At 38.3% G+C, this 72,089-nt stretch overlaps 2 protein-coding genes and 1 long non-coding RNA gene across 4 annotated transcripts in view; 1 reads left to right on the top strand and 2 right to left on the bottom strand.

The window, feature by feature from the left end:
- LOC111904051 (structural maintenance of chromosomes protein 2-1) overlaps positions 1-4,415 on the bottom strand; it is a 5,751-nt gene extending 1,336 nt beyond the window's left edge. The window contains exons 1-10 of the mRNA XM_052766051.1: positions 3,925-4,415; positions 3,036-3,716; positions 2,169-2,958; positions 1,966-2,084; positions 1,797-1,888; positions 1,216-1,312; positions 1,005-1,121; positions 691-909; positions 460-600; positions 33-385 (exon numbers count right to left, since the gene is read on the bottom strand). Of these exons, the coding sequence (XP_052622011.1) occupies positions 33-385; positions 460-600; positions 691-909; positions 1,005-1,121; positions 1,216-1,312; positions 1,797-1,888; positions 1,966-2,084; positions 2,169-2,958; positions 3,036-3,716; positions 3,925-4,242 (2,927 nt within the window). The 5' untranslated portion in view covers positions 4,243-4,415. The remainder of the gene's footprint in view (positions 1-32; positions 386-459; positions 601-690; positions 910-1,004; positions 1,122-1,215; positions 1,313-1,796; positions 1,889-1,965; positions 2,085-2,168; positions 2,959-3,035; positions 3,717-3,924) is intronic.
- Positions 4,416-45,599: 41,184 nt separating this feature from the next.
- On the top strand, positions 45,600-69,991 carry LOC122195313 (uncharacterized). 2 transcript variants are annotated; one of them, XM_052766120.1, is made up of 3 exons: positions 45,600-46,283; positions 46,977-47,034; positions 69,822-69,991. In XM_052766120.1, exons 1-2 carry the CDS (start codon positions 45,666-45,668, stop codon positions 46,989-46,991), a joined length of 633 nt encoding a protein of 210 aa, XP_052622080.1. In that variant the 5' UTR covers positions 45,600-45,665; the 3' UTR covers positions 46,992-47,034; positions 69,822-69,991. The 2 variants fall into 2 exon arrangements, with proteins under 2 accessions (XP_052622080.1, XP_042753022.1); XM_042897088.2 differs by lacking the exon at positions 69,822-69,991 and having other exon boundaries at positions 46,977-49,220.
- Positions 49,391-51,751, bottom strand: LOC111904050 (uncharacterized). Its single transcript, XR_002854414.3, has 2 exons — positions 50,715-51,751; positions 49,391-50,473 (listed from the first exon to the last, which is right to left on the bottom strand). It is a non-coding gene; the product is annotated as an uncharacterized LOC111904050 (long non-coding RNA).
- Positions 69,992-72,089: the final 2,098 nt, after the last annotated feature.

Raw genomic sequence — 72,089 nt, 5'->3', positions numbered from 1 at the left:
GCAAAAAAAAGAAAAAAGGTTTGACTATTTACCCTGCTTGTTCAGCCTGGAGACTTTCAAAATGTTCCCTTGCTTTATGTGGATCACGGGATGTGAAATCATAATCACTTCCACTTCTTCCAAAAAGTTGTTTCTCAGAATTTATCCAAGAATTCTTCTCAATCAATCTATCAACCTTTGATGAACACTCTTTCTGTTCCATTTCCATACGTTTGACCTCATTTTCTAACTTTTTCCTCTCAAGATTTTTCTCACCCATTTTATTTCTAAGTTTTTGCTGATCTTTAAGAATACGACTGATTTGTGAGTCACACTCCTTCACCTTCTTACGGGCTGCATTTAGCTCACGTTGTGCTTCACTATGTTCATCTTTCAATGAAATAACCTGCAAAAAAGTGCAAAAAAATGTTATCTTTCATTGTGTCAAAAAAGAAACAAAAAGAAAGTCAATAAGTCAACCTTGGTCTTCAGTGCATCCACTTCAGCAGTCAACACACTAATCTGCTTCTCAAAAGAAACTAACTGATTCTCTAAAGACGCCTGTTCTTGTTTAACTGCCTCGGCTTCCATTATAAGCTTCTCCCTTTCATTTTCATGCCCCTATAAACAAAAGTTTATGTACTAAATGTCTAAATGACTATATTCTCCTCCAAGATAAAAACTATACATTATATTATATAACAAACATACCTTGAGGTCCTTTGAAGCTGACTGCATATTTTTTTTCACATCCTTAATCTTTTTTTCTAAATCTTTGAGCATACGTTCCCGATTACTGGAATGGTCTTTAATTGACTTTTCAAGATTTGTCACTTCAGCTACACATTTTTTATAAAGTGCTTGCTTTTCATTAACAGCAGATTTAGCTTCTGCAAGCTCTTGCTCGATTCTTTTTACTGTTTCACTAAGCTACATCACACATAAATAAAAAGTACAGAAACAAATTAGAATGATGAATAAAAAGAGATAGACCCGATAATTTATAACAAAAAAAAAAGTGAAACCTTATGATGCTCATTCTGCTCAGCTCTGGTTTGGAAGAGTGAAAGATCATATGACTTAAGTTCTAATTGAGTCTTTAAGTCGTTGTACTTTTTTTGAAGTGGAAGAAGCTCATTAATCTGGACATTTGAAGAAGACACAATGATGTTAGTTGATGTAATTGTTAATACATATAATTAGACAATATCATGGAAAGCAGCATTGAAGGTACACCTTTGATTCGATTTCTGATAGTCGTTTTTGATGTAATGATAATTCTGATTCAGCCTCTCCTAAAGCATGTAGTTGTCTTAATAGATCACCACCACCCCTGCTCATTAGAAAGTTGTATTAGTAAAGATATTTGTTACACTTAAAAAAAAAAAAACTTTGATATTTAAATAAAAGTAAAATGCAAGCTTAGTGGATTCATTCTAGATGTTTAATTTGTTTAACAGATGGTCCTAAGGATTAGTCTTGTTGCAAGGTAAGGGACTACATTAAATTCACAGCAAAATGACTATTTTGCCCCCATCTTCATCCTTTATAAATAAACCCCAAGAAAAATCTAATTTTCTTTGTCTTTAAAAGAAACCAAAACAAACAAAGGAAACTATAGCTAAGAAAATCAAAATCCAACTCAAAACAAACCCACGAATTCACCATTTTTTTAAATCAATTCATGATCATGCCAGTAATCGTTATTTCTTCTCCAAATTTCAAGATTTGTGCATTAAAATGACAGATAAAGGTAAATTTGTGAGTTTCATTTAAATCGGATCTTGCTTTTAAAGAATTTGTGAAATGTTGCTTACTTGCGAGAACCACCAGTCAGAAGACCACTTGGTTGAAAAATGTCACCTTCCAATGTCACACTAGGGGTACTAACTTGGCGATTAAATGCAACCTGTGAAGATAAAAGTTAATTTGGATTAAAAAAAACAAAAACTTTGTTATGAAAATGAGAAAAGGTGAAAAGGGTACCTCTTTTGCAGCATCACTGGTCTTACAAACAAAAGTTGCACCAAACACATATTCCATTGCAGTCTGGAGCTCATCATCATAACCAACCAATGAAAGTGCCACCTCAGCATTGCCTTTACCTACCTGGAAAACGAAAAAGTTATCATGTGAAAGAAATGAGAAATGAAACAGATTATATAAGGAGTTTTATAAAAGCAAGAAACTTGCCAGTTTAGTAGCAGCAGTTTGAACTCTAGAAGGTACAGGATGGCTTTGGATTTTATTCAAAGGAATAATTGTCACTCTTCTTCTGAGATCACCATTTTGTAAAAGTTGTTTTCCTGTATTTTCAGTGTCCACCACAATATTAAACAACTTCCCACCTGCACAGACCTCCAATGCAGTCATAGTTGAGCTATCTTTGACTTTAATAAGCTTTGCAACCACGCCTTTGACTCTTGACCGGTCAAAGTTCTTCACAGGATCACGATAAGAGAACTCAATGTTCCCCAAACGTGAAGAAATCATCCTTATTTCCTCTTTTATCTTATGTACTGCTTCTGACTCCACCATTCGGTCCTTTTGTAAACCTTCCATCTGTCCTTCCTCATATGATAAAGATTTCAAAGCCTTTTCAACATTTTCTACATCTTTCTGTCTGATTTTGAGCTCTTTTTCTACAGAAACAGCTTCATCCCGCTTTGATAATAACTTAGTTGTGTTCTCTTTTAGCTCCTTTTCACCATGACTTATCTTTGTTTTCAACTGCTTCAACTCGGTTTCTGCCTTTCCAACTGCCACTTTAGCATCACCTAATTGATCTTCAAGACACTTCTCTTCATTACCACTGCTTTTACCAGCAACAACACCCTGGTACTCTTTTTCATGTTCTTCTAAACTCTTCTTTAGCTCTTCAACTCTTTTCTTCAAATCAGCTGCTCCATCTTCTGCACTTTTTACAGCATTAGCTCTATCTTCAACAGACTGCTTCAGTTCTTCAAGATTTTTTTCAATCTAACAACATCAAAACATTTGATATTACATCTTTAAGAAACTGAAAGAATATAATTTACACTACACAAAAATGATACCTTTACAGCATTCTTTTTCTCGGTGTTGAGATTGTCCTCTTGATTTTTCAAAACCGAAGTTTCTTTCACAAGATCACAAGAAATAGCATCAACTTTATCTGACAGAGCCTTAACCTCCCCACCCATGGTTGCATCTTTTTCAGCAGTTAACTTTGTTACATTCGCCTCCATTTCTTGTATTTCTGTTTGCATTGTCTCTGTATTACTGTCAATCTCAGTTATCTTGGCTTTTACCTCTTCAACACCATGAACTGCATTATCTCGAATTTTTTCTGCTTCTACATATTCATAAGCAATACAAAACCTTTTCAGTCTATCTAATTCTGCATTCCCATTGGACCATTGCATGTATTGCATTCGCTCTTTCCTTAGTTTTTCTAGTGCAGGGAGTATTTCCTGATCAAGAAGCTTGTTGATCTCATCAACTTTACCCTGCTTTTTCTCAAGGGTCTTCAAAGCAGCATCTTTTTTGGTTTCATACATTCTTGTTCCAGCTGCTTCTTCAAGCATGGACAATATTTCAGGAGGTTTCATGTTTAATACCTTGGTAATGCGCCCTTGCATAATCAGAAAATGTGGATTGTTGACATTTAGCTGAACTGAGTGAAAAAGATTTTGCACTCGACTTGGTTGTGCAAGATGTCCATTGATCAAGTACTTGTTCCTCCCACCAACCACAATCTGTTACATCACAAAACGAAAACCCTCAACCTATGTGCTAAAGTATCATAATTTTTTAATTCTAAAAATAAAAAACTTATTTTTATACGTTCTGCAATTCCTAAAATTCATTTCATGTTCAGTAGATACAAGAAAAAACACAGTCACGAGTATATTGAAATTATTGAGCTTTTTGTCAACGAATTAATTGAGGTATCACGTCACGTACCTGGCGAGTAACAGTAATTTCGGGGCAATCTTCGTATCCAAGTGGGCTTCTACTCCTATCGGAGTTATCAAACACAACCGACACGGTCGCCTTCGTGATACCAGCTTGTCCTTGCTTGTACACCAACTCCTGTAAATTCGAAGCTCGAACCTGCTGCAAGTTCGTGATACCTAACACGAAGCAAATGGAATCGAGAATGTTCGATTTCCCGGATCCGTTTAATCCGGTTATGGCATTGAAAAAGGGATCGAAACCTGGAACAACTGTTCTTGTAGCGTATGATTTGAATCCCTCTAAACAAACCTCTTTGATGTGCATTGTGACTGTATAGAAACCCTAGAAACCTGAGGATTTTGGACGAAATTCAGTTAAGATCTGAAGTGGAATGTAGAAAAAAGAACGGTTGTGAAGGGAGACAGAGGATTTTTCAGATTGAAACCCCTTAAACTTGACAGACAATATGAAATTTGTGAATGACGGATTCCAAGAGACAAAAAATTGAAATCAATAAGGGTTTAGACGAAATGGCGGGAAAACTTTATTTTTCAAAACTTTCAATTTGTTTTTATTATAATTATTTTGTAAGGCCTGGCAGCGCTAAATGGCCCCTGTTAAGCCCACACACCTTTTTTTTAATAATAACAAAACGCATACCCTTATGGCCTTATCCCCTAATAAGGGTCAAGTCAAATGCTTATCATTATAATGAAGATATTCGTAACTTGAGTAAAACATCTTGTGTTTATAGTGACTATATTATATGTAGTGGGTATTTGGGATCATGATCATTTTCATGTATTGACCGTGGGTGTTGATTTACTTGAATCACATGTATATTTGGTGGTACCATGTTAAGTTGTTAGGAGTTATATAGATGTTTAGTATCATTATAAGCATCTTGAATCATTAGAAACATTAGGTTGACTCGGAGATCAATTTAGGAGTCGGACATCACAACTTATGGGATCTTTTACCAAACTTTGTCTTATGTCACAATGCCGCCTAAAGTTCATATCATTACTCATTCATGAGGATTATTGAGTTTTTTATGCCATAACATTTACAATATTTTGATTAAAGCTTTCAAACATGTCGATCCGTTGATTTTGAGTGTCATGTGCGAAAAATAAAAATGGTTCCTCAAAATTTTTGAATTAGCGATGAATTATCGCTTGATTAGTCACAGATTAACGACGGAGTGTTGACAGATTAAAATGTGGATCCCTTCACGACATAGGTTATGTGTGGTCGCATACCTAACACATCATAAGAGCCAACCCTTCTGAGACAATAAAGTTATATTAATAATCAAATCCAATGAATGTGTAACCATTAAATATACTCGTTTTCCAGAATAGATCGATTGAGGATTTAGAATGATCAAAGGTGAGGCTTGGGAAAAACCTTGTGTCACAATATGGTGAATGGAGAACCACGACGTGACATGCCAATTGGATGAATGCATATCCGGGATGGCCACCATGACGTGACGAAAGGAAGGTCACGACGTGATCGCAGCTACAGCCCAAGTCCATGATATTTTAGGTTTCCTTCTGTATTTAAGCCCATAAACTCAATGTTTAGGGAATCTTCATCAGCCTCCAACCATTTCAACGAAACCCTAGACTTTATTGTTGAGTTCTTTAGCTTTTGGTGGTGTTTTTAGTGTCTTGAAAGATAAGGAATCATTCTTGGTGCATAGATCCAGCTTGCCAACCTCATCATCGTCTTCTAGCACATACTTTATACCATTGTGAATGTTCAAATTCCAAGCTTTATGTTACATGCTTCTAGATCTACATTTTTTTGTATATTTTCTCCATGTTCTAGAGAGTTTGAGTGGATGGATTCCATAAAGTCCGCAACTTTATGGATCATTGAGGTACCTTTAAGGTTTAGTGCTCCAAATCTAAGATTTGGTTGAGTTTTGGCTCATGCATGAGATTGTTGACCTCATTTCCACCATTGTTATGACTTAACTTGGGAAAGTCATGCATTATACATGCACGTCGCGACGTTTGAGATGAGTATAAGGAAGCCTTCTGGAGGATATGAGTGTACGGCTTAATGGATTAAGGGCTAGATCCATTAAGTTGTCCAGAATCAGTTCCCACAATGTGATAATATGTCTGTCACGTCGTGACATTTGAGGGTCTCGTGACTATTTTGTCCGGATGTTCCCACAATGTGGCCGAGAGTCATCCACGTCGTGCTGAGGTTTAACCGTTAACTTTTGTTGATTTGTTGATCGTTGATTTTTATCGTTTGACTTTGGGTCAAACTTTAAGGGATTTGGTTGTTGATTAAGGTTCTACCTTAGTTTGGTGTTAATCAGTTCGCGGGAGCAATCAGTGTGGGGAGTGAGCGTGTTGTTGTGTTTCCTTGGGTCTTCGATTCATGTGAGTTTCCTATTATACTATGTATTACAGTGTATATCCTTATGTGTTAGATATAAGAGTAGTGGTATGATGGTTAGATTACCAGTAGGTCGGTGATCGTCTAGTGGAGTTCCCTAAGGGATGTACGTATTCACGCAGGATAGCCTGAGAACTCTTGATATAGGATTTTTTTTGGGTGTTCCTTGTTTGGTTGTAGCTTTAGAGTGAGATCTCATGTTTGAATGTTTATCTCATCTCTGGTCACATATAATTATGAATTCATAGAAGATACAACCATTCCTTGAATCTGGGGGGATAGTCCCCAGATGTAGCGTTCCACCTTCTTGGCTTCTGGGGTGACCATCCCGGAGCACAGAATTGCCAAGTCGTTAAACCTGGTAGTATAAGCGGTCACATCAGAGCCCGTCATTGTATGGTTCCAAATCTCTTGCTCTAATTTTTGAATTTCACTTCTCAGGAAGTACTCCTCCAACATCATGACCTTCGGATCTTCCCCACTCATAGAGTTAGCCACGACGAGAGTCATGGTTTTAACATGGCCGTTCCACCAGGATAAGTCCCAGTCATCGAAAGTGCAATCTGTATACTTGACTTTACATTCATCTGGGCATGAACATACTTCAAACACATATTCGTTTTCTCAAACCATCTTGTTAAGGTGATGACACTGCCGTCGCCATGAAAAGTATTGGGCTTGCAGTTCATAAAATCCTTGTAGGAGCATACTCGTTGGCGTCCTTGGCTTTCGCTATGATTAGAGCTGTTGGCACCATTCCCGTTTCAGTTTCCATGTCTGTTTATGTTTGTGTCATTAACGTTAATTTGTGTCATGGCGGATGCCACCATGGCTATCGCAGCGACTTGGAACATAGCAGGGTCCACCTGTGGAGTTGGTGTTGGTGGAACTGGTGGTGTTCCGCCGGCATGTCGGTTACTTCTGCGTGGTTGCATTGTTTTGCCATAGGGATTAGAGATGGAATGATGGTAAGTCCTCAATAATAGTTATAAATCGGGTATTTATTGAAATATAACATCTTAGCTATATGGTTGTAACACCCCGTTTATTAAATAAATAAACAAGATTAAATAAATAAATGAACCCCGGGATGAGAAATATATTTTTATATTATTTTATTCGAACCCTAAATCCATAATAATTTTCGGATGTTAGCCATTGGAGTTAATTGTCATAATTTTTGGAATTGTGGGGGTTAAGTGTAAATTACATATTCAATTTGTAAATATTTATGAGGTCAGGGGCTATTAGGTAAGTTTTGGACTTCAGTTGAAAAGAATTTGTAGAATCAGGGGCTGAAGTGTAAGTTTTGGACTTAAACTGATAAAGATCTAGTAAGGAAGGACTGGTTGTGTCAAGATTGTAGGAAGTTTGGATGGATGTGGGATTTGAACTTGGTGACCTATCCTTCCCATCCTAAGGACGTTACCCCCAAAACCTAACCATAGCTCTTCACCAGCCGCCACCCTTATGACCCCTCCAGCCGGCGCTGCCACACCTCCCGTCGTCGAAGTCGTGAGCCACCGGAGATGTCCCCTCGATGAGTGTCGACGAACCTGAGGCATGTTGAAGACTGATCGACTGCCTTCTAGCCATGGTCGAAGTCGCGAGCCACATGCCAAGCTACCTCAACTGCCGCTGTCGGTGGCTGTGAAGATCAGTGAGTCGTGATCGTTGTTGCATATCCTTCTGCTAGTAATGTAATCTCTTCTTTTCTTTCATCATTTACCCGAGCAGCGGTTGCAATTGACGCCTCCCCTCCGACTGCCATGCGCCACCACGAGGATGGCTGTGATCAGGTGTGTTTCTAGTGCCCAGCTGGTGTACGTTTGTGTGTGTGCGTGTTTTCTGTCGGCTAGAAAAGCATGGGAACCACCATGGTGGCCATTACCTTACTATCGCCCCCTGTCACCGCTTTCTGTCGCCACCAGCCACCGTGAAGGGTGGTTGTGTGTGTGTTTTTGTGTGTGAGTGTATTTTATGAAGTAAAAAGGGTATGTATTTGTTTTGGATGGATTAATCAAGGAAAAGAACCACCACCACCACCATGAGGTGGTGACTGCCGCCATGTGCCGTCGTCGACCACCACTGCCCAAGGTGGTGATGGGTGGTGTTCGACATAATAAAACACTAATTGGCCCAATAGCTTAATCTTGGACTTAGTTGGTTTGTGTTTGGGGTAGAAACCCTAATTAGGGTTTAGAAAACCCTAATTTTAGAAAGTGTTAGTTTTGGATTGTCGGGACCCGCGTTTGGACCAGTAGATTGAAGTTATGACTTATGTCAATTCCATGGTTTATTGTCTTATTGGAATAATGGACTTAATGGGTTAAGTCCTTAATAGGTTAAGTGAGAACACTTAACCCTAATCGTCATTTCATGTGAAAACCCGAATTTTGATGGTTTAGAGTTGGACCTTTTTGTTGGGCCTAGATGTCTGGACTCTTGATGGGCCAACTATTAACAAGTAAATGGACTAGAACACTTGGATTGGGCTCGAGGATAAGGCCCATTAGAAAGGTTTGGGCCTAATTTTCAATAGGCCATAGACGGGCCATAGTTGGGCCTTGATGATTATGAGATATTGGACCAGTGGACTACCAGGCGTTTGGATCATAATAAATGGTTGGGACTTAAGGTTAGAACATGTGAGGGGTTTGGGCCCAATTTGGAAAATTGGGCGATATTTGGGCCTTGGTTGATTATTTGACTTTTGTGCCTTCAGAGTATGAGTTGGGCCTTGGTCTTGGACCAAGCTATGTTAGGGGTAAATGGTCCTTTTACCCTAAGTGTGTATTTTAGAGTATGCATTAGAAACCCAAATGGTTAATTGGGTTTTATTTTGATGTTTACAGTCTAGGGATATGTCAGCTAGTAGCCAGAGATTTATTTGCGGGACTCCAGCAGTACGAGGTGAGTTCTCTTCCAGTAAGAACAGTTCTAAGGCACCAATGTCGGCCCGTGTAGTTTATATGTTCTCAATAGGAACACAGAGTGTGGGCGGGGCTCGTATCTCGTTATTACCAGAGTATAGATATCAGTCAGATTGTTGGATTGTTATACTTGTTGTCTATGTGATACTTGTATGTGTTTTTTTTATGTATGTGAGTGTGGGCGGAACTTGTATCTCATTATTATTCGATTGTGGGTGGGGCCCGTATCTTATCATTAGTTGAGTGTGGGCGGGGCCCGTATCTCTTAGTAGCATGATTATGTGTATGGTATGCGGTCGTTTGGGGAGACTCACTAAGTTTCGTGCTTACGGTTTTCAGTTTTGGTTTCAAATACTTCGGTTTTCAAAAGAGGAACTCGGGATGATTGTAGTGCACACACCATTTGTTTCAGCCTGGGATGTTTATACTCTGATGTATACTTGACAGTTGTTATGATATTTGGAGATACACTGTTTATGATTTTTATATGTTGTTTGATGACTATGGTTTTATTAATGATTTAAAACGGAATTTTTAGACTGTATTTTTGGGATCATTCAAGTTGGTATCAGAGCCTTGGTTTGAGGGATTCGGGCACACTCTCGGGTGTGTCTAAACTCAAACTAAGGACTTTGTGTGAAAAATTTTCAAAAAGAAAACCATTTTTAGAAAATAGTTTTGAAAAGAGAAAGAGTTTTGAAAAAAGAAAAAGGGTGTGGTGCATGCAATTAGCCGAGCGCAAGTAAGTACTCCCAAATTACCCATACAAGTTTATGTTACGATATGTTTATGAGAATTGCATGTTAGATTAGGACTAAGGATCTAGGAAGGATGCCTTATGTACATATTATATGTGTATCAGCCTTATGAGAATTGCATGCTAGTTTAGGATTAAGTATCTAGGAAGGATTCCTTATGTGCCTGTTATATGTATCTCAGTTTTCTGAAACGCATGCTAGTACATATTAGTCAGTGGTGGCCTGAATGTGATGTGCTTGATCATGTTTACTCGATGCTCGAATGTTGCTTGCTTTGTGCTTCTAGGAGTTCTAGTTATCTTTCACTAACTAGTAAATGAATATGTTAAGTTATATATCGCGAGGATTAAATAATTTTAGAAGGTTAGGTCTATCTCTATTGCACAACTCTCGTTTGAGTCCAACCGTTGTAGGGTAGGATCTCTCGTTCGAAGAATTATCTAGTCTTAGTGATATGTAATAGTATTCACGAGCTAGTTAAGAGGGGATAATAGGGACTTCTTATGCAGCTGATGGTGGAGAGTGGGTTGGAGAGTACCCTAGGGCAAGCCTAGGATGAGATTAGCATGAGATCAGTAGTAGTAGTAGTAGTAGTAGTAAGGGGCTTAGGGGAGTCGAGGCAATTCTTGAGGAAAGTACGGATAGATGCGGAAGGTAGTATGGGCCCAGACTACTAAAAGCAGATGATCCGTAATCGAATCAAGGAAGGTTGAGATGAATCCCGGAAAACTTGTAGTGTGTGAGATCCCTCGAGTTATGATGAGTATTATGATGATTGTTATGGTATATTTTTCGAGTATGGTGACGCTAAGTGGTAAACTAGATGTCAGATTTGGTGTCGACGAGGGATCATGCTCGGACTCTAGAGTCGGGCAGCTCGATGATCAGATGAAGGAGTTCATTCCATTTAAGATTACGCGTAATATCATTAACCAGACTCTTGTGATCTTCAGTATATCAAGGAGGGCATTTTAGAGATTTGTGATGAGAGGCTGAGTGCACTCTGCACTGAGATAGTAGCCATGATAGGGACGCGTATGTTGATGATTAAGGAGTTCAGAACTTGTGAACCTCCAGATTCTCATGGGGCTATGGACCCCATTACTAGCAGCAGATGGTTGGTAGATGTCGCCAACACTTTTCGTACCAGCCATTGCCCGAGAGGGACAAGGTTCGATTTACTTTCTGCCTTCTGAAGGACAAGGAACATGATTGATGGGAAGAGGTTAGTAGTGAGTGGAGTGATGATGTAGTTGATGCAATGTCATGGGATGACTTTTTGATCAGATTCTGGGCAGAGTTTGCCCAAACGATTGAGGCGCACCAGTTGGCACAAGAGTTGTTAGATCTCCGCTAGACTGCTGAGACTGTGGCAAAGATCACTGCCAAGTCTCGGGAGAGAGCTTAGTTGGCACCACAATATGCAGCAGATGAGGAAATGAAGAAGGTAAGGTATCAGGACATTATACAGAATGATAGCATCGGGATCGTGAGTATCTCGAGGTGTGAGACCCTGAATGATATGACTTATAGAGCACGAGAACGAGATATTGACTTAGAGCACATTGGGAATGGGGAACCAAATCAGTTGCTTGTATTGAAGGGTCTCAGGAGGATACCCAAGATTTTGGATTAGCTTTTGAGAGGCCTGCAGGGCCAGATTCAGTGCAGGACGTGCGGGAAATTGCATGATGGAGTCTTTCATTCCAAGGGTTTGAGTAAGTATAATTTTGGGATTATCATCTGTTTGTGTTTTAATTATATTTCCAAGAGATGTCGTATGCCAATTTCATATCGAGAATTATTAGTGGATGATGAAAGGTCATTTCCCTAATTGTGGATTCGGGAGGTATTCATTGGGTTCTTAAAATTTGTGTGATCTTTTGGGTTGGCTAAAATTGGAACACTAGCAATGGTAAGCGTGGTTTCCAGCAGATTGGCCATGGGATGGTGTGAAGCATTGAGAATCCTTTCCAGTATTGTATGCTTCAAGATGTTAGTTGAATCAAAGTGGGGGAGAATCGTCCAGAGATGCAGAAGCAGGAGCAGTTTTGAAACTGGAATAAGTTTCGCATCCTTTTCAGGAAGGATGGCAGCTAAGCGGCTATATTGATTGAGGCTAGTGAGAGTAGGAAGTTTGAAAAAAACTTGCCAATAATGAGATTGCGTTTTTGGACTGTTGATTGTCGGCTTCAGGGAATCAAGTTGGGGATTCTAGTCATGACATGGGTTCGGCTTTGAATGTTAGATCGTGTGCGTGTGGTCGACGTTGGATGTGTTCGGATTAATAATCAGCAAATGAGATGGCATGGAGAGTGTTGTAAGTCTGCGAGTGTAGCCGTAGCATTCACTAGCAGCCAGACAGTGTTAGAGTGCTGTAATTTTACGGGTGTAACCATAACATTCACTAATAGCCAGATAGTGCTAGAGTGTTATCAGTGGCGGAATCAAAAAAATTTACAAGGGGTAGCACCAAAAAAACTTCACAATGAAGGATAGAAAGATAAAAAAATTAATTACAATTTCATTAGCAATAACAAAATAGCAGCTAGCGCAAAAGTCTTACATAATTCCAATTAAACCCTACAAACATAATTAAAGAAGTAAATTCACAATTGAAAATTTAAACCTAATACAAGTGAACAATTAATTGGTTAATTAGGTTTTCAATTTAAACAAATATATAAAACTAAATCATAAAACATTAAAGATGAAAAATTATTACTTATTTCATGATTCTGTGAGTGATGAATTGAAGCAGGGACAACAGGTAACGACGATAGAGTATCACGAACCAAAGAAAATGCCGATTTCTTTTTTCCCTCTCGTGGAAGTAATATCAATTACTATAATTACATAGCACGTGCGCTCTTTACATAATCAATAGGCTAACTGATTAACTCGTTAATGGGCTCATTACTGGACTTTTAATATGAATGTAATCGAATATTTGATGTTAGATTTTAAATTAGGAGCTATATCATATATTTATTTGTGGTGGTTGCATTATGTATATAAACAATTTACCATTTTTATGAATTAATTGAGGGGTAGCACGTGCTACCCCTACCAACTAACTCATTCCGCCAATGAGTGTTGTAAGTATGCGGGTGTACCCGTAGCATTCACAAGGTTGGCAGATAGTGTTAGAGTGTTGTGAGACTGCGGGTGTTGCCGTAACATTCACAAGGTTGGTAAATAGCATGGGGGTGTTGCTAGATCGCAGAAGGAATAATGGTACCCACCAGTTCGGGTGCAGCAGTGAGGGCATGGAAAATCAACAGATTGGTTTACGGATTTCCCCAGATGAATTAGACCTATTTGAGCCAGTAATAATACCGTAGGAACATCATTGTAGTTAGGGGATCAAAGAAGCGATGGATCGTTTAAGGTTGTTTTTTGATATAAGGCTAGCCTTGGTCATGTAGCAGGCATTTTTAGCCTTGGATTTGGATGATGTCAGGAATCGACGTATGAATCCGATCAATTATATCAGAAGGTCGTTAGAGCCTTAATGGCAAAATAGCTAGTGGCAACTGTTGACAGACAAGGATTTCGTTTGGAAACCCTATGGGGCGACCATCAGGGATTCCGTTGGCTCCGCAACCAGGTCGGAACCCGATATTTCAGATGACTGGAAAACGAATTGAGACCAGGGAGGTCTTGGTGGATTTTGGAAGGCAGCCAGGGTGCAACATACTGTTCCAGGCAGTTCAAAGTTTCAAGAAGTTTAGTGCTCCAGACAGTTTCAGTGTCTCACGCAGTAATGGTATTATAGGATTTCATGTATGGTTAGAGTCACATATAGCTTGGTTATGCTAAGTCACTCACAACAGGATTATTTGAGCCTTGACCAAGTATAAGTGATCTGTAGGGATAATTGGGTATGTGATTATGTTTTCTAGTGGGAACCTCGAGTTATCAGAAGTGAATAGTCAGTTGAGGGATAAGCGGACTGGATCCATCAATAAGGAATTTGGTGTGGGCGTATGTCAGGGAGTCTGACCATCTTAAGACTATAGATTTCTAAATGAGTAATGTGATCATAATGCAAGGAATTCGGTTATCTTCGGGTTTTAGAACCCTGTGAGGGATAGTTTTGGTTGCCTTGGGAAGGCTGGGGTTATGTGTGGGATTGTGGCCGAGTTGCTTAAGTTGTCTGGCGTATAAGGAATAGTAAGGAAGGATTTCGAGGAAGAAATCTAATTTAAGTGGGGGATAGTTGTAACACCCCGTCTATTAAATAAATAAACAAGATTAAATAAACTAATAAATAAATGAACCCCATAATGAGAAATATATTTTTATATTATTTTATTCGAACCCTAAATCCATAATAATTTAGGGATGTTAGCCATGGGGGTTAATTGTCATAATTTTTGGAATTGCGGGGGTTAAGTGTAAATTTTAGATTCAATTTGTAAAAGATTTATGAGGTCAGGGGCTATTAGGTAAGTTTTGGACTTCAATTGAAAAGAAATTGTGAAATCAGGGGCTAAAGTGTAAGTTTTGGACTTAAACTGATAAAGATCTAGTAAAGAGGGACCGGTTGTGTCAAGTTCGTAGGAAGTTTGGATGGATGCGGGATTTGAACTCGGTGACCTATCCTTCCCATCTTAAGGACGTTACCCGCAAACCCTAAACCTAGCTCTTCACCAGCCGCCACCCTGATGACCCCTCTAGCCGGCGCCGCTACACCTCTTGTCGTCGAAGTTGTGAGCCATTGGAGATGTTCCCTCGATGAGTGCCGACGAAACTGAGGCATGTTGAATACCGATCGACGGCCTTCTAGCCATGGTCAAAGTCGTGAGCCACCTGCCAAGCTACCTCAACTGTCGTCGCCGATGGTTGTGAAGATCATCGAGTCGTGATCGTTGCTGCATATCCTTCTGTCGGTAATGTAATTCCTTATTTTCTTTCGTCATTTTCCCGAGCAGCGGTTGCAGTTGACGCCTCCCCTCCGATTGCCATGCGCCACCGCGAGGATGGTTGTGATCGGGTGTGTTCTAGTGCTCAGCTGGTGTACGTTTGTGTGCATACGTGTTTTCTGTCTGCCGGAAAAGCATGGGAACCACCATGGTAGCCCACCATGGTGGCCATTACCTTACTACCGCCCCTGCCACCGCTTTCTGCCACCACCAGCCATCGTGAAGGGTGGTTGTGTGTGTGTTTTGTGTGTGAGTGTATTTTATGAAGTAAGGAAGGTATGTATTGTTTTGGATGGATTAATCAAGGAAGATAACCACCACCATTGTGATGTGGTGGCTGCCGCCGTGTGCCGCCATCGACCACCACCACCCGAGGTGGTGATAGGTGGTGTTCAACCTAATAAATCCCTAATGGGCCTAGTGGAACCTTAATTGGCCCAATAGCTTAATCTTGGACTTATTTGGTTTGGGTTTGCTTTAGAAACCCTATTAGGGTTTAGAAAACCCTAATTTTAGAAAATGTTAGTTTTGGATTGTCGGGACCCGCGTTTGGACCAGTAGACTAAAGTTATGACTTATGTCGATTCCATGGTTTGTTGGCTTAGTGGAATAATGGACTTATTAGGTTAAGTCCTTAATGGGTTAAGTGAGAACACTTAACCCTAATCGTCATTTCATATGAAAACTTTAATTGTGATGGGTTTAGAATTAGGCCTAGATATTTGGACTCTTGATGGGCCAACTATTAACAAGTAAATGGACTAAAACACTTGGATTTGGCTTAAGGATAAGACCCATTGGAAAGGTTTGGGCCCAATTTGGAAAATTGGGCCATAGCTGGGCCTTGATGATTATGAGATATTGGACCAGTAGGCTGCCAAGCGTTTGGACTAGAATAAATGGTTGGGCCTTAAGGTTAGAACATGTGAAGGGTTTGGGCCCAATTTGGAAAATTTGGCGATATTTGGGCCTTGGTTGATAATTCGACTTTCGGGCCTTTCAGAGTATGAGTTGGGCCTTGGTCTTGGACCAAGCTATGTTAGGGGGTAAATGGTCCTTTTACCCCAAGCGTGTATTTTATAGTATGCATTGGAAACCCAAATCGTTAATTGGGTTTTATTTTGATGTTGACAGTCTAGGGATATGTCAGCTAGCAGCCAGAGATTTATTTGTGGGACTCCAGTAGTGCGAGGTGAGTCCTCTTCCAGTAGGAACGGGTCTAAGGCATCAATGTCGATCCTTGTAGTTTATATGTTCTCAATAGGAACACGAAGTGTGGGCGGGGCCCGTATCTCATTATTACCAGAGTATAGATATCAGTTAGATTGTTGGATTATTATACTTGTTGTCTGAGTGGTACTTGTATATGTTTGTTTATGTATGTGAGTGTAGGCAGGGCTCATATCTTATTATTATTCGATAGTGGGTGGGGCCCGTATCTCATCATTAGCTGAGTGTGGGTGGGGCCTGTAACACCCGTAGATCCGGGCTAGTCAATTTAGAGATAATAGGGGTCGAAAACGACTTTTTGACAAAAGATTATTTAGAATAAATAATCTTAACCAAGTTGTAGAATATGTCCCAAGGGTTCTGTACATATAAAGAATGCCAAAATCCGAGTTATAACGAAGAAGTTATGGCTCGTCGAAGTTTTTCGGCAAAACCGACAAAGCACCGGGAGACGTAAATAGTGAATTTACGATGGAGAACTTTTTAGCCTTAGTAATCTAAACCAAAGTCGTAGAGTATGTTACACCGAGAAAATCCATAAAAAGAACGCCCAAATCTAACTCCGTATGAGGGAGTTATGATTTTTCTAAGATTTGGCATAGCAGTGCACGGCCCGAAACTCGAATTTTATTTCGAGCGGTTTTTGGCTTACGCGACCTAAATTATATTTGAAGATCTCATTAATAGGAACTCAACGGTAAAAATGCATACGAAAACGGAGTCCGTATGAAGGAGTTACGAATTTTTCCCGGTCATTTAGCAGTCTAATCTCCTTGTACTGTTAAATTTAAGATCGGTCGAGAATTAGCAAACGGAGTCTAAATGAAAGTTGTAGATCTTGTTTTTACCTACGCGTGGATATAAAGAACGTCATAAACAGAGTTCGTATGCGAAAGTTACGGGGTTTAGAAGTCGTCATGGTGTTGCCGTAAAAGGGGTGACGTGACTGAATATGGGCCAAGGCTTTCTCCCCAAAAAAAGCCATCAGGTGATGACACGTGGCACCAACTCGGTGAGTCCATCAGGATTTCACCCTATAAATAGAGGTGTCGGGTTCCCTCATTTCCTCACCCCTCAACCCTCTTCTTTCTCTCTCTAAACTCTCTCTTTAAGCCTCCCTAACCCCCCAAAGCCTAGGGTAACTCCCTAGCACGAGGCGGAAGCCCCGAAGCGCCCGACGACTCCGAGAAAAGAGCCTTTCGGCTCAGGAACTCTACTCCAGCGAAGCCCGGTTTTGCGAAAAACCCGCTGTAAGTGAGCTACGCCTACGCTATTTTTAATATAGATTCTAATTAATTATAGTAACATTATTAGGACCTTAAAATAATTATTTAGGCTATTATTATGAGTTATATCGAGTGTGATTTAACACTTATATAATAATAATAATAATAATAATAATAATAATAATAATAATAATAATAGCTAGACTATTAATTAGTCATGGTTAACGTCAGACTAAACCTTAGTCATATTGATACTAGGTTTTGTCGAGGAAATTGTTTTAAGAGTAATGAAGTGATGTCCGAGTGCCGAGTCACCACTTAATCAAGTGAGTCCATGGTCCCTTTCATGAACATAATTTTAATACAAGTATTAATTATATGTTTATGTGCGAGTTAATTGATGTTGCCTGAAATACGTGTTAAAGAACATACCTGATTAGAGTAAACCTAAATTAATTATGAGGAATATTGGGTAGTATTTTCTTACGAGTACAAGTGAGTTATACTCAGAGAATAGAACTTTAGTATATGTCATTTATCCGAGAGCATGGATTAGACATAGTCATTGTCCCTAGTCCGAGAGTATGGATTGGATATAGTCAACTATCATTAATCCGGAGGCATGGATTAAGACATAGTCATTCGTCCCTAGTCCGAGAGTGTGGATTAGGCATAGACATTCGTCATTAATCCGAGAGTATGGATTAGTCATTCGTCCCTAGTCCGAGAGTATGGATTAGGCATATTCATTCGTCATTAATCCGAGAGTATGGATTAGTCATTCGTCCCTAGTCCGAGAGTATGGATTAGGCATAATCATTTGTCATTAACTCGAGAGTATGGATTAGTCATTCGTCCCTAGTATGAGAGTATGGATTAAGTAAAGCCGTTCATTTCTGATCCGGGAGTATGGATTAGGTAAAACGGTTAATCTTAGGTCTGAGAGTATGGATAGTCTCGTTGTGAGGATCGACGGGGTGGGATAAGAGTTGCTTATACATATATGGTGAAATTGTATATTTTGTGAGTTCTAAATTATATATATGATATAACATTGTGGGATTGAAATCCCTATGTACTCACCAGGTTTCCCAACCTGACTCACTCAGTTTATTTATATCACAGGTGCTGATATGAAGTCACATTACATTGAGAGATTAAGGAGATATAAATCATTAGTGATAATGAATGTAAGTTCTGTTTATGCTTATGTTTCTGTATTGACGATGACATCCCAAATGTTTTAAAAAGATTAAAAATACTTTTCTTTAGAAATGCTTTGATAATGTAATTATCATGTTTTTCTGGGAACAAATTCCGCAACGTTTTTCTTCAAAAGAGATACTCTGATTTTTATAAAGCATAAACAAAATCGGTCTTTTCTGGCCGTGAAAATGAGGATGTCACAGGGCCCGTATCTCATCGTTACTTGAGTATGGTTTTTGGTATAATGGTAGGTTGTGTATTTGTTATCTATGTGATACCTGTATGTGTTTGTTATGTATGTGAGTGTGGGGCGAGGCCCGTATCTCATTATTATTCGAGTGTGGGCGGGGCCTGTATCTTATGATTGGTTGAGTGTGGGCAAGGCCCGTATCTCCTAGCCAGCGGAGTGTGGGCGGGGCCCGTATCTCTTAGTCAGCAGAGTGTGGGCGGGGCCCGTATCTTCTTGAGTGTGGATGGGGCCCGTATCTCATAGTAGCATGATATTGTGTATGGTATGTGGTAGTTTGGGGAGACTCATTAAGCTTCGTGCTTACGGTTTTCAGTTTTGGTTTTAGGTGCTTCCTTTTTTTAAAAGAGGAGCTCGGGATGATTGCAGTGCACACACCATCTATTTCAGCTTGGGATGTTTATACTCTGATATATTTGACAGTTGTTATGATATTTTAAGATACACTGTTTATGATTTTTATATGTTGTTTGATGATTATAGTTTTATTAATGATTTGAAATGAAAATTTTAAACTGTATTTTTGGGATGTTTCAATGTTTGTTATGACTTGGCTTTATTGAAACTTGTAAACATTTCAATAAAAAAATTACTATAATAAGTAAACAATTGCATAACAATTTGAACTTAATAGTAATACCCAATTAAATAAAATGCAAACCATTTCATTGATAGTGTTTCATAGTAGTACCTAGTTTGGGAAAAATTGACCTTCATGTAGGTCTATAATGCACCTAAAATCCAAAATAAAATAGGTAGCATAACGACCCTTAGAATAGTGTAATCACTTATTCGCAGGGTGGGAGCTACATACATAAGGGAGTAGTACCAACGCTTACTCGCAAAACCTAGTCTATAACAAAAGTTGAGTAGCATAAACACTACTCATGGCGAGTGATATCCTTCGGCCCTCGAAGTGTGGCTATGAATGCCTGCTTCTCCCTTGTTTCCTCCTTGGCCTCCCCAGCTCGGCGCTCTGCCTCGATCATCCTCTGCTTCATGTTGGCATGCCTGTCAATGAGCTCCCTAACCTCGGGTCGGGCAATTGTTACATCCTCCTAAAGACAATCGATAATCATGCGTGTCTGATCATGATCTTCACCTAGACGACGAAACTGGGTGGCGGTGACCTCAATAGTGGCACCAACATCAAGGATCTGGCTGGTAAACGCCCTAGCATGTTTGTCAAGGGGCGAGATGCGGCGAATCATGACAAGGAGATCCCTGTCGGCTGAACCACCATTACGGAGGTTGTAGAACTCTCGGTACATACCGTACGGGGGATGTTGGCCATGCTCGCGACTCCATTTGTGTAGGTCCTCTGCCCAGCGGGGTGTCGGTCCCTGGAGTGGTACCCCTGTCAGAAAAATCTCAGATCTACGAAAGGGAGGTGTCCTCTTACAATGAGTGTGCATGACCACATGGATAGCGGTATACCTGAAAGCTCAGCTCGAGTATAGGATCGTACAGGTTGTGGACAACAAAGTGTGGGTCGTTGACCCTAGAATCAGCATCAGAGCCCTCCTCCATTAGGTCCTCGTCAATGTCCTCATCATTATCTTGACCCTCCTCCGGGTCCTCCTGAGCGGCTGGTGTGTCAACCTCAACCTGCTCCTCGAGCTCCTCCTCAATCCATCCACCATTCCCATTATTGGGAAAGTAAAGGTCTCCTGGTAGGTGAAATCCGGTCATGTCGACTGTGCAAGGATAAAGGTATAAGAGGCGTATAAGGAGTCTAGGTGTACGGTTCTATATTATCATAAAATACTCCTATAATATTTTAAACTTTATGTTTGGTTGTAGAGTTTCTTTGCGTGACATCCCCAATTTAACGGCCAGAAAAGACCGATTTATTTATGCTTTGTTTTTAAAATCAGAGTAATCGTTTAAAGAAAATTGTTGCGGAATTTGTTCTCAAAACAAAATATGATAAAAATTTATCAAAGCATTTCTTAAAGAAAGTATTTTCATTATATAACAAAATCTCGGGATGTCATGTTCCGATACAGACACATAAGAATAAACAGAACTTACATTTATTTACACTAATGATTTACATCTCCTTTAATCCCTCAGTGAAATATGTCTTCATATTGATACCTGTGATACAAAGAAAACTGAGTGGGTCAGGCTTCGGAGCCTGGTGAGCATATAGGGTTTTCAACCCACAATAATATAATTATTATATTTAATCAGCAAACAATTAACCCAATTACCCATCCCCATTATCTTCTTTATTTCTTAAGGTTTTACCCTAAGAACCAACTATCCTTCATTCATTCATTCCTAAGGATTTACCTAAGGAATTGGCACAAAGTCCATTGTTGCCAAAGTTTATCTATCAGGTACTAAATCCATAGCTATCAGGCGCTAACTCCATAGTCACCAAGGTTCACTTAACAAGCGCTAACTCCATAGTCGCCAAGGTTTACTCAACAAGCGCTAACACCATAGTCGCCAAGGTTTACTCAACGTGCGCTAACTCCATAGTCGCCAAGGTTCATCAAATGGGCATGAAGTCACATCGTCGCCAAGGTTTATACAATAGGCGCTAACTCCATAGTCACCAACTATCCCATCTACCCATGTTCTACCCAACATTTTCGTAGATATAAATACTTACACGGTTTAAATCATTTAACACCTGTATAAAACATCAATTCCATGCCCATCTCAAATACACAAATAATATATAAACACATAGCACGTATTTCATAGCAAATACTTCGTATTTATGTGTTAGAAGAAAGTAACTACACACTCACTTGATCAGAAGATGATCGGACAACGTTACGACTCGTAGAAGTAGTATTATTCGGTGAAACCGAGAGATCTTCACAAAAACTGGGCTTCACGCGGGCAGAGCTTCGGCACGAAAACTATTTTTCTCGGGATCTTCAGGCTTCGGGACTTGCTTCGGGTCTCAAGAATGATATCGGGGCTTCGGGGTATTTCTTGCACGCATATCGAGGTAAAACGCAAGAGAAAGGAAGAAATGAGTAATAGAACTCGGCTGCACTCGACATCTATTTATAGGGGCTAAAACCCCGAATTACGCTGGGCGTAATTAAAATTTACGCTTGGCGTAGTTTGGATAAGGCCGCTGACTCCCCCCCTTCGGATAATATCGAAATTTTATATTTAAATTAAATATTCTAATTATTTAATAAACTTCAAAAATTCATATCTTTCTCATACGAACTCCGTTTTCGATGTTCTTTATATCCACGCGTAGGTGAGACTACGCTCTAACCTTTCATTTAGACTCCGTTGACTAATTTTGACTTTATTTTTTTTATTATTTATTTATAGTAGGCCGGGACAGGAAAACTCCGTTATAAATTCATAACTTCTTCATCCGTCGACCGTTTTTGTCTATCTTTTTACCGTTCGACTACTATCAACGAGATCTTCGATTCTTGTTTAGATTGTTTCGGCTAAAAACCGCTCGATCTCAAATCGAGTATTTGGGTCGCATACCGCTAAGTCGAAACTTAGAAAAATCATAATTTCCTTATACGAAGTCAAATTTGGACGTTCTTTTTATGCACGCTCACAGTTTAACGAACTCTACGAATTTCGTTTAGATCGCTAAGGCTAAATATCGCTCTAAGGTAAATTCACTTTTTACGTCATTCGGCGTCGTGCCTGTTCTGTCGCGAAACTTCGACAGGTCATAACTTATTCGTTATAACTCGGATTTCGGCGTACTTTATATGTACGGAATCCTTGTAACATATACTAAAACTTAGTTAAGATTATTCTTTCAAAATAATCTTCCATAAAAAAAATCATTTTTGATGCTTATTGTCCTTAAATTGACTAGCCCTAATCTACGGGCATTACATTTTGTATGGGGTGTCGGTATGTTTTAGACTTGTTGTTCACTACGTCTATTCTGAAGCACATGTTAGTCATATCTCGGACAAATATAGTTGATTAGGCTCTATTTATCCGAGATCTGACTACATAACTACATAGTCCTATCCGTAGTGTTAAACTTATCTTATTACTTTTGTATTGTTCTTGTTATGACAACGTTATAGTATGTATGTATGTACTTATACTTTATAAAAATATATCATCATATTTTAAAAGTATACTAGTATGAAATGTTTTAGTCAAAGAGTTTTAGTCCCATTGTATTTATAGTTGTATATCTTACATGGTTTGATATACTTAGTTCACTATAAACAACGCTCTGATACAATCTGTCACACCCCAAACCTGGGTGGCGGAAACTGTTGGATTAAGTGTCTAAGCCCATAACTATATTTGGTATGTACTTGACCCAGTTGTAGTATGGTCATTTTGGGTTGCCTTCACCAAAGCAACTTGACTGGATGAATAATAGAGAAAGAGGTTATTATGGTTTATTAATATATTATATGAATAATATATTAAAAGAGAAATCATACTGGTTAATTAATATTGGTCAAAAACTAATTAAGTAATTAATTTTGTGATCAAAAGATATTAATTAAACCTGGGGGTCTGATATTGTAATTATTAGATAGTTGCAAAGTAGGGTAAGGAAACCCTAGAGATAGGGTGGACGAATTATTGGGGATAAGGCCCTGATAATTCGTCCAAGGTAGGGATTTCAGAAGATTCTTATGGGCTGCTTAAAGCCTAAGCAACCGGATACGTGTCTGACTGAAACCCTAACTCTTCACCTATATAAGGACCCTCCTGGCTACCAAAATCGGCTATACATAATCCTAAGAGTTATAGGAGTCGTTTTTAGCCTTCCCCTCTCTCTCTTGTCTTCTCCGATTGTTTTGGTGTTTGTGATCTATTAGAGGCACAACATTTGAGGTGCTAAGGTTCTCAAAGGCTCAAGTTCTTCAAGCAACAATCAAAGGTAACTTTCTATCTAGTTTATTATATATATGATTTCAATTTTTATGATATTATAGATTAGGGTTTATGAAAGTCTTGGACAATTATGCATGTACAAGTAGAAAAACATAGATCCAAGCGTTATGGTCTGCATGAACACCATATGAATGTTGTTTTTCTTAAAACCCATCAGTGGTATGAGAGCATAGGCTATTTTTCTTTTGTATTTAATGCATCTCTTAATCGTTCAAAGCAAAAGTTTTTTTTGCTTGCTTCTGCTTGGTGATCACGACGTGGCAAAGATTGCCACAACGTGGTGGCGGGTTAGAGTGTAAATCTCGGGATTTTTGCCTATTTTGGATTGGGATAATTACCAAAAATATTTTTGAATAATAAAATCTGATTTTTGTTAAACTTATATGATTATCCTGATAAAAAATAGAAGATAACTGCAAATTAATTAGATAATTATTGCCTTATATGATAACCCTAATTATTTGAACTATTTGAATTATCTTGTCCTGTGATTGGATTAGGTCAAAATTTGATAATCATTAATTAATTGTTTAATTAAGTTATTTGTAATTTGATCTAGTTAGTTTTGAAAAGTTTCAGAACTTGCCCCCAAGTTTTGACATTTAAATTTTTGATTAAAAAGTTTAAATTTGATATATTTAAATTCTAAACCCTATAATTTTACAACTTTAAAATTCAACGTTATACTATTGTAATATTATAAGATATATATATATATATATATATATATATATATATATATATATATATATATATATATATATATATATATATATATATATGTAAGATTAAGCTAGTCTTACCGTTAGTAGGCCTCATTCACGAAACCGATCTACATGGGGGGTACAAGGTTGTTGCCGATAAAATGACAGTTTAATGGGTATCCACTCTCACCTACCGCTTCCTTGATTGGTGGAGGGTCGTTAGCATAACGGGTAGGATAGGGCAAGTAATTCATCGTTATAAGTATAATGAATATATAAAGTAACTAAATGTTTTTATAAAATTCCCAATCTTGGTTACTTTAGGAAAAATGTGAAATGATGTTATTCCATGAAATTACACTTTGTATCCTTGCCAAGTCGTTAATGGAGCGTGCGTGGATAACCGGCATACTAATATGGACTAGCAATGGTGGCAAAGGTTGACTCGATGTTTATCATAGATCAATGGAGCGTGTATGGTTAACCGACACATTGATTAGGTGGTAAATGACATCGAGGGTACCAAATAATTTGCATGGTTATTCACACCTTGTTTGTGATCCTCGGTATCCCAATCACAAACTTGAAGGGCATATCGAGATTTTAAGCATGCCAATGAAAAGTTTAATGAATCTCAAAGGATCTAGTAGTCTCGATACATTTAAAACTTAATTTCTTTTTCGTTTTTCATGGTGGAAATTAGTGAATCGTCATTCACTTGCCTTCAAATGATTTGCGATTTAGATTACATCATCACTCTTCTAAATTGTAAATAATTTTGTTGGATCTTAGCCCTAATTTCTTATTTTGGGTGTTTAATTGGGGATTCTTATCTAATCAAACTTTGTCTGTTTTCTATTTTAGATGTCTACTCCGAACAACAACGCTTTAGGCTCGACCCTTCTGGCTCATTCTCACTCATGAACTTGTGTGGGAGGGTGATTTTTGATGGGACCAATTTCAATGATTGGATCAGCAACATCCGCATGGTCACCCACTACGAGGACAAGGAGTATATTCTCGATAAGGATCTAAAATAGGCAAATGCCAACAATGCTACTCCCGAAGAAATTGTTGCTTTCGAGGCTCACGAGAAAGATGCTAAGAAAGTCCATTGCATCATGCTCGCGACCATGACCGTTGAACTCCAAAAGTCCTACAAGGACTACTACCCATACGAAATGCATCAAGATTTGATGGATAGGTACCATCAAAGCGCAAGGCAGGAAAGGTACGAGATCATCGCTGCGATGATCACTACGTAGTTAGATGTTAACTGTTAACTTCGATGAGGAGTTGGCCATAGATATCATCCTTCACTACTTACCTCCTTGTTACAACCAGTTCCGCATGACTTAACACGTGAACAAGGAGGAGGTCACTCTAAGCAAGCTTTAAGGCCTGCTAAGGACTGTTGAGAGTAGTCTAAAGGACAATCTGTTGCATCAACTCCTACTACCACCCCCGTCTAGGAAATTAGGCAAGTGAAGGGAAAGAAGAGGAAGGCTCCCTCTAAGAGCCACAAGGGAAAGTCCTATGGTGGCACCTCTTCTAGTGGAACCAAGGTTGGTCCCGTTGCACCCTCCTCTAACCCGAAGGATGCAGAGTGCAACTACTGCCACGACAAAGGGCATTGGAAATGAAACTGACCGAGGAAGATAAAGTCATCCTTTGCAGGTATTTATACTATTCATTCTAACAACTCATCACATGCTATGTCTTGGGTCCTTGATACGGGGTGTGGTTTTCATATTTGTTCTGATTTGCATGGACTAAGAAGAAGTAGGGACGTGGAGCATGGGAAGATAAACTTGATCATGGGGTATAGGAAAGCGTCGCCTGTCACCAAGATTGGAGTTTGCTCTTTAGTGCTTATTAGGGGGTTAGGTTTAGATTTGAATAATTGTTGTTACTCGTCAGAAATGACACGAAACATTATTTCTTTTCATGGTTTGTATAAACAAGGTTTTAGATTTTCGTTTGATAATGAAAAAGGTTCTATTAATCCTTTCTTGAATGGTTCTTTCTATTTTGAAGCATTGTCTTGTAATGGAATATATGAAACTGTGATGGTTGTAGACAATTTAGGAAATGATATGTTGCATATTGATTCTTCCAATAGCTTGGACAAAGCATGCTTGTGGCATTATCGTCTTGGACATGTCAACATGAAGCGCATAGCCCAACTCCAAAAGGATGGAGTGTTGGAATCATTTGACCTTAGGGATGATGACGTATACGAGTCTTGTTTACTTGTAAATATGACAAAGTTGCCCTTCACCGGTACTTATGAAAAGGGTGAGGGTTTATTGGATCTCATACACACCGATGTGTGTGAACCCTTTAGATCCACCACAAGGGATGCAAGCCGCTTCTATGTGACTTTCACCAACGATTATAACAGATATGCATATATCTACTTAATCAAGCACAAGTCAAAAATCTTTGAAAAGTTCAAAGAGTTTAAGCAAGAAGTGGAGAATCAGTTGGGCAGGAAGATGCTCCGATCCGATCGAGGTGGTGAGTACCTTAGTCTTGAATTCCACGATTACCTCAAGGAATGCAGAATTATTTCGCAATTGACGCCACCTAGGACACCGCAGCTGAATGGTGTGGCTGAGAGGCGCAATCGAACCTTATTAGATATGGTTTGTTCCATGATGAGTCGTGCTTTGTTACCTATCTCATTTCGGGGGTATGCCTTAGAGACTGTCGCCCATATCCTTAATCTAGTCCCGACTAAGAAGGTTGCCAAAACACCTCACGAGATGTGGACATGGAAAGCTCCCTAGTTGGCACATATCGAGGTTTGGGGTTGCGAGGCTTAACAAACTCGAACCTCGTAGTGAGCGGTGTATTTTCATTGGCTACCCGCAGAAGTCCTTTGGATATCTCTTCTATAGACCGAGTGACAATGTTGTCTACATTGCGAGGAGAGGGGTTTTCTGAGAGCGAGAACTCATAAGCCAAGAGGACAGTAGGAGGTAAATTGATCTTGAAGAGCTTGAAGAATCAAGTAATGAAGGAACCTCTAATGTTGGCACTCAACCCGAGGAGGAAACTCCGGTTGAACCAATTGACGAGTCCCTACCTCTTAGACGTTCCAGTAGAGTTAGTGTTTGTAACATTCTGTTTAAAATATAATAATTAAATAATAAACCCGAAACCCTGAAAAGTAATTTTTATTATTATTTTATACTATTATTGTCCAAAATCAAATAATAATTAGTGGGGTGTTGGTGTCAAGAAGCTAAATGACATGATTTGAATCTTCGGGGGTTAAAGTGTAATTTCGGGAATTATTTTGAAAAGAATTTAAGAAGTCTGGGCGTTTTTTGTAAAATATGGAGTTATTATGAAAGGATTTTGGATGGCTGGGGTTAAAATGGTAAGTTATGTGCCTAAGTTGAAAAGAAAATGTAAAGGAGGGGCATTTAGTAACTTTCAGACTTATATTGAAAGAATAAGTAGATTGAGGGACTGGAAGTGTCATTATGGGGTGAAGTTTGAATGGACCGGTATTTAACCTCCAAGTCCCGTAGCCTTAACCTAATGCTACACTCAGCCGTCACCCCCACCTCCTCCATTGCCCAGCCGCCACCACCCGACTTCCGTCTTGTTCCGATCAACCAAAGGCCGCCGGCAGACCATTCATGTCGTCAAAGCTAGCCTCATACTTCCCCTTTTCTGATGATAGATGATACTGTCGGAGAACCACCACCACTCGAACATCGCTAGTGCCACTATCATGTTCCAGTGGAGGCGTCACCTCCATTCCCCCGCTACAGCAGCCCTTTTCTCCCACCTCCGCTCCGTCTCGCAGCCGTTAACTCGCATCCGCCTACTTCCACTGTCGTCCATCGCGACTGTTCCTTTTTCAGATAATCATCGGTCGTGGGTTCCGTCAAGAAGGGTGGCCGCGGACTGCCGTTATCTCGGAAGGAGACTGAGAACCTTCATATTCACTGCCCTTTTATGTTGATATGACATCGTCGCCGCCTTTAAACACCGTTGTTGTCTGCTTTTTGTGTCACCGCCGCCGCAGTACGCCACCAGGTAGGTGGCGGGGTTCTTTTTACGAAGCAAAGTGTGTGTGTGTGTGTGTGTTGTAGGTAGTTCCGTGTGGCTGTAACTCACAAGAACAGCCACCACCACCACCGTGAGGTGGTGGCTGCCGCTATGCACTACTAGGGATGGCAAAAAAAACCGAAACCGACGAGAAAACCCAAACCCCGAAGATTTTGGGGCGGGTCGGGTCACTCTTATCGGGTTTCAGGTCGGGTTTCGGGTCATTATCGGGTTTTTAGTTCGGGTTCGGGTCAGGGAGTGGGGTATGCATGCCCCGACCCGCCCCGACCCGAAAATTTATATATATATATATATATATATATATATATATATATATATATATATATATATATATATATATATATATATATAATGAGATTTCATCCCTCTTACCCATTTCAGCCACCCGAAGACTCTAACCTTCAATCCCATCACGTATTCCCAATTTCTCACTATTGTGATGAATTTAGTTACGATATTAGACTTTAGTAATTTCTATTTGGTTCACTTATGTTAAGAACTTATTTGTATTTTAAGCATTTGTAAGGTTTTAATTTCTCAATTGTTTCATTGTAGTTTTCCTAATTTTTTCTGCCACCATTTTCGGGTCGGGTTTCGGGTCTATATCGGGTTTCGGGTTTCGGGTCGGGTTCGGGGATATTTTTAGCCCCGACGGGGCGCCCCGATAAGAAACCCGTCGGGTTTCGGGTCGGGTTCGGGGACAAATATAAATATCAGGTTCGGGTATGGGATATGCCTCCCCGCCTCGAACCCGCCCCGTTGCCATTCCTATGCACTACTGCCAGCCACCACAAGGTGGTTGTGTGTGTGTGTGTTTATCTATTTAGGGTGTGTGTTTATTTTGGTGTAAAGCATTGTAAAATATAATTACAAAGTATAATAATGAAAAGAAACTCAAAACCACCACCGTAAGGTGGTGGCTGCCGCTTCCTGCCGCCATCATCCGCTGTGTTGGGTAGCAGTGTGCCTTGTTTGTGTTTTGATTCATTTGGGATGCTTGGACAAAATGGACTAGAATCATAACCACCACCGTGAGGTGGTGGTCGCCGCTGTGATCCGCCGTTGACCACCAGTACCCTAGGTGGTAGTGGGTGGTGCCCAACAAACGAAACCCTAATAGGCCTAGTGAAACCCTAATGGGCCAAATGAAGCCCTAATTAACCTAAAGCCCAACCATTTGATTAATGGGCTAGTATGTGGGTTGGAAACCCTAATTAGGGTTTGGAAAACCCAAATGTCATGAAACCCTAATTTTGGGGATTTATCGGGACACTCACGGGAATTATTTAATTAACTTAAAATATTAATTAATAATTATTGGCAAATTAACCTAAGGTAATATTGGACTTAATAGATTAAGTCCTTAATGGGTTAAGTAAGAAGCACTTAACCTTAATCGTCATTTCATGTGAAAACCCTAATTTCACTTGGGCCTTGGTGATTAGTTTATTGATGGGCTATCCAAGAACAAGTAAATGGAATTAAAATAATTGGATGGGCTTTAGGATAAGGCCCATATGAGGGGTTGGGCCCAATTTGGAAAATTGGGCGATAGATGGGCCATAATCTCGACCTTGATGATTATGAGATATTGGCTCATTAGTATACCAATAGTTTGGACTAGAATTAATGGATGAGCCTTAAGGAAAAACCATGTAGATGTATGGGCCTAATTTGGAAAATTGGGCCATATGTTGGGCTTTGGCCCATTACTCGACTATTGGGCCTTTAGAGTGTGAGTTGGACCTTGGGCTTGGAACCCAATTATTAATTTGGTGTTGTTTTGATGTTGACAGCTCGGAAATTTGTCAACCAACACCTGGATTTTTATCCGCGGGACGGTCAGCAGTGTGAGGTAAGTTTTGCCTCACTGTACCCGTGGGTTTAACGCACCAAAGCCAGCCCACTAGTATTGATTATCTGCTAGTGGAGGGATGCCCTAGGGACCGTATATAGTCATGTAGGATTGACTAAGACTCTTGAACTAAGCTCTCTTACTTGTTCCTTGTTTGGTTATAGTTTTAGAGTAGGGTCACCTGTCCGTGTGACTATCTCACCTCTGAGTATGTACGGTTATGCATTCCTTGGATTGTTGATATTTAGTATGCTATTATGCTGTAGTGATCTAGTAGATCTATGTTCTGGTATCGAGTATACTGTTATGTTGTAGCGATCTGCTAGATTTGTGTTATGGTATTGAGTATGCAGATATGTTGTAGTGGTCAGTTAGATATGTCTCCTGGTATTGAGTATGTTGCTTTGTGGTAACAACCTGTAGAACTGTATGTTATCTGGGCTTACTGGTTATCATCTATGGAGTGCCCTTAGGGACTGTTGGTGGTTATGTAGGATAGCATGAGAACTCTTGGTCTAGGATCTCTTGTCTGTTCCTTGTTTGGTTGTGGCTCTAGAGTAGGAATATATGTTCGGGTGGCTATCTCACCTCTAGTTACTTATGGTTATGCATTCTATGGGGTAGTTGGTGGCGGGATTGTATGTGGTGAGAGGATTAGTAGACAGTAATGAGTTGTATGATTGTTGTTGCATGTATTATGTACCTACTTGATCATGATTGCTTATATATCGACATATTGTGTTTAGTTGGGTTGAGGCGGTCTTGCTTTGTGCGGTAGGCCAAGATACCCCGTGTATGCCGGCGGTAAGCCGTAGGCACGAAGGCTCGGGAGGAGCGGGTAGGGTTGAGGTGGTAGGCCAACAAACCCTAGGTATTCCAACCCGATGGTTGATTGGACCCGACATACTGGTATTCCAGCTCGAGGCTGACTGGACCAAGCATGAGTATTTATGTTTATGCTTGTTTAGTGTGGGGGTATTTTGGGGGAAACTCACTAAGCTTTGTGCTTACGGTTTCAGTTTATTGTTTCAGGTGCTTCAGATGTCTCGGCAAGACGAAGGTGTGACCGTACACATCCTTGTGTTTTGGACTTATGGTTTCTGGGAAACTCCGATATTAAACTATTTTGAATACATTTTGTAACAACTAATGGCTTTTGGATGTTTGAAAAAGTTTTAAATTGGCTTGATTTTATGGGTGTTATAGTGTTCCACCCGTGTTGTATGGTTTTCATATAACAAATGAGGGTGATACGTTTATTAGTGATAGTACACTAGTAAATTTGGATGAACCTAACAGCTACAAAGAAGCCATGGCAGGCCCGGAGTCTGCAAAGTGGAAATAGGCTATGGACAACGAGATTCAGTCTATGTATGACAAATCAACTTTGGAATTTGGTTGACAATGTATCGGGTCGTAAGACGTTCGGGTGCAAATGGATCTTCAATAAGAAGACCGACATGGATGGGAAAGTACACACTTATAAAGTGTGATTGGTTGCGAAGGGCTTTACTCAGACTCCCGGAGTTGACTATGATGAGACCTTCTCAACAATAGCAAAGATAAAGTCTATAAGGGTTATGCTAGCCATAGTTGCGTTTCATGATTATGAAATATGGCAGATGGATGTCAAAATCGCTTTCCTTAATGGAAAGTTAGCTGAAGAGGTTTACATGAGTCAACCATAGGGTTTTGTCGATGCAAAACACCCTAATAGAGGTGTAAGCTTGAAAGATCAATTTATGGATTGAAACAAGCATCTTGCAGATGGATTCTTTGTTTCGATGAGAAAGTCAAAGAGTTTGGTTTCTCAAGAATCGAGGATAAGTCTTGTGTATATGTCAAATCCAGTGGAAGTGTAGTTAGCTTTCTCATTTTGTATGTCGATGACATACTACTCATAGGAAACGACGTTCCAACCCTGCAGGAAGTTAAGACCTGGCTTGGGAAGTGTTTCGCTATGAAGGACATCGGAGAAGATGCGTATATTCTTGAGATAAGGATGGTAAGAAACAGGAGTAAAAGACTAATAGGACTTAGTCAAAGTAATTACTTGGATAAAGTACTAAAGCGTTTTAGTATGGAGAATTCCAAGAAATGGGTGTTACCAATCCAAAGCGATACCAAATTAAGCAAGACTCAAAGTCTGAGTACCGAAGTCGAGATAACAGAGATGATTCAAGTACCTTATGCTTCCGCAGTTGGCTCGATCATGTATGCTATGACTTGTACTCGCACTGATGTGGCGTTCGCTTTAAGCATGGTCAATAGATATCAAAGGAACCCTGGTAGAGCACATTGGACCACAGTCAAGAATATTCTTAAGTACCTTTGGAGGACTAAGGAATGGTTTCTTATCCTCGGTGAGAGTGATGACTTGAGAGTGCGAGGGTATAGTGACGCCAATTTTCAGACTGACCGAGACAACTTTCGCTCTCAATCGGGCTGGGTCTTTACCCTCAATGGGGGAGCAGTGACTTGGAAAAGTTCCAAGCAGGAGACCGTAGTTGATTCAACGTGTGAATCATAGCACATAGCAGCGAGCGAAGCGTCAAAGGAGGCAATATGATTGAAGAACTTCATCGGAGACCTTGGAGTTGTGCCAACCATAAAGGAGCCTATGGAGATTTTATGCGATAACGAAGGTGCGGTTGCCTTAACCAAGAAACCAAGGGATCATGGCAGATCCATGCATATCGAAAGGAAATATCATTTCATTAGACATCGGGTATAAGAGGGACTCCTCGTAGTCTAGAGGGTATCGTCATAAAAGAACCCAACATATCTCCTTACGAAGGGATTGAGTAGGGTTAAGCACTTGCAGCATGCTAGGAGCATTGGGCTGAAGGACAATATTAATTTTAGTGATTAGATGGTCATAGAAACTTGTAATAGATAAATTGTAATTGGCATTTGATGATTACATAAGGGAGTATTATTTATGAGTAATGTTATTGTCTTATGTCATTTATTTACTATTGTTTCATTCTGCATGTTTTGACTTCCTAAATAATAAGATTATTTAAACTATCCACAGTCGCTCGTACTTTGGAAGTAGGTATGAATGAAGATTGTCATGAATTGGTTTGTAGATTGTATAAGTGTTTAGACATAACAAAGGTTTGTTGCAATGTTCATGAGTACTCTTGAAATATGATTTGAGTATTGGATTAAACCCGCACTCACTTTAATCACTTCATGGAATTAATCACGAGTGATTGTGAGACGATAATATCATATAGACTTTAAACCTAGATATATGGGTTATTGTTTGCAAGTTGGTTGTGCACTGATAATGCGTAAACGCATCAATAACTTGATGTTATAAAACGCATTGTTGTGTATGATTTGATGATTAAATAGTAAAATGCATATAAGTCAAAGTGTATATGTTCCTTTTATCCTATGAGGGTAAAAGAGATATCTTGGGCCCCTCGATGATTTGGTTTGACTTATGTGTCGGACCCAATCAGGATTGAGTTGTTGTGTTCAATTAAGTTCTATGTCAGGCAAATCAGAGATCAAGAAACAAACTGCTGGACAATAAGTATGACTATGTTCCATGTGATTGTCCACACGATATCCTGAGAACGGAGGACTATACGATCCCTTATCTAAAGGACGTGTCAGAGTTTTTGACAACGGCTTTTGAGAGCTACGATTGCTAATCGGATTTTGAAGTCGTACTTGCATCTATAGTTATTAGACTTATCCAAGTGGGATACTGTTGGATTAAGTGTCTAAGCCCATAACTATATTTGGTATGTACTTAACCCGGTTGTAGCATGGTCATTTTGGGTTGCCTTCAGCAAAGCAACTTGACTGGATGAATAATAGAGAAAGAGGTTATTATGGTTTATTGATATATTATATGAATAATATATTAAAAGAGAAATCATATTGGTTAATTAATATTGATCAAGAATTAATTAAGTAATTAATTTTGTGATCAAAATATATTAATTAAACTTGGGGGACTGATATTGTAATTATGGATAGTTGCAAAGTAGGGTAAGGAAACCCTAGAGATAGTGTGGACGAATTCTTGGGGATAAGGCCTTGAGAATTCGTCCAAGGTAGGGATTCCAGAAGATTATTATGGGCTACTTAGAGCCTAAGCAACCGGATAAGTGTTTGACTAAAACCCTGACTCCTCACCTATATAAGGACCCTCATGGTTACCAAAATTGGCTACACATAACCCTAAGAGTTATAGGAGCCATTTTTTAGCCTCCCCCCCTCTCTCTCTTGCCTTATCCAATTGTTTTGGTGTTTGTGATCTATTAGAGGCACAACATTTGAGGTGCTAAGGTTCTCAAAGGCTCAAGTTCTTCAAGCAACAATCAAAGGTAATGTTCTATCTAGTTTAATATATATATATATATATATATATATATATATATATATAATTTCAATTTTTATGATATGCTAGATTAAGGTTTATGCAAGTCTTGGACAATTATGCATATACAAGTAGAAAAACATAGATCCAATCATTAGGGTTTGCATAAACACAATAGGAATGTTGTTTTGCTCAAAACCCATCGGAACCGTCTGGGGGTGGATGACTTCATGAACAGCACCACAACATAATGTACAATAGTGATTAAAGCAAAACACAATCATCATAAATACAATTAAGAATGTTACATTGTTTCCAAGTATTGTATGTTTAAAAACCAATTACATTATGATGACAAAAATGAATAGTACGATGCCGTAATGTCCCGCCCTCAAAAGCCTTGTGACTACTTGTTTAACGGTTTCATGAGAATACAAGTAGTTTTGAAATGTGTCAACAATTAAGTTGGTGAGTTCATTAGAGTTTTATTCGTGAAAAATCTGTAACTCTTTCCTTGTAAAACGATAGTGTTTGTTCCCAGAAAATCCAATATTTTCTTAAAAATGAGTTGTAGTCTTAAAAACCTTAAGACCAAAAATGTATAAGTATTCCTATACTTCAAATAGTATTTGTAAGTCCCTAATTTGCCCGTGTATCAGTCAGATCCGTTTGATGGTGCGGAATCCCAATCAAACGGATGATATCAGATCAAAAATAGAAGAGAAAGAGAAGAAGAATATTATGAATCTTGAATGTATTAATGATATGAATGAAATTCCTTACACAAGATTCACACACAAATAAAAGCTCCTGTCTCTCTGGCCGTAAACTACTAGCGTTCATCAATCTCATCAATCATCAATCTCTACTCCTCACCCTAACACCTCTATTTATACATGTTGGATATGGGCCGGAAACAAATGGGCCGTAAATGAGTTTACGGCCGTAAGGTGTTTACGGCCGTAAACTCAGCCGTAAACTAGACCGAAAATTCATAAACTATTACACAAAAATATAATTGCCCAGAAAAGTAAAGTATAAACCATATTTTGACCCAACAATCTCCCCCTTGGTTTATAGCTTTCTTTTCTTAATGACCCAACAAGCTCCCCCTAAAAAATAACTGACTTTCTTCATAATCTTCAATGAGAGCTTGGCTTCAGCTTTAACCTTCGATTTCTTCACAGCATCAGGATGAACATATGAATCTTCAATGAATGACTTCATCTTGAGCACTTGAGGTTTTCTTCAGAATTTAGCATTGAACGCACGTTGGGTGAGGAGGCTTCTTGTACTGATTCTTGAAAGATGGCGCTTTCAGCTTGAGAATCTTCAGAGAGAACATCAAAGAGAACAAATCTTCTGGATCACTTCAGCAGGTACAAAGATAGCAGCAGACTGATTGATGAGGCTTCAATGCAATCCGTCACATAATCTTCAATTTCAGTTTCATCTTGCTTCTGGGGTTGAAAGATTGAATGTTGAAAGAATGATCTTCATTTCTTGCTCCTTCGAATGCGAATTCTTCGATGCTCACGGACGAAGCCTTTGGCTCAGAAATCTTCAACACAAACTCCATGAGTCTTATCTATACCTAAAATCACTATTCAAGACAAAAACAAAACTAAAAGAAAAATTAGCACACAAATTAAAATAGAAACAAAAATATTTTTGGATTTTTTTATTTTTCTGAACAAGAAACAAAACAGAAATAACACTATTTTTGGATTTTTAATTTTTGATTTTTTTATTTATTTTTTATTTATTTTTTGTTTTTTTTTTTAATTTTTAATTCTCCTCTAATACTTAAATTAGAAGAAACTATGACAAATTTAACAAAAATAAAAATGATATCTAACTTTAAGAGTGATTTGGGATCAAAGTTTTTAGATAGCCTTTATCCACTTGTCGGTACCTTCCATATTCACATCTTTGTCTGGTCGATCGTCGGTATTTTGGTCCACTTAAACACGAAAAATTTGTGACAAATTTAGGACATACTATTTGTTACAAGACAAGGTGAACTTAAGTTCCTAGATATTTTATCTGATCCTAATTTCTTAGATACTATATCTTAAGGACCATTCAGCTGACGACGACCAGGGATATTGTTGTCCACCTAAATTGAGCAGCGAGATCTACAGACAATCTGTATGAGTCCAATTTTAAGTGTACTGGAACGTGTTTCCCGCTTCCTGATATGCCCCAACCATCAAGAACTTCCAGAGTACTCCTTACACCAGGTGAGCAGACAACCATTCAGAGAGAGAAGAGATTCAGAATTCTATTGCTAACTACTTCAGAGGGGTTGAGAAGAAGAAGGTTGCATATGCTGTGTACCAGGTCGGATTAGAAGTCGCGCAAAGGAGACAGCATATGGCTAACAGATGAGAAGTATTTCACACATACATTTCACACACACACACACACACACACACACATATATATATATATATATATATATATATATATATATATATATATATATATATATATATATATATATATATCCTGCAGAGAAATAGAGTTGCATATGTTGTGTACCAGGTCGGATTATAAGTCACGCAAAGGAGACAACATATGACTAACAGACGGAAAGAAAGAAAATGATATTCTAAAGACCTAATTTATCGGAATTTACCAGTCGCCCCATCCAACCGGAATTAAGGACAGAATCCGCACATCGAGGAAAAGTTAAACCATGGTTCCAAGTACGGGTTCAATTAATGTGACGAGTAGATTCCCATATATATCTCCCTGCTCAACCTATCCGAACGTCGTATTGTCAGGCTGAACGTATCTAATTAGGTCAAGATTTGTCAAGTCTATAAATTTTCTAAGTTCAAATCTCCCTAGTCAAGTCCATTTAAAATTTTTCGTGCCTACCGACGCATCAAGTCAGAGCATAGACCCTTCAACTTCGGGTACGTTACGCAGATTCAGGTTGCCTGTTATCACTTGATAATATCACTTCCCAGAACATCTCCCTCAAGCACATTTCATAACCAACATATTTTTTGATTTTTTGATTTTCTAATGTTTTTGGATTTTTTTATATTATTTTTTTTTAAATTAAATTTTTCTAATTTTTGTTTTTTTTTATTTCTCCCCCTAAATTTGTGCATAGGAGAGAAACGAAAATAATGCGCAAATTTAAACTAACCTAAAACAAAAATTAGTCTTTAAAGTGAATCAGGTTAAGAAAAAAACTTAGGAGTATTAGAGAAGAAAACTCAAACCGTAAGTCACCGATTGAATTTTCATCCAAAAGGTCTGAGAACGGCACGCGTAAACTCAGAACAGATCCGAAAATTCTTCATGTCATTAAGCACAAACCCCGTGAGTGATCCCTTCCTTTCTTCCCTTCCTGCAAAAGGACACATACTCTCGAGCAAAAGTCTGAATGTTGTACAGTTGAGAGATGTCCCTAATCATATGCCAGGAGCAGCCACTACCAACAAACCGAAGTCTGATGATATGCCTCCATGGCTGCTCCGACACAGAGCGGGATCAGTTGATCTTTGGAACCCAGTCCATTTTGAAACTGGGTCGACCTTTGTCATCCTTGCACAATACTCTCTCCCATGACATGTCCTGTTTATCACAAACAGAATACATAGAAATATTAGAATCGTTAGTTGATTTGGGAGATTGAGCCTTCGGAACCCATTTGTAGTTGGGTTTAACCCATTTCTTTTTCGATCCGATGGGTGGCTCATCACTTGATTTGAAACTTGAAGCCATCTGCCTAAATGACTTTGACCTAACCGGTCTTGGCTTCACAGGAGCATCTCTTGAATTGGGCTTCTTGGCCGGCATTCCCTTCTTGCCCTTGGGATTCAAATTCTTTGCCTTGTAGGTTGGATGCTTGGCCTTAGGAGTTGAATTCTTGGCCTTCTTGGCATTCCAGTCGTCAATGTCTGATCGTGATCTCGAGGGGTATCTTTTGGAGTGTCTCCCTCTTGACGTGTTCTGCCAGCCTTGTGCGTAGTATGGAACATACGCGCGATTTGGACAATTTCGGGCAATGTGACCAGGTGTTCCACAGTGAAAACATGTATTTTTCTTCCCTGTGAAGTTGTTTCTTCCTGCCCCTGGTGGCGTATCCTTGCCTTGTCTCTTGTTGTTTCCATATGCACACTTACAACAGGCACTTTGTTGCGCTGGAATTGGTGGCCTGTATTTACCAACGGCAGGTTGATTAGAAGCAACAGATTTAGAGTTCAAGGGGTCGTTTGTTTGTTCAGAAGAACTCCCCTTGTTCTCATCCTCTGCTACTTTACCTGCACATGTAACAGAAGCATCAGTATTTTCAACATTAATAACTCCTCCTGACACAAATCCAGCTCGTTTTCCATATTGAAGATGTGTCTCCCTGTCAATTTCGTTCTTTGTCATAGGGATGGATGTGTAGTTATGATTGTAAGGAGGAGGTGCACTATCATACCCTAGACCCTTGTGTTGATTCCTTTTAAATTGCATGCTTTGGTCTATCATATTTGCAACCACCTCACTTGAGAAATCATATTTTCTAACATCAAGTTTGGCAGTTTCAAACTTTCCTTTCAAAGATTCAACTTCAGCCACTAGCTCAGCATTTTGTTTGACTACATAATCATAGTTTTCACACTTGTTACTGTAGTCTTCCTAAAGTTTCCTAAAGTCCTTGGTTTTTGCTTCCAACTCAGCCTTCAGGGGTTTCTGTCGTTTCCTGAGTTGATATCCTTCATATCTCAGGTCCTTAACTTCTCTTTTAAATACAACAATTTGTTCCCGAAGAAATTTAATCGTGTCTTCACATGATTGAGAACATGAAACTTCACATGAATGAGAACATGACACTTCATTGACCGGAAGGTTTACAGAACTCTTTAAAGCGTCAAGCTCTTCAATTACTTCAGCAATACTAAGACGATTGAGATCTTTTGTCTTCTTGATGATGGCCACGTTCATATCCCATGATTTTGGAAGTGAATTCAATAGCCTATTGTTTATCTCAGATTTGGTCAAAAAGATCCCGGCTATATTCATCTCAGTAGTGAGTGTGGTAAATCGTTGCAACTGAGCTTCCAGGGTTTCTCCAGGGATAAAATCGAAAAAGTTGAAATTTTGTCTTAACGTCTCCTGACGACTCTCTTTCATGTTTTCAAATTCCCTCGTATACCTTAAAATCAATTAATTAAAAAAACAACTAGAAGCAAACGTCAAATTTAAAATGCCCCTTTTTTTTATTATTATATTTTTTTTTAAAAACAACCTTAAAAGTCAAATTTAAAAAAAATAAACTTGAAAAGTCAAACTTAAAAATCAAACCGAAAGGTTAAATTTGAAATTTTAAAAATTAAACGAAAAAGTCAAAGTTTAAAATCAAAATTTGAAATAAAAGGTCAAAAAAAAAAAAAAAAAAAAAAAAATAAAAAATAAAAAATAAAAAATAAAAAATAAAAAATAAAAACAATTATTATTATTTAATTAATTAATTAATTATTTTATTTTAAAATTTTTTTTTTTAATTTGGATGAAAAAGGAATTTAAAAATAAAAGAAATTTAGTTTTTGGGCAGAAAGTGTCAAATTGGCGAAACTTGAAAGCGACAGGTAGTGTTTAAGTTTAAATTTTCGAAGGAATGAAACAAGGAATCAGTTGGTCGACTTGGTTAAGTGGCTGCCTTGTGAACTAGAGGTCCCAGGTTCGAACCCCGGGCAACCCCCAAAACCCTTTCGATTTTTAAGGCGCTGGACTTCTAAGGCGCTGATGCGAGCTGACTTCATCGAGCCGAGCCGTCTTCAATGCGAGCTGCTGCTTAGCCGTGATCCGAGCCAACTCCGAGCCGAGCCGAAAGTTCCGAGCCGCCGCAAATTCCGAGCCGTATACTTCTGGAAACCCTAGCCGTAAACTCAAAAGCCGCCGCCGGCCGTAAACTCTTCCAGATTACGTGAAAATTCGACTTTGAAGCTACAAAACTCAATCAAAAACCCCTTTTTATGAAAAACACAAAGAACAAAACCCCCTTATTTTTGTGAGATCTATCCAAAAACACAAAAATATTTCGAAAATAAGATCAAATAATACCCCAAATAGAGTTTACGGCCCAAGAACTCGGTGTTTACGGCCGTAAGCTTGGACCGTAAACACAAAATATTCAGATTCCAAACGAATTGTAAAACCTTTTGACTGATACAACTTGACTCTGATACCAATTGTAAGTCCCTAATCTGCCCGTGTATCAGTCAGATCCGTTTGATGGTGCGGAATCTCAATCAAACGGATGATATCAGATCAAAAATAGAAGAGAAAGAGAAGAAGAATATTATGAATCTTGAATGTATTAATGATATGAATGAAATTCCTTACACAAGATTCACACACAAATAAAAGCTCCTGTCTCTCTGGCCGTAAACTACTAACGTTCATCAATCTCATCAATCATCAATCTCTACTCCTCACCCTAACACCTCTATTTATACATGTTGGATATGGGCCGGAAACAAATGGGCCGTAAATGAGTTTACGGCCGTAAACTCAGCCGTAAACTAGACCGAAAATTCATAAACTATTACACAAAAATATAATTGCCCAGAAAAGTAAAGTATAAACCATATTTTGACCCAATAGTATTACGTAGTTTTATTCTTATATAAAACCTTTTGAACGCATGTTGCCCTGTAAACTAAATGTATTGTTGATTCCCCATGTGAGTTATTACAACCATGCTAAAACCAAAGTTAGCCCGCGACGTTCTTCAGACGTCAGAATGTTAGAAATTTGTCACCCAGACTTGCCGGTCTAGCTATAGCTAGCAACTTAGATGCGGGATTGTCAGTCCCGTATAGATCTACACACAAGTTTCACGTTCTCTTACCGGGATTTTGTTTATAATTCAAGATTTTAGTGTGTACTCTGGTTACTCTGGTAGGTACGGTGTAGACTGTCTCACATAATTGTTTCAACAAGTTTACGTGTTAGTGTAATGAAAACCCTTGTATGTGTAAATAACACTTTCTCGTAACATTAACATAGTGTATAATAATTATATACTTTTATATAATTATCTTGTCTAGTCCCCAAAATGTTATAATAATGTTAATGACCCATAAACTATACATATTATAGTTTATTATAAATATTTTGTTGTACCTATATATATATATATATATATATATATATATATATATATATATATATAAGTTAACATGTTTTAGATGTTCATAAATAACATATATTATACATCTAACACAAATATATGAACTTTTAGTATGATAAAGTTAGTTTTCTAGTTTTTGACTTTCTTTATGTCACTAAACGGCAAATATTAAATCATGAACTTTGCAAAACTTATTTTTACCTTTTTGTGACATTTAAGTCAAGCTAACCTTATATGTTTAAAACAACATATTTTAGGTCAAATCTTACAAAAATGATACCATAACCTGGCCATGACCATTTTTACTAGAAAACCCTAATTTTAGACAAAATGATAGTGTGTGTTTTTTTTTTTTTTTTTTTTTTTTTTGTGTAAAACCAAATCCATGGTATTTATAACTAGTTTCATAACATATGTCCAAAATAACATATTTTGATCTATATCCCACAACAATGAGATAATAACTTGGTTAAAACCATTTTTGCTAGAAAAGTCATATCATGTTCATAAAAACCATAGTTTTTATGACTTTTTTTTTTTTCTCAATAACATATAACATGTTTATACCCATTTTGTATAGAATTGAATTTTATACAACATATCACACATAAGTGTTCATAATACTTATGTGTATAACAACTTGTATTATTATACAAGTTTACTTGTATCCCCCCTAAAACTTGGATAAAAACGGAAATAGGGGTATGAACTCACCTTGCGTGTGTTTCTTGACGGATAAGGAGGTGAAGATGAAAGATTTTAAGCTAAGAACACTTGAATATTGAAATACCCTTTGGATATTAACACATATTAATGTGTGTAATTGTAACAAAACTCGTATATATATATATATATATATATATATATATATATATATATATATATATATATATATAGAGAGAGAGAGAGAGAGAGAGAGAGAGAGAGAAAGAGAATCAATAGATTAGTAAGGAAAAACTTACCAAAAGATCAAGAACCAACTTATGGAGATTAATGTCGAGAGAATGACCTATTCTTGAAGAGAATATGAAGAACATGAAGAAGATGGAATGAGGGGGGGGGGGGAGGGTTTCGACTGAGTTTAAGGAAGAGAGGGAGGGGTGGGGGTGGGTATAGGGGCATATAATGACCTATTGAATTAAATATTCAAACATAGTTATGTGAATTTAATAATAATACTTTTATAAAAAGGGTAATGATCATATAAAACAAATATGGTCTTTAGTTTAATTTTATGAAAAGAATCGGTAGTTTTTATAAATGTTGGAGATTTTTATTAAAATGTGGTAAAAATGATTTATAATTACTTAATTTGAATCATCTAAATTTAAATTATTATAAAAAAATCATTATCATAAAAAATAATAACATATTACACGAAAGTTTGTATGATTCCTAATTCTTTTCATTAAAGTTTGAGTGTTTAAGTCGGGTATAGAATTTGTCGCATTTGATGACGAATTCACCAAAACTTGAATATGTAACATTTGTTATGAATTTGTCATGTAGTATACGGTTTATAAACTCAACTACAACGTGTTATGAATATTATTTATACCTAAATAATATATAATTGAAATATGGAATTTTACGTTACTAACCCTAATTAGGGTTTATATTCAATAATTGGTAAAAATAGAGGTACTTTGAATTATAAATTGCCAATAGTACATTAGTAACATTAGAGAATATCACATTTCTCCTAAAATTATAATACGAATTGAGTTGATTTGGTTGACTTTTGTTGACTTTGTTTGACCAAAATTTACGGTTGTCACACCAGGTGTATTGTAGGCCTTGTAAGGCGGTCCAACCAAATTGTCGGCTTAGAAGTGGCCCAAGCATGATGTAGGCCTTGCGATGCGGTACAGACAAATTGAAGGCTCATGTGTGTGCATGCATTGTATGTATATTGTGATGTGTGATATTTTGGAGGAACTCACTAAGTTTTGACTTACAATTATGGATTAAACGTTTTTAGGTACCATTTGTGATGGTAGGAAGGCAAATGCATTATTGTACACATTAATCAGCAACCATGGGAATTTTGCATTTATTACATTTCTCTGATTTCAAACAAGTGTATTTTAAAACAAATGGATTTTATAAACGTGAAACCTTAATTAAAATGAAAAAAATTATTGTGAAAATGGGACGTTACAATACGACTTATTATACTAAGGTCTTTGTTTCACCTCCACAAAGTTTTAATCGCATAGTATAGTGAAACCGAATTTAGTCAGCTAGGCAACAATTTTTCAACAATTGAAATATGTTGTAGTGAAACTGAATTTATTTAGTTATTGGCTCATAGTGTTTAAAGGGATTGTAGTAGGTTTGTTTCGCCTCCACCACGTCATATCAAGTGTCCAACATTATTGGTTGTGGTCTAGGAGATTGAATGTTTGAAGATTGTCTCGTAAGAGTTAAATGATAACATAACATTTACGTAAGGTGTGTTTTTTTTTTTTTTTTTTTTTTTTTTTTTTTTTTTAATGAATGATAATTGTCTAATTGTATTTTAATCGTTAAAAAAAATCATTTTATGATTAAGGATCTTTCTATTCCAATAAGAATCACGCTTTAATTTTAATTTTAAAAACTCATTTTTTAACTATTAATCAAAAAGATTAACCTGTCTTAGTTTGAAAAGATAAAAATAAATTATGATCAAAAGGTTACATAAAATTTGGAACGAGATCTATGTGAGCTGAGTTAGAGAGGGATGGAGATAGCAACAAAGGGAGATCGAGAATGTCGAATAATTAGTGAGGTATAACTTATGAGGTTGTCTTTTCTGGCTAGGAATTAGTGTTTTCCAGCTAGGTAGTCGCACGAAGTAAATATATTCAAGTTTTTCTGGTGACTACAATGGCAATGGACGGAGATGGAGGATGGGGATTGAAATCAGTCAGTTTTAAAGGTCTTTGGGGATATGTTACATATCTCCTTCTCTATTTTAGTGTTGATTTTGAAAGCAACGCTGATTAGAGGGAAAAAAAATTGTTATGAAGATGGTAGAGCCTATGTTTGGAGGCATCGATGATAATTGGGAAGAAGGGGTAATGGATGGAAATTATTAGCATATGAATGGTTCATAGGTAATGATGAATGTTTCACAGACAACTTTATATGGATGGTTTGGGGTAATTTGTACGTTTGGTCACTAACTTATTTTTTTAACTCAGAAGGTCTCCACTATTTGTTTTTGTTACGTGTTTGGTTTATACTATTTGTTTTTGTTACGTGTTTGGTCTCTGTCTTACCTAAAAAAACTATTATTTAAATAGGGAAAAATTATAAGGTAGGTAAGGTAAGGTTGAGGATGCGTTTATTTAAATAAATTAAAAAATTAAGGGCAAAATAGTTTTTTAAGTAAGACAAAGACTATTCGCATAAAAAAACAAACAGTAAGTATTTTCCAAGTTAAAAAAAAAAATCAGGGACCAAAAATTATAGAGACTGTAATTTACTCAATATAAAACCGATAGCAAAATAAAATGAACCAAAACTTACCGATTGAGAGCTCGACTCTTAATTAAACCGTTAAAATTTGATACAGATAGCCCCTAATTAATACTTTTTTAACCATTAACCTATCATCATTTTCATTGTTTTATATAAACTTTTTGCTGTTCAAATTTGCTTTCAAGTTACCGTTAAATCGGTGGGTCTAACACAAGTTTACAGGATAAAACCGCCAACCGCCACCGTGAATTATAATAAGTTCATCCCGTACGTCATAACTGCCCCACCCCCAAACTTAGCCCCTTAATCTCGATCAAAATGGAAGCACCACCACCAACTCAGTTGAAGAAAACGAATACGTACTTGAAATTGCAGCAGAAACTACTAGAAATTGAAGCAGAAGTCATCCAATTCACCAATTTACCCGGCGATACACTTGGCCTCGATCATCTCGCTGAACAAATCGAAAAAAAGATCGCGTTCTTCAAAAACCTCCTAAACGCCGAAACTGTTTCTCACGATTCGACGTCTAACGATTTGTCGGAAATTGAAGGAAAATTAGAAGAAGTGGAGGCCGAGTTTTTTCAGTCGAACTCTACAATTGTGAATGAGAATGACGATAGCGAAAACAGTTCTGGTTCTGTTTGTGAACACTGTTCCAATAATGAACCTCAGGTGGCCGGAAATGAGAATTGGAAAGTTTACGAAAATTCTGCGATGTTTTACGAAGCAATGATGTCGCCATCAGAGATGTTTCGTAAACCGGTGGTGCCGCCATCGATATCGGAGATGATTCATGAAGTAGCGATGCCGCCGCGATCTGATCTGGAAGATCGTAAAGAGGTGTCGTGTGATTGTGAGCGGGAACAAACCGGCGGATGTAAGAAGCGTCCGATGCGGTGGTGGTGGAGGATGTTGGTTGTTTTAATGACGGTGGTGAGTTTTTCCATTTACATCAACAGCAATCAAGATGATGGCTTTCTTACCCCTACTTGATCATTTTACTTTGAAATTTCTCCACAACCGTGACTTTTTTCTTTTAAGAATGTACGTAAACACTTTGATTAACAACTAATTGTGGAATTAGATATTTAAATCGTTTAATTTTATCGAATAAAAAGATTCCAACACTCTTATAAACTTGCACCAAGATAAAAACAATTTATCGTGCGGTGACATCTTAACTTTTAAAAGGATGTGTTTTCTAAGATTTTACAATTAAGGGACTTATTCAATATGGAATTGTATTGAAAAATTATATTTGCACTAAGATAAAACAAGACATAATAATTTTTTGCGGATGTTTTTTTTTAATATTTTACAATTAAGGAACGTATTCAATCTGGAATTGTATTGAATAATTATATTTGTATTAACTGAAAGTCATGTGTTATATGATAACTAAATGAATGTTGGAAGTGGACCTCTTAATGGGACAAGTTTTGACTATGATTCGCTCCAAACCCTTAATAACTAATGTTATATCCGTCCGGTGACCAGGTTGACCGATGTAAAAACAATAAGTTGATTTTATTTTCTTCTATAATGTTATAGAAAAAAGTTATTATGATTAGATTTGAAGCAATTACAAAGCTTGTTTTCATGGATATTCGTGTTGGTTTCTTGCAGCAAACTCTTGTGTAAATCCAAAGTACTCATTACAAGTTTGGTAATAGTTTATCCAAAGGTATCCTTGCTCATACCCTTGCTCCAAACCTGCTAATACTCGATACTTAAATCATGTCATACAAAAAAAAAGTTTCCCCTTTTGTGGAATGTCTATAATTATCTTGATGTTTCCAAGAAAGATCAACATTCAGAATAGATGGTGTCCATACAATAAATACCCTTATCATATTGGACGAAGATGTATTTTTCTGTACTAAAATACTTTTCTTCCATGTTTGTTTTTCCATCTATTAAGATCCTTCATACAAAGTCTCATTTAGCCCTAAATGGTTACAGCCGGGACTAAAAATAATCAAACAAACAGAAGTACCTTGTTATTTTTTGCATTTATCCTAAAACATGTTAAAGCAAGAAATAGCAACGTACCTTAAAGAACACACACATCATATGCATATACACACACTACACACACTGTCAATTATGTTGAATTGGTTTAGGCAAATTCAACAAAGCCGCTTAAGGCCACAAGATATCATTCCCAAATGAATTTACTAAAAGTTCAGGTAACTCTACTTCTAACCAAGACAAATAAAGTGTAAGGCTTAATTGGTGACATAAAAGAAAAAGATAATTAATAAAAAATGAAAGTACATTGTGTGCTTTGTGTACTTTTCTTTAGCCTAAGTAGATATAAGAACAATTTTGCCTCAAGTACACGACTACAATTCCTAGTCATGATCTGCTATAGCTTTAATCGCATGCTTAAATGCCTCTATTATGACTTGTAATGGAGGATAAATCTATGTTCCATGTATATGTAAGTAGTAAAACATATTGCAAAATCAAAGGGCAAAATCATCATTATGTGTACAACCATACATACTTAACAACACTACATTTATAAAGTACTTTCCATGAAAGTAAGATGTATATTTCACAATATCAAATTTACTTTTCTTCAAAGAATATCTCAATCAGAGAATATTCCCTTTTAAAATTTGTTCTAAGGACATGTTTTAATGCTATCAACATGTCATTCATATACATTTTAAAAAACCGAATGTATTAACCTCCTTAACCTTTTCAAGCATCTATTTTGCCCCGACAAAGGTTCCACACAGTGCATAGCCAAAAAAAAAAAGTTCATGCAGAACAAACATCTAAACATAAAAAAATACTTAAAGAAAGTATGTTGCTATTTCAAAGTATAATGCTTTAATAAGGAAATTAGTATAAAACTGTACTTTCTAACCAATTATATCATTGTACTTTTATTTCTACCTATTACAATGTTGTAATGAAAAGAAATGTAAGTAAAATACCACAATACACATATAATTACAATGCTATGTCATGCATTTACCAGTAATCTTCTAAACCATGCTTTCGTTGCCATCCATAAATTAAAAATCTTAGAAAAAAATAAGAATAAAGTAAAATAATAGCATTGTACTATTTAAGTACAATGGTTTAATAAAAAATATTAAAAAATAAATAAATAAAGTATTTTGCTATTCCTTGGATCTAACCCCTGATTGGGATAAATGCAACAAAAATAGCAATATATTTTGGTTGTATGTGGGTGCATGTGTAATAGAAGATATAAAAGTAAGATGTTATAATAAACTAACTGATCACCATAAAGCATTCAAGAATCTCATCAACATTCTTGATGACTTGGCAACAACCATATCAGATTCTTTTAGTTATTTTGTGGATGTAACTCAAGTAAAGAAATACCAACATACTTTATACCCAATTTTTTACACCATGTGGACAGAAACAATCATCAGAATTGAACATTACATAATGCATATATAGAATTGGATAAACTGAATCAAACCTGAAACAAAGTGTGACCAAATGAATCTCGTAGAGGTTTGACATTGGAAAATGGACGTTTTAGAGGCAGCTCACAAGAAACTCGATTCAATAACCGCATTTAAATTTGCCACATCTCAACCATAAGATGGATCTTTTCTTAAGGAAACCATCCGATAATACTTATGAAATTAGTCAAATGTTAATGGCTATTTGATAAACATAAAAGGAATATACCTTAGCTTGCCGACCAACATGAAGTCTAAAACCAGAAGCCTAACACCAGTTACATCCAGGGGAGGAGCCAACACATTTAAGAAGATGGGCTTACGTAGTAATAACATATTAAAATATATTTTATCTTGAATAATATAATAAAGTATTTAAATTTGAAACAAATAAATTCATAAATAAAATTACAATGTTTTTTTTTTTTTTTCATGATTACACCGATGATTATACATTCTTGAAATAAAGAGTTAATCTAAAAAATTATATCCAATTATATTTATTATATTATAGTAATATGTTGATAAATGGTGAATATGTTGATAGATGTATATTTGTTAAGGGTGAGTTAGAAAACCCCAAGATGGATAATATGAACTTCATGAGTAAATAAATAAATACAAATACATGCAAAAACCACTGCAATGGAAAATGATGATGAATAGGTGTGAGGTGCCCTCTTGTAAACCTATGAACGCAGCAAGAGCTGCAACAGTTGCAAAATGTGATGATGGAAAGCCATCAATGTTCCAACCAAATATTAGACCAATATCCACCTCACAATAACCCGTTACAATACACCAAAGGTAAAGGTAAAGTTTCATTATATTTTAAAACGCAGTTGTACTTTCACCATTTAAGTAATTTAGTAAGTTAATTGTTTGAGTAAACCATGATAGTCACATTGATAATTAAAAAAAAATCTCGAGCTAAATCAATAAATTAGTAAACTATCATTTTTTTTCGATTTAGCGACTTAACTTTTATTATTATATTAAATATGAAAAAAATAATGGCTAAACAAATAAAGAGGTAAAAGTAAGTTTTGTTTCTGCATTATGCTCAGTAGGTAACTACTTAAACCTTGTGTGTATCTCACCTGATTAATTGTAGAGTAAGCTGCAAGAAAGTCAAGATACTTGTTCCATTTACACAAGATGTAAGTGGTTTATAACAGGACTATACATCCTTCATATTATTCTTTACAAGGGGGATTGCAATGAAGAAATAGACTAAACATAAGTAGATTAAATGACCTAGCACAAATGCACAATTAGAACTCAACAACAACAATAAGAAGAACTTTGTGTAATTAATATTTCCTTATTATTAAACTATTTTACTTTCGAAGTACAAGGCTTAAATAAGAGTAGATAAAACAAAATTGAATTAAATTAAAAAATTTAAGAAATAGAACTAAAATTTAGATGTTCTAATAACACTACAAATGAAAGTGCATTCTATTTCACTATGTAATTCCTTTGTTTGCTTAACAATTGAGATTCCTAATGGGTATTGAAGCCTCTGAATCCCCACAACCCACTTTTAACTCCTTTAGCCTTAGTCAAACACCCATTAATGGTAAGAACTGCATGAAACCCTCCTTCTTTCCTTTGGACATAAAAGGAAGACAACCAGATCTTGTAGAGAACTCATCATGCCTATTACTAAACGCCAAAGATATCAACAATCGATTAATAGACTAATACAATTAAAAAAGTAATCAACTCTTAGCATATAAACTACATGTAACAGCATATACTTGTCATTTTTCCCTTTGGGAGGTCTGACTTTCATTGCTTGATCAGAGATAACCAAAAATTAACATCAAGATTCAAGAAATCCTTAAAGAAATAAAGGAAATAGTATGAGCATTTGGGATTAGAATTAGTATGATTAGGAGATTACCTTCGTTGTCTAGTGAATAATGTAGATTTTCGAGTTAACGATAACATAAGAAGGATGATGTCAACATCACATAATACAGATAACTCCTTGGATTTCTTTAAGATTCCATTCCTTCAACATCACTTTGCGATTACAAATGTTTTCTAATCTCTTGATTTTCAGCTTCACCCTCCCCATACTACAATAAATGAAAATTTTAGACAGAGAGTTGAGAAATTTAACATATATTTGGTATAATATCGTCAAAATTGTTTATATTTAAGCAACTGTGATGACAGGTGTCTACTGGTATAATGAAATTCTTTTAAGAAAATTATGACCCAATTGATGCCCTATAAATAAACGGAAGCCTTGTTCTTTATTATCAGCACAGAGGAAGAAATTGAGAGACATCAAAGTAAGCATGACAATTCTGATGCAATCAGAACGCAAGCTAGTCAATAAATGATGTTAGATCCATTAATAAATTGAACATTATCACAAAAATAAGAGAGAGAAAAAAAAGGAAGGGCTTATAGTTCTGTTGCGATTGTCGTGAATCATTGTTCAATGGAAGTACTGGATTGATGAGGAATTGAACCAATGAGTGCTTGTAGATGGTGGTGGTAAAGGGGCGACGATGGTTGAAGGCCATGATTAATCCGGTTGCTTTCCAGATGATTGATTATTTATCTTTCGCTCTCCTTCCAAAACCTATTTGGTATGAATATTGGTGAAATTACCTTCACAACTTAGTCTTATATAGGACACATAGTACGAAAACTATAAGAACGTGGGAAGGAGGTTGAGAAGGAGAGTCTCCAATAGGTATGGATATGGCGGTTTCTAGGTCGATGAAGAAGTTGGAGTGAAGAGCATTCAATTTCGTGTGTTGTCGCAGACAGTTGTGGAAACCAGAGTTATTACGGCTGACATTGAAAGATAGGAGAATTTAAACAGCTAAGATTTGTTGGACAGTTTTCCACTCACAGTATAAAGAATTTTATGGGTTTGAATTTCAATTTTCAATTACCCGTTTATTATCCATGTTTTATGAAATAGGATGGGTTTGGATTATTGTTAATTCGCTCCATTTATAACCCTCTCTCTCTCTCTCTCTCTATATATATATATATATATATATATATATATATATATATATATATATATATATATATATATATAAATCATTATTAATTGTAATAAGTTTGAAGGCATGAACTAATAAACGTTATTAAAAAAATTAATTTAAAATAAAATGATAATTTTAAAATATTAAATTCATTTATATAAATTAATTTATATTTTCTAAACCAGACACCGATAATAATTTATTTATATCAAATGTACAAACAAACAATATAAATATAAGTTCCAAAGATAAATATTTTAATTAAAAGTGGTAATTTTTTATTATAATAACTAATAATAAAATCTAATAATTGTTTCCCCGAAAGAAAAATTGTTACAACGCAAATTTTCAAACAAATTTTTTCATTTTAAAAATAAAGTATTTCCATTCAAAACAAGACATAAATGATTTAAGTGTCATGTCAAATACAAACAGTCTAAATCCCAAGATCATAAAAACATTCTTCAGTATGTATCGATCACGCCGGCGCCTTCCCACGGTCCTCGCTAGTACCTGAAACACATACATAACAACTGTAAGCATAAATGCTTAGTGAGTTCCCCAATATACAATTTACGCACATACGCCTTTCCAGGCCCTGACCTTCCGGTCCTCAACACGACGCCTTCCGGCCCATAACATAATCGCCTTCCGGCCCATCACATATTGCCTTCCGGCCCACATAACATACATAACACATATAACAAATAACTTACCACATATAGCATACATATCACATATCATATCTGACCTTCCGGTCACACAGTCAAACCCTTCCGGGTACAGTATAGTGAGAAGACTCACCTCTTGAATGCTGAAAGCTAGCAAATCCTGAAATCACTCGTGCACAATCCGTCGAGCTACAACCTCCCTATAACATCACATATCTCTCATTAACACTTATATCTTCTAAGTGTGACTATCCCTAAGAAGTCAGACTTAGGTCAACTCTGGTCAACGGTCAACGGTCAACGGTCAACTCGACCAGACTCGGCGAGTGCCATGGCGACTCGACGAGTCTAGACGTCCTCCCATTCTCTGAGATTCCCTTTCTACTCGTCGAGTATCCTCCTTGACCCGACGAGTTACTCCTGGAAGAATCGTGGGGCCACCCCGACTCAACTCGCCGAGTCTGAAGAACAACTCGACGAGTCCCAATTAATCTTCAAGCTACTCGCCGAGTCTGTTCATCGAACTCGGCGAGTCCATGCCATGCAACCGCTCAAACTGCATCCTAAGGAATGTAGAAGTTATAATTATTACCTAGGATGAAGAGATGACGTATGGAGTCATTATATGACCCTGTTTCGTTGATGATTCCGGGACGTAATCATCCAAAGGGGGAGATAATTGTAACGCCTGCAGATCCGGGCTAGTCAATATAGAGGCAATAGGGGTCGAAAACGACTTTTCGACAAAAAGATTATTTAGAATAAATAATCTTAACCAAGTTGTAGAATATGTCACAGGGTTTCCGTACATATAAAGAACGCCGAAATCCGAGTTATAACAAAGAAGTAATGACCCGTCGAAGTTTCGCGTCGGAACCGGCACGGCGCCGGGAAGCGTAAATAGTAAATTTAGGATAGAGAGAGATTTAGCCTTAGCGCTCTAAACGAAAGTCGTAGAATATGTTAAACTAAGAACATCGATAAAAAGAACGCCCAAATCTGACTTCGTATGAAGAAGTTATGATTTTTCGAAGTTTCGGATTAGCGGTGTACAGCCCGAAATTCGAATTTTAGATCGATTGATTTTTAGCCGACACAACCTAAACAAGAATCGAAGATCTCGTTATTAGTAGCGTAACGATAAAAAGACAGACGAAAATGGACATCGGATAAAGAAGTTATGAGATTTTAACGGACCAATCCTGTCCCGGCCTGTTAAAAATATAACTTTAAAAATAAAGTCAAAATTAGCCGACGGAGTCTAAACGAAAGTTGTAGAGTACGTCTCCACCTACGCGTGGATATAAAGAACGTCAAAAACGGAGTTCGTATGAATGAGTTACAAATTATAATAGCATATTTACGTATTAAAATAAAGTATAAATCATGTATACGTACACATATATATACATATGTATATATCATTAGAAAGGTATCGACGATGCGGTCATTATAAGACTAATGTTGAGTTCTTTCGACATTAGTTTAGTACAAATATCATTAAATCCATTTAAAATAGTATTATAGAGGGGTGTTTAGTTGTTTATATAACTAAAAGGTCATTAAGTAATTATGGAGGGTAGTTTTTGAAAATTCAATTAGTATAAATAAGAGCCTTGGGCTCTCATATTTCTTGCACCATTCTCTTGATTCAAGAGTCTTTCTCTCCTTATCCCCCGAGCATTTCGGTCCCTCGTGATTCGACTTCTCTTTCTGTAGTTTTAGTATAGTAAGGTGAGCGCTGAAGCGCTGCACGAATCTTTCTTAGAAAGATTCAGCGACGAAGTTCTGCCCCTACAGAGCCCGACTCCTAGCTAAAATCCCCTTGTAAGTAAGTTATGCTTATCCTATTTTAAATATAGTTTATATTTAAAATTAGTATTGTTATTATAAATTTATAATAAATATTTGAGCTATTATTATGAATTATATAAGTGTCGTTATAATATCTTTTTAACTACTCGCGGTACGGGGAATCTGGTTTAAAGGGCCGCATAGGGTTGTTGGATTTCAGAAGTGCTATATGCCAAAATGGTCCTGCCCTCCGGTGTTTTATGTCTGGCCCCTGTCTGTACATAGTGGTTGGAAAGTATTGTTTAAACGCTTATATAATAATAACAATAAGACTAATAATTAGTCACGGTAAATCTTAGACTAAAATCTAGTGGTAATAATACTGGGTTTCGTCGAAGGAAATTATTTTAAAGTAAACGAAGCGCTGTCCGAGTACCGAGTCACCACCTTCTCAAGTGAGTGCATGGTCCCTTTCATCTTACACATAGATATGAAGTATTTTAAATATAAATTACGTGTTATGTGTGCATATTGTCTTAATACTTGCTGTCTATGCTGGTGAAAGATTTTTATACATGTTTTAAATGATGTAAACTGTATAAAGTATTTTATATCTACAAAATATGTTGCGTAAAACATGGGTAGATGAATGATGAGGGATAAAAGCTGAAATAGAGGAACATTAGTAGTACGGACCTAGTGCCCTATAGGTAATACATTGGCAGCAGTGGACCAAGTACCCTATAGATGAGCACTGGCAGCTGCGCCACAACCCGTAGATGTTTTAGATCTACGGTAAACGTCCTAGCAGCTGCGCTCTAAGGACAATATCAACAGCTGTGCCTAATAGGGAGCCTTATGACCATGACAGTGGCGTTAAAAGGTCAATACCGGCAGAAGCGCCTCATAGGAAATGTCCCAATTCTGGCAGCTGTGCCTAAGTGACAAGATTAGCAGCTACGCTTGACCAAAGTGTCATTGGCAACAATGGACTTCATGTTGTTTCCTTAGGATGATCCTTAGGAATGAATGAATGAGAAATAGCTGATTCTTAGGGTAGATCCTTAAGAATAAAGAAGATAACGGGGATGGGTAATTGGGTTGATTATTTGATTGTTTAAACATAATAATTATATTATTGTGGGTTGAAAACCCTATGTACTCACCAGGTTTCCCAACCTGACCCACTCAGTTTATTTATATCACAGGTGTTGATATGAAGTGACATTACACTGAGAGATTTAAAGAGATGTAGATCACTAGTGTAAATAATTGTAAGTTCTGTTTATGCTTATGTTTCTGTATTAACGATGACATCCCAAACGTTTTAAAATGAAATAAATACGTTTCTTCGAAAATGTTTTAATAACGTATTTACCATGTTTTTCTGGGAACAAATTCCGCAACATTTTTATAAAATGAAGTACTCTGATTTTTATAAAGCATAAACAACATCGGTCTTTTCTGGCCGTGAAAATGGGGATGTCACAACTGCCCCCAACTCTAAATCATGCGTGGGATATCTCGCCTCATGAGGCTTTAGCTGCCTCGACGCATAAGCTATCACATGACCCCTCTGCATCAACACTGCACCCAGTCCCGAAATCGATGCATCGCAATATACAACAAAATCTTCCATCCCTTCCGGGAGGGCTAATACCGGGGCTTCGCACAACCCCTGGCGAAGTGTCTCAAAGGAAGTCTGCTGCTCGGGTCCCCATGAGAATGCAACACCCTTCCGGGTCAATCTGGTGAGCGGCACTGCGATCTTGGAGAAATCCTTAATAAATCTCCGATAGTACCCTGCCAACCTGAGGAAACTCCTGATCTCAGAGGGTGACTTCGGCACCTCCCAACTCATCACAGCCTCAACCTTGGCCGGATCGACCAATATCCCTTCCTGATTAACAACATGTCCTAGAAATTGGACCTCCCGCAACCAGAAGTCACATTTGGAGAACTTTGCATAAAGCTTCTCCGACCTCAATACCTCAAGGACCTCCCTCAAATGCTCCTCATGTTGCTCTATAGATCTCGAATACACTAGGATGTCGTCGATAAATACAATCACTGACCGATCCAACATCGGCCTGCATACCCTGTTCATGAGATCCATGAACACAGCCGGGGCTTTGGTGAGCCCGAAAGGCATCACCACAAACTCATAATGCCCATATCGCGTCCTAAACGCTGTCTTCTGGACGTCCTCATCCCGCACTCTCACCTGATGGTATCCTGACCTCAGATCGATCTTGGAGAACCAAGATGCTCCCTGCAACTGATCGAATAAATCATCGATCCTCGGTAACGGGTAACGGTTCTTGACCGTCAACTTGTTCAACTCCCGTTAATCAATGCACATCCGGTGTGAACCATCCTTCTTCTTGACGAACAGAATAGGTGCTCCCCATGGCGAGCTGCTCGGCCGAATGAATCCCTTCCCCAGCAACTCCTGGAGCTGCGAGGACAACTCTTGCATCTCTGGAGGTGCAAGACGATATGGCACCTTAGCAATAGGCGCGGCCCCCGGAACCAGATCGATACCAAACTCTACTTGCCTCACAGGAGGTACTCCCGGCAGCTCCTCGGGGAAAACATCTGGAAACTCACGCACCACTGGGACCTCCTCCACTGACCTCGGTCTCTCGGAAACCTCCCGCGTATCCATCACATACGCCACAAAACCCTTACAGCCCTGCTGTAGAAACTGCCTCGCCCTAGCGGCCGAACAAAAAGCTGATCCCGAACGGGTACCCTCGCCGTACACCGAAAGAACTCCCCCACTATGGTCTCGTATAGTCACCAGCTGACGCTCACAGTCAATGACAGCGCCGAATCGGCTCAACCAGTCCATGCCCACGATGACACATACATCACCCATCGCAATAGGAATCAGGTCAATCGGAAACTCGACCCCGAAAATCTCTAACACACATCCCCAGAGAACCTCCGTGACACAAATCACTCTCTCGTCAGCTATAGAAACTCTCAGAGGCCGACTCAACGACTCACGACTAACGCTGATATGCTGACTAAAAGCTAAAGATACAAAGGACCTACTCGCACCCGAGTCAAATAACACTAGAGCAGGCACAGAGTTCACAAGGAAAGTACCTACGCATATAATAACATAAGCATAACATCTCGACATTAAAATAAATACATGAATTACAGCATACCTGCTACAACATCGGGCGCAGCGCAGACCTCCTCCGCAGTCAGCTGAAAGGCTCTCCCACGAGCCCTCGGGGACTCGACCTTCACCGGTCGAGTCTCAGTAGTCCTGGCAGTAGGTGCAGATCCCTGACGAAGCTGAGGGCACTCGGCCTTCCGATGGCCGGTCTGGTTGCAATGAAAGCAAACCATAAACCCCTTGGGGCACTCCCTAGCAATGTGCCCCTCCTTGCCGCACTTGTAGCAAGCACCAGCTCGACACGCCCCATCGTGACCCTTGCAGCACTTTCCGCAAGTGCGGCCCTTCGGACCTCCCGTCCTCGAATCGGCGGACTTGGTCTGCTTGGCTGCCGGCTGAGACTGAGCCGGCCGCCGGTCCACCTGCTGAGACTCGGCCTCCTCCCTGGCCTGGGTCTCCAACTCGATCTCACGCTTCCTGGCATTCGCCTGAAGCTCAGTAAAAGTATGATAGGTGGAGTTCGACACAAACTCCCGGATATCCCTCCTCAAAACACCCAAGTACCGGCTCATCCGAGCCTGCTCTGTGGACACCAGCTCGGGGCAGAACATCGCCCTCTCATGAAACTTCCGCGTGATCGCCGCAACCGAATCAGTACCCTGCTTGAGGGTCAAGAACTCCTGAACCAATCGTTCCCTCTCCACCGGGGGAACGTACTCGTCCCTGAACATAGGCAGTAAACCCCTCCCATGTCACTGCTGTAATCTCTGCCAGAGTGAAGTTCGCCATCACGAACTTCCACCAATCCTTCGCTCCCAGACGGAGCTGGTTCAAAGCGAACCGTACCCTCAGGTGCTCCGGGCATGAACAAGTGTAGAAGCACCCCTCTATATCCGCGATCCACCTCATCGCAGCAATCGGATCCTGCGTCCCATCGAACTCAGGTGGCTTCGTGTTGCTGAACTCTCGGAACAGCAACGAGTCACCCCAGGGTGGTCTTAATAGACCCAAACATCTCCGGGATCTCAGCCCGGATCGCCGCAGCTACCTCCTCGTGAATCATCTGACGAATCTCCTCGTCACTCACACCGCTCGAACTCGCTCCGTGGCGTGGTCTAACCATGATGTCTCTGAAATACAACATAAAACTATCAGAGACTCCATCGAGTATAATCGCACTCGATAACGCAACCCTACTCAGTCTCCGATATCCAGGGATTCTTACTTGGGTCTCCCACTGACCCGGTGTCTTCGGTAGTACGGGCCCAATACTACCGACCACACCGCATCAGCATTCATCCCAAGTCTTCCTCCCCAAACCCCGGATAGTGAGTACTCTACTTATGTTATGCACTATCTACCCGCACACTAGCAAAGCATCTCATATGGGCAACTTCCCTAGACTAAGGCATCACAAATCAGGCCACTCTAGTCCTATCATGAATACCTAGTCTTCTAGCATGCATAACAATTCATATCATATAATATTGTAAGGTATTTTGGGGATCTTTACCGTTCGGGCGCTGACTGATCGTACACACTGCTTCTTCCTTGCTTACCACAAAACCATTTACAAGAGTCTATGCCTTTATTTTAAAATTTTTTTTCTCAAATCCTCGGTTTGAGTTCAGTTACTCCCGAAGGTGCACCCGAATCCCTCAAACCAAGGCTCTGATACCAATTGTTACAACGCAAATTTTCAAACAAATTTTTTCATTTTAAAAATAAAGTATTTCCATTCAAAACAAGGCATAAATGATTTAAGTGTCATGTCAAATACAAACAATCTAAATCCCAAGATCATAAAAACATTCTTCAGTGTGTATCGATCACGCCGGCGCCTTCCCACGGTCCTCGCTAGTACCTGAAACACATACATAACAACTGTAAGCATAAATGCTTAGTGAGTTCCCCAATATACAACTTACGCACATACGCCTTTGCAAGCCCTGACCTTACGGTCCTCAACACGACGCCTTCCGGCCCATAACATAATCGCCTTCCGGCCCATCACATATTGCCTTCCGGCCCACATAACATACATAGCACATATAACAAATAACTTACCACATATAGCATACATATCACATATCATATCTGACCTTCCGGTCACACAGTCAAACCCTTTCGGGTACAGTATAGTGAGAAGACTCACCTCTTGAATGTTGAAAGCTAGCAAATCCTGAAATCACTCGTGCACAATCCGTCGAGCTACAACCTCCCTATAACATCACATATCTCTCATTAACACTTATATCTTCTAAGTGTGACTATCCCTAAGAAGTCAGACTTAGGTCAACTCTGGTCAACGGTCAACGGTCAACTCGACCGGACTCGGCGAGTGCCATGGCGACTCGGCGAGTCTAGACGTCCTCCCATTCTCTGAGATTCCCTTTCTACTCTTCGAGTATCCTCCTTGACCCGACGAGTTACTCCTGGAAGAATCGCGGGGCCACCCCGACTCAACTCGCCGAGTCTGAAGAACAACTCGATGAGTCCCAGTTAATCTTCAAGCTACTCGCCGAGTCTGTTCATCGAACTCGGCGAGTCCATGCCATGCAACCGCTCAAACTGCATCCTAAGGTCAGAATTGCTCCGACCATTCCTAGGTCTGGCCTTCCTAGGCTGATCCATCACGTAAAGTCCTCATTTCAGTGCTCATGATACACCCTATGATTCATAATTTACATTTTGACCTAAGGCATAAGGATTCCAATCCAAAACCTTCATCAATTCCGAAATGCACAGACATGGGACATTCTGGACCTCCAAAGGTCCCAATACAGGGTTACAATCGATTAGGGGACTAGGGTAACATTCAATCTATTCACAAAAGGGTTTCATAAACCCTAATTCCATAAACACATCACATAGCAGAGTATACTCGAATTCTTACCTGGATGATGTATTCTCTGTGTCCCCAATCCTCAGAATGTGACTCCCTTGCTGTTCCTTTAGCCAATCCCTTCTCTTCCTTGCACAACAACTCTTCTATATCAACAATGGCCTATAATCCTTGCTCCAGATGCACACAATCGATTTAGGGTTCTTCTTAGAAGGCTAAAATGAACAATGACGGCCAATAAGTCCCTTTTATACGTCCCAAACCTGAACGGTTAGGGTTTTCGCTAAACAGCGTCGACTCGCCGAGTCCATATCTGGACTCGTCGAGTCCAATCGCGAATCCGCGACCAGGTCTGCGGTCCTACTCGGCGAGTCTAGGCTCCAACTCGCCGAGTCCCCTCTTAAATACTCCAAAAACATAATTTTAACAATACCTTAGATTCCGGGCTGTTACAAAAATATTCGCCAAAAGAGATATTTATCGCCACTGCTTTGCGCTAGACACATCTTATATATATATATATATATATATATATATATATATATATATATATATATATATATATATATATATATAGAGAGAGAGAGAGAGAGAGAGAGAGAGAGATGGAGAGGATGGCTCATACAAAAACGCAAATAATATGCGAAAATGCGAAAACAAGGAAGACGTATGAGATTGTGTCACCTCAACCTTATATTTTGGACAAGAATAATCCAAATTTTGAACTACATGATGATAATTGATGATACATGAGAAATTACTTCATATTAGGAAATCATGTGTTTTGACTTTTTTATTATGTAAAATTGAACATAAAAGTGGTTAACGATGTGAAAAAAAATGTTTGTTAAAACCACCTTTAATTTTTTTACAGAGACGATTAGTTTGTCGAGACGATTGTTTTTTGCACAAAATCACTAAGAATTAAAAATGAAAAGTTAAGAATGTTTACAAATGTACATGGTGTAACATCCCGGATTTCAGAAGTACGATTTAAGCGTTTAAAGTGTAATTTCGAAGCAGGGACTCGACGAGTAGGTACACTTACTCGCCGAGTCGGAGCGGGTTTGGGTCGCGAATTAAGTGACCAACTCGCCGAGTCGGAAGCTGGACTCGACGAGTTGGTGCTGGGATGAGAAAAACCCCAATCTTAGGGTTTGCACCCTATTTAAAGGACTTAATGTCCTCCCCTCAGCTCCCTTAGACGCCTTTGAGATCCAGTAAACCCTAGTTCGTGTGTATAAGGCCATTGGAGGGAGATTGAAGCTTTGAAGAGGTGTTCTAGTGGGAGAAAATTGAAGATCAAAAAGGGTTGCATCAAGAAAGTAGTGCAGATCCAGAATCTACTGCAGTTTTGGGCACATATTGGAGGTAATGAGTTGTTACCTTTCCTTTGCTGCTTCTAGATTTATTCTTGAATGAGATTTGGGGCCATTTTGGTATGATTGAGATCCACTTCGGGTTTGGAGTCCAGATCTGAGGTTGCTACTTCAGATCTAGACTTGTATTGGTCCAGAAAGTCATAAAGCATCAGTTATTGAATTGTTGGTGAAGCCCTTTTGTCTAAAACCCAGGTCCTAGTGTGTGTTGGGCCTAAATCTCTTTGGTTTCACGTAAAGTTTGCAACTTTATGTGAGGGATAGATTGTAGAAGGGTGGATCTACGGATTGGAGCCTCAGCATGGCTCGAAAAGCCTCTGAATGGATTGAGAACTAGAGCGACTCGGCGAGTCACATGGGTGTACTCGAGGAGTTGTATGAACATGTGCATGGACTCGACGAGTTGGAAGAACAACTCGGTGAGTCTGTTGAGGATTGCCTTGGACTCGGTGAGTCTGTTCTTGGATTCGGCGATTCAGGTCGCAGAACCCCAATCTCTTTTGGTCAAAGCCTTGGATTAGTGAGTCGGTTGGCGACTCAGTGAGTTGGACAGGATGAGACTCGGAGATTGTTGGACTCGGTGAGTCTTGGGGCGACTCGGCGAGTTAAGTTGTGTCACGAGAGTTTTCTGGGTAAGGGAACTCGGCGAGTCGACGAGGTGACTCGGCGAGTAGAGTCAACCAGGAAGGTTGACTTTGACTGCGGAGTTTGACCTTGACTAAGAGTTGATCAGTTTGACTTCCAAGGGTACTTTGGTAATATTGGTGTTTATGGAATTGGTTCTTTGGTAGTGTTCAGTGGCGGTGATCGTGTCGGAGGTCGGAGCAGCTTGGTCTTATCTTTTCAGTCAACAATTTCAGGTGAGTTATCCTCACTATATCAATAGGGTCTAAGGCACCAAGGCCGACCCTTTTAGTTGTTATCTTGGTTACAGTATGCTACATGTGGTTATGATCTGTTAGATTGGTATCAGAATAGACAATATGTTGTTATGCTATTGTGATCCGTTAGGATTGGCATGTCAGCGACCTGGTTAGGTCGATGCCTTGGTCATGAGAGATTGCTATGATCGATGATCTGTGAGATAGTTATATATGATATTTGTACTTGTACTGTTGATGTGCTTATTGATCTGTTAGATCGGCGTCCTGGTAATTGGGACAGTATTATGTCAGTGACCTGGTTTAGGTCGGTATCCTGGTATATAGGATGATGCTATGTTAGTGACCTGGTTTAGGTCGGTATCCTGGTATATAGGATGATGCTATGTTAGTGACCGGTTAGGTCGATATCATGGTAAGGATGATGCTATGCTTTATGATCTACTATATCGATTTGTTTGCCTATGGACTGTTATGTGATTTCCTGTTATATGTACACATGGTTATTTGCTTGATGTTTGGGTTGTCACACCCCCGAACCAGACGGCGGAAACGTTCGGGAGCTGTCGTGACTCAATTGAATACCATAACATTGAATATATATGAAACATAACAACATCCGTCACCATGCATTAATATAGTACAACCAGTAAAGTTTACATGAAGTACATTGTTTAAACATTACATTCCCAAAAATAAATTGTTCGATTCGTTAATAAGTAAACTGCAAGCCATCACTGAGTACATTTTTCCTTTGATTCACTGGTTCCCTGAGAATACAAGTATTTTGAAAAACGTCAACATGTGAAATGTTGGTGAGTTCATAAGCGGTATTTGAAAAACAGTGTTTTGTATTGTTTGAAAACCACCAGAAAATCCGATATTTTCTGAAAAGAAAAGCTTTTGAAAATGTTTGTGAAGATCCATAGGTATGCTTGTTTATTTCTGTACTTGTAAAAATTGTTCATTAAACTTGTATACCATTCGAATCCGTATGTATTGAAAAACCCTAGGAAAACCCGATGTTTTCCTAATCCTTTGAATTCCATGAAATTTAAATGAAACCATTGCAACGCGTGAAGTTATCAATCCCAGGCGACGTTGGATTATTTTTTAGCATGATTAATTGCTACAAACACACATTACACAAACGACCAGTTTATAGCTATACTAACGATCCCGTAGGCGTCGTTCGCACTAATCACGTTATCCAACCGCCCTGACTTCCCCACATCCGAAGAGAAAGAGGACACGAAGGCCCCGATGACTCCATTAACCGGTTGGGGATAAAAAAAAAGGTACGAGGGGTCCCTGACCCGCCTCGCATGAAATATTGACTTTACTGGCAATACCAAAGGACCCTTGGGGACCGACAGTATACAAGCCATTGGAAGTCCTTTTACGCTGTGTTAGATCGGTAAGACCCAACACCTCGTAAGGTAGAAGTCTTCGGGCCTTAAGATCAGGTCATTGGGCTAGCTAGGCCCAACAAACAAGATTTTACACTTTTGGGGCCCAAAGATGGTGCGTAGACGTCTGTGCACACTCGCATGTATATTGAATTCCCAAACGTTACTTGTATGAATCGAGGTATCGTCGCGTTAGTAGTTTCGGATTTTTATTGGTTCGAGACCGAACCAATTCGTTTAACAACGACTTTTTGGTATTTGTTGTGTATTGTATTTCGTCGGTAGTCGCGATGCCATTATTTGATCAAATTGCGTGTATTGAACTAGCCTTGAAAGTTTTCCGTTTTCAGCCCCTCATTGTTTGTAAAATTTACCTTTTCAACCCTTTAATCAAATAACTTTCCGGTTTGGTCCTTAAATCATTTTTCTTGACATTTTAACACCAAAAATTATTGAAATTAATATTTTTCAGCATATTTTTCATAGAAAACAGTTTAAGTCCCTGAAAATGCAGTTTTCTCGGTTATAACCCCTCTTTTTCGCAGTTTTGACAATTTTGGCCCAAATTGGAAATTTTTTGCAACTTTGGTCCTTTTTAAATTTAAAAAGCATTTTAAACCTTTGAAAAGGACTTGGAACACTAATAGTCCACTGTTTTACAGAAAAACCCAGTTTTGGCCCTCCAAAACAGAAAATTTCGCATAATGGGCCCTATTGGGCCGAAAATGTCATTTTTAGCCCATTAAGCTTAAAATTTATGTTTTTAATCCTCCAACAAGTATATTTTCAGAAAATACATTATGGAAACTGTTTTGACTCATATCCCCCATCAGATTTCGAAATATTTCAATTTGGGCCCTTTAACTTTATATTTTTAGCATTTTATGTCCAAAAATTGAGTTTTTAGCCCAAAGAAAATGTTACTAAGCCATTTAGCTATTTTTCTTGGAACACTTTGTATGTAGAAATATACTTGATGCTAGTATCATTTAACATAAGATATATCTCGGTTTTGAGGGGTTTTATGGCTAGATCCAACATTATAACACACAAGAACACACATATAAGTATAAAAATCATACAAGGCATACAACCACATATAGATCTACACTTTCACTTGTATTCCCCCCCCCCCCCATAAAACTCATAAAAACAGAAAATAAGGGGTATGAAGCTCACCTTTGGGTGTTGATTCGGTTTTTGAAGAAAAGGATGGAAGAAAGTTTGGTGATTTTTGACCCTAACACCCCTTGATGAAGATCTCGAGTTTATGGAGTTCTAAGACACAAGTTTATGATTTTATGAGAGTTAAGAAGAGATTTTTGGAGATAAGAAGGAGTCCAAAGCATGGATCCAAGCATTAACTTACCTAGATAGTGATTTTGATGATGGATTCTCCTTGTGAAGCTTCTTGATTCACGAAAATTTTGAAGGAGGAGGGAGGATTGTTCTTCAAGACTTAGAGAGTTTGGAAGAGATTTTTGTGGTGTGTGTGGGGGTGTTTCGGCCGAGAGTGAGGGAGGAAAAAAGGAGAAGTGATTTTTGAGGTGATATGTTCCTAGAAGTATGAGATGTGCATGGAAACATGTTGGGTATAGATGAGGTGGCAAGCAAATAGTCAACTCTTCCATTTCTTCTTGGACTTGGGCCTTGGGCCGAGAGTTTGGGAGGGAAAAGGAAAATTTTGGGCTTTTTCCCCTTAAGCCCAAAATTAGAGTTAGTTAGGGTGTTCCTTGGCCTTATAAAATTGTGATTTTTATGCTTTATTAAGCTAGATTAGGTTAAGTCATGGATCAAAGCTTGTAATTTATTTCATTCTAGGCCCAACATGGCCCAAAATGTTGAAATAAATTAGTGTGGGACCAATTAGAGCCCAATTAGGGTTCTAAGCCCATGATAGTCAAATTGGAAGCTTATTGGTCCATTTGGATCCAATAAGGAAGTTCTAGTCCAAGGTGAACCTAATAAGAACTTCCAGGGTTTCCAATTGTTTGATGACTATTTGTAGTATTTGTATGATGTATTTGATTGAAGTTTTTGATGTCATAATAATAGGTATCACACATGCTCTTAAGTTTTTGATTCACATTAACTTGAGTGTATAGATTACATGACACAAAATTTCCAGTTGTGACATGGGTTGAGGCGGTCCTGCTTTGTGCTGAAGGCCAACATACCCTACGAGCGGCCGGGATAGATTGTAGGCCCGTATGGCGGTCCAGTCATACCGAAGGCTCGGATAGATCCAGAGAGACTGAAAGCCTGGTGCGGGAGGTCCAGTCATACTGTAGACTCAGAGAGTGGACCAGGTGAACTGAAGGCCCGTTGAGGGTGGACCAGTTACGCTGCAGACATGAGAGGCATGGTTGTTCTATATTGTGATACAATATGTTATGACTATGGTTGTATGTCACACCCCCAAACCAAGGATGGCGGAAACGTCCGGGGGTGGAGGACTTCATGTGTAGTATCATAACAACAATGACAATAGTGATGAAAGTAAACACAACCAACATATATATAATTGAAAGAGTTACATCATTGTATGAATTACATGTTTCAAAATCAATTACAATATGTTGACAAAAACATGAAACGTTTGACGCCTTAACGTCCCATCCTCAAAATCCACTTGATTTCCTGTTTAGTGATTTCCTGAGAATACAAGTTGTTTGAAAAAGTGTCAACACAATGGTTGGTGAGTTCATAAGTTTTTGTATACAATTATGAAAAAGCTTGTCTCGTAATTGTATAGTTGTTCCAGAAAAATCCGATATTTTCCTTAAAATGAATACTGTAGTCTTGTATCCAAAGACCGAAACGTATGAGTAATCTTCCTTATTTACAGAAAATAACGTGAGTTTATTTCAACATAAACGCGTATGATATTAATGAAATTCTCGTAAATTCTTATGCTTGTTAATACTTTCTGTGAGTTATTATAACCATACTATGACCTAGGTGGCCTGAAAACGAAGTTCTTCGGGCGTCGTAGAACTGAAATGACACTTGTCACCACAGACCTGCCGGTCTAGCTGTTGCAAGCAGCTCTGGTGTGGGTTTTTCAAGCCCAATATAGATCTATATACAACTATCACGCTCTCCCTCCAGGAGACTCTGGTTACAATACAGGACTTATGATTTATGCGAAGCGAATGTCTCACAAAGTTATTAACGAATTTACACTTAACGTAATGAAAGTTTCCCTTTTGTATAAATGTACCTTTCTGAAATGTATGTATTTGGAAAGGTATCATAAACTATACCTATTATAGTTTATCAAAACAAGGGTAGTAATAGCAAAGTACGTAAACTATACTTAACATAGTTTAATAAAATGTTTGTGTGTAATGGGTATACTTCAATAATAACACTTTGTTTAATCTATGCTTTATCTAGTAAAAATCCATTTGTTAACTGGTGTATATCTAGATACTAACACAAGAATGTCATATATTGCAATAACACATAAACACATAATAATATACACCTTGCTCAACATGTTACAAGGTGAAATGAAATTGCTAGTGCTTTTCTGATTATAACATTTTCTGTAACTGTTATTAGAAAATTTGTAGAAAAATCATAAAATGTCCAAATAAAGTTCTGCAACTTCTGAGACTTTGGAAAATGAGTCTAGTTTGTTCATAAATTTTTCCATAATTTTTAGTGACCTCTAACTTGTGTGAACAAGTCCATATTCACAGACTGGTCCGGATTGATGTTTGAAATGATAGACAGTTTTGTAAAAATCACCATAAATTGTATAAAAATCATATGGAGATTTGCAAGTAGTCGTTTTAAAGCTAAGAACCTTAACTACATGCACCTAAAACAGTTTTGAAAACAAAAATGTTTAAGTTATCCAAAACAGTCCGTGAATGGAGTCCAACTTTTTTGATGAAAGCTGTTAGATAAGTTTAGTTATGTTCATGGTGTTTTAACTTGTATTCTTCCCCTTAAAACTTAAGAAAACATGGTAATGGAGGGGTATGAACTCACCTTAAGTGATTTCAGTAGATGATTGTTGAAGAATGGAAGTGTTTAACTAAAGAACACTTGGAGATGCCTTGAAGATTTTCGAGAATCTAGCATCATAGTTATGGAGTTTGTGTAAGCAATCAATGATTTGAGTAGAATGAAGTGCAATAATCACAAGGAGGATGAATTATACTTACCAAGAGTGGAAGAACACTTGATGATCAGCCTTGGGATCTCGAATTAGAGAGAAAAGTTTGAGGGAAAAGTTGGAGTTGGATCTTTGGTGAAATGAGAGTAATTGAAAGAAAAATGAGGAGAGAGGTTGAGTGACCAGCCCTAAAAACGTGGGGATGGCTTGTGAGAGGGGTAAAAGTACAAGGAAGTGACAAGGTATGGTGGGGAGGAGTGTGGGTTAGGCATGGAGTGGGCATGGGCTTGCTTGTGTCATAAAATAAGGTAAAGTCAACACTCTACCTTTGTACTTCACCTACTCTCTTTTGGATAAGGTTTTATCCTTAAAACATGATTATTCATTACTTAAGGGGTCTTATATGTTAAAATAAAGTTTTGGGTGAAAATCCCGTGTTAAAACAATTAAAAACGGGCCTAAAACGCAACATTAGTCGAAAACCGGGAGAAAAGAGGCTTCCCAGCGAGACCTCTCGGTCCTGGCCGAGGTTCGGTCCTCCTGAGGCTGGGTTCGGTCCCTAATGCTGCTAGGCGCGAAGCGAAGGGGGCGAAGAAGCGAGAGGCGAGGGCTCGGTGTTCTCAGAAGCGAAGGCTCGGTCTTCAGAAGAGAAAGTGATCAGACCCGAAATGTGCCGAAGGTTCGGGTTCGGGCGTGTAGGCGAGGTTCGGGCCCGAGAGGACCTTTTGGGTTCGGTTCAGCAGCCTTCGGCTCAGAAGGGTTCGGTTCCTAAGAGGGGTTTCGGGTCCTAAGAGGGGTTTCGGGTCCTTAAGTCCGTTTTTCGCGTAGACTTCCGTTTTTGGGTTGTTTTCGCCAAATTCGAGGGTCGGGATGCCCCAAGTGATTATTGAAAGTTGAGAGAGATTTGAGAGACGTTCCACATACTTAGAGAGATTTGGGAGAGATTTGACATTCTTGGAGAGATTTCTCATACAAAGAGATATTTGGGAGAGATTTCACATACTTAGAGAGATTTGGGAGAGATTTGACATTCTTGGAGAGATTTCTCATACAAAGAGATATTTGGGAGAGATTTCACATACTTAGAGAGATTTGGGAGAGATTTGACATTCTTGGAGAGATTTCTCATACAAAGAGATATTTGGGAGAGATTTCACATACTTAGAGAGATTTGACATTCTTGGAGAGATTTCTCATACAAAGAGATATTTGGGAGAGATTTCACATACTTAGAGAGATTTGGGAGAGATTTGACATTCTTGGAGAGATTTCTCATACAAAGAGATATTTGGGAGAGATTTCACATACTTAGAGAGATTTAGGAGAGATTTGACAATAAAGAGAGATAGAGTGAAAACGACTGAGAGTGGTTTCATGTGTGACAATAATGAGTGTTTGGCTCCTCAACGCAAGGTCCGTGAACCCCGTTAAGCCATGTTTTAGGATCTTACACACTCCCGATGAGTATGCAACATTGTTTTATTGTTCTTGTTCATTGCTTAGTACTAAGGTTAAGAAAAATTAAACACACAATTTTTTCCAGGTGATGTTTTTCTCATTAAGATAGTGAGTTATACAGAAATTACATAATACAAACCCTAATATACAAGGTTTAATTGAGTTGACCGATTTGACTAGTTGACTTTGTCCGGATTAGACTTGACCCGAATTTGACTATTGTCACATTGTATGTGGTTGGTATTTTGGGGGTAACTCACTAAGCTTTTGGGATTACATTTCAGTGTATTGTTTTAGGTACTTCAGGAGATTGTGGCAAGGCGAAGGCGTGATCGTACCGCTCCTCATGTTTTATGATTCATGTGATATGGTTCTGGGGGATACTCTGATGTTTAAACTATTTTGAAAATAAGATGTATGAACTTAATGGTTTTTGAATGAAATAAAATGTTTTAAATTGGCTCAAGTTTTTGGTCGTTACACATGGATACACGATAAATTGGTCATTAAAAATGTAAAGTTTAGATTCTTTATACACCACATTTGATGTATAGATTTCACTGACCTTAAATTGTTCGTCAGACTTCACTAATATTTTTGTATGGACCACTGAGAACCGAATAGTCCAATCAAAACGAATAATAATTGTTTTTTATTTATTTATACATTTTTCTTGTGTTAGGTCTTTATTTAGTTAAGATATTATCGTTTGTTTTATTCCGGTTCATGACATTCTATGGAAATTTTTAAACTTTAAAAACATAGCTTGTTAATGTAAAAATTATGTATTCTTTTAAAAAAATTAAATCTTCAAAGCCAAATAGTAAAAACCGATCCAACCAAATTATAATTTGGATGGTTCAAATCGAATTTTGATACAATTTTAGATTATCTGGATTATTGTTTTCAAATCAAAAATTAATTTGAATTCATTTATTTGATTGGGTCGAACTGATGTATTCAAAATAGATACCCAAATTTATAACATGATTCAATGACTATACAATTTTATATATCAACATCGAACTCATTTTTGTTCCATCTAATGATGAAATTTTTGATGTCTTTACTAAGGCATTAGACGAAACCAAGTTCAATAGGTTTCTGAACAAAATGGGAATGATGATGTCTGGTCCATAATTCTTCCAAGAGGCTTGTAGTCTCTGATGGAAACATTAGAAAGTAAAATAATTTCGAAGTCAAATTCGTTTCTCATCGGAATTGTTTCCTCTCAGAAAATGTAGGATCATTTTATGTGTCTTTTAGTCTAACCTATTTTTATAGTTTTTAAGTTGTTCAGCTTTCCTCATATCTTAAAGTTTCTGACCGATATAGTTACATTGGTGTGCTTCTAATCATCTTATCTTGAAGTTTGTAACATCTCGATTCCCGAGTATGAGAATTTTATTAAAAAGAAAATTTTTCGCTTGGAACTCGTCGAGTTGATGGCCTCAACTTGACGTCTTGAAAGTTTCTGGGCCGCATATCTTTTTGGACCAACTCGACAAGTCGAAGAGGAAAAGTCTAGGAGTAGGTGGCTGAATATGAAACCCTAATTTTTAGGGTGTTGCACCTTATTTAAAGGCCTTAAGTCCCATTGTTGGCAACCCTAATAGCCTCCTCTGTCCAGAAACCCTAAATTTGTTGCATCTTATCCCAAGTTGAGTGTGTCAGCTTAAAAGTTGTTTATTTTGGTCTCATTTTGAAAGAGCTTTAAGTTGGTGGTGCCTAGCTTGAAGGGTGAAGCTATAGATCCAGAATCTCCTTGAGTTTAGCTACTCTTTTGGGGTAAAAATTCGAGAACTTGCTTGTCTATTTCTTTGATCTATTTCTTGGAAGTTTATTGTCATATTTTGCTCATTTGGGGGATTGTTCTTGGGTTAAGTATTTCATGAAGTTATCACTTCAGATCTGGACATCTTATGGCCTCATTGGAATTAAATTTGCAAGATTTATCAAGTTCTAGGCCTCTTTCTTGCTTTAGGTCCCTTATTAAGCCTTTCTTGAGTATTGGAGCCTCCTAGTGTCATGCATGGACGTACAGTTAGCAACTTTACGTGGGTTTCCATCCCTTGGGTATCAGATCTGCATTTTCTAAGCATTAGATTCGATAACAAGGGGTTGACTGTGTTAAGACTGGGAAAACTCGATGGGTTGTCCCAACAACTCGACGAGTTGGCTCGGGTTTTCCCGCTTCTCTGGATATTATAGGAACTCGATGAGTTGGTCCTGATAACTCGGCGAGTTGTCTTGGGTTTTCCCGCTTCTCTGGATACTGTAGGAACTTAACGAGTTGGTCCTGATAACTCGGCTAGTTGGCTCGGGTGTTCTCGCTTATCTGGATGTTGTAGTAACTCGGCGAGTTGGTATGTGCACTCGACGAGTTGGGTCAAAATGGTATGTTGGCCTTGACTATTGAATTTGACTTTGACCATGGTTGACCCAGTTTGACTTTGAGGGCATTTTGGGTATTTCAGGGTTTTTATAGAAACAGTCACATGGTGGTTGTAGGCATTTGATTTCGGAACTGAGTTTGGAGTTGGATTTTACCGGTTCAGCACAACT

The sequence above is a fragment of the Lactuca sativa genome, chromosome 8 (assembly GCF_002870075.4).
Source record: "Lactuca sativa cultivar Salinas chromosome 8, Lsat_Salinas_v11, whole genome shotgun sequence".
Classification (NCBI taxonomy): Eukaryota; Viridiplantae; Streptophyta; class Magnoliopsida; order Asterales; family Asteraceae; genus Lactuca; species Lactuca sativa.
Note: the sequence above shows the minus strand (reverse complement) of the source record. Positions and strands in the feature narration are given on the sequence as shown.

Excerpts from the sequence above, each read along its gene's own strand:
- LOC122195313 (XM_052766120.1), top strand. The coding sequence starts at position 45,666 with ATGGAAGCACCACCACCAACTCAGTTGAAGAAAACGAATACGTACTTG.